A 72089-nucleotide genomic window follows, 5' to 3' on the forward strand; every position below is an offset into this window, starting at 1 on the left:
CTTCTGTGTCCCGTTTGTTTGCGCTGCCAATTTTCAGTATGAATCTATACCAACTTGCCCGCCTTTCAACACTTCTGCAAACAGCTGACAAACCAGCCAGAACTCTCTCTCCCTTTGTTGTCGCAAAAGGCTTAACGGACACCCTTGGCCCGGCTATAGGGTAACCAAAATGGCGAGCGGAGACCTCCTCCTAGAGATCCGTGATAGCGAACAGCACACCAGACTGAACAAGCTTGTGGCATTCGGAGAAACTCCTGTAACAGTCTCAGCACATCGTTCTATGAACACAGCACGAGGAGTCGTGTCTGACTCAGATCTTATCTACTTGTCTGAAGCCGAGCTCCTCGAAGGCTGGAAGGGCCACAATGTTACGAACGTACAGCGCATAGTCATCGACGGGAAAATAAAGAAATCCCTACAAAACACCTGATACTAACCTTCAATTCCAGCGACTTGCCACAAACCATAGAAACTGGGTACACAAAAACACCAGTGAGACCCTACATACCAAACCCTCGCCGATGCTTTCAGTGTCAAAGGTTCGGCCATGGCTCTCGAAGCTGCCATGGTCGACCCACCTGCGCAAAATGCGGAGCTCAAGGCCACGACTCTGACAATTGCGACGCTGCACCTCACTGTGTGAACTGTGACGGTGCACACGCCGCATACTCCCGATCATGTCCAAACTGGAAAAAGGAAAAAGAAATTATTAGTCTAAAAGTCCGCGAGAACATCTCCTTCAGAGAAGCTCGCAAAAGGTGTTCGCCATTCCACACTAACACCTATGCTGATGCGGCGCGCAAGGGGGCAGCACCGCACCAGCCTCTGCCTCACCAACGACCCGCTAGCAGCGAGCCGTTGGCTATGGCACCCGCCCGCGTGGTGGCAGTAGCTAAGGCTGCTCCACCTACTCAGCCACAGAGCCTCGCGACTCCAGGGTCGTCGAGCCTCAAGACTTCGCCTCGTCAGGCGAGGTCTCCAACACGAACAAAAGGCCCGCGCCCGCGGGCATCCAGTGCCTCCCAGGAAGTAATGGAGACAACTCCGGCACTTCCTGGGCCGAAGGACCGGCGCGGCTCTCAGGACCGCGCCAGGAAAGCCAAAAAACCCGTAACGGGGCCGGATGACGGTCCTGCTACATAAGTACCAAGCTTTTTAATCCGTACACACAGCACTATTTTATATCCAATATGAAGACAGAAATCTTACAGTGGAACGTGAGAGGTCTTCTGAGAAACCTCGATGACGTTCAGGAACTCATCCATAAGCATGCTCCAAAAGTGCTGTGTGTACAGGAAACCCACCTCAAATCAAAACACACAAACTTTCTTCGCCAATACACTGCCTTCCGTCAAGACCGCGATGATGCTCTGGCATCGTCTGGTGGAGTAGCGATTATAGTGGTAAAAAATATAGCGTGTCAACAGCTACATCTACAAACCCCTCTCGAAGCTGTGGCTGTTAGAGCGGTACTTTTGAATAGGCTTCTTTCCATTTGCTCCATTTACATTCCCCCACACCATAAGCTTCAAAAACAGGAATTTCAATCTCTAATAGATCAGCTACCAGAACCATACATTATTCTTGGAGACTTCAATGCACACAGCACACTATGGGGTGACCCCCGATGCGATATGCACGAGGTCGTTTGGTGGAGCAGTTTCTGTTCACCTCCGGCGCTTGTCTATTGAATAAAAAAGAACCTACATACTATAATCTGGCAAATAAAACATATTCTTCCATAGATCTAAGCATTGTCTCTCCAACTCTTCTACCTGATCTGAAATGGCATGTAATTAAAAACCCGTACGGGAGCGACCACTTCCCGATAGCTCTGCAAACATCGGAATCCAATGAACATACCCCTCAGTCCCCTCGATGGAAGGTCGACTCAGCGAACTGGGAGCAGTTCCTGAATGAAACTCTGTTAAAATGGGCTGAAATACGTGGTTTAAGTGTAGACGGTGCTGTTGAGTACTTCACCGCATTTCTTATCGCTGCCGCATCTAGGTGCATCCCTAAAACAAATGGATCATCCTGTAAACGCCGTGTACCATGGTGGAACAACGAGTGCCGGAGCGCCCGTAAGAATCAAAACAAAGCATGGGGTTTGCTCCGCGATTCTCCTACTGCAGAAAATTTAGTCAACTTTAAACAAACAAAGTCTCAAGGAAGGAGAACGCGCCGACAGGCTAGAAGAGAGAGCTGGCAAGCATTTATATCAAGCATCAATTCCTATACAGACGAGGCAAAGGTGTGGAATAGAGTGAACAGAATAAGAGGCCGCCAACCACACTCACTACCACTGGTAAACACTGAAGGAGACACCTTAGAAGACCAGGCAAATTTTGTGGGCGTACATTTTGAACATATATCTAGTTCGTCGAACTATTCAGAGACATTTCAAACATATAAAAGACGAATAGAACAACTGCCAATAGAAAGAAAAGGTACAAACAGCGAAGCATATAACCGACCATTCGTCCTTGCAGAGCTTCAGGCATCCCTCAACTGTTGTAAAACATCTGCCCCCGGTTCTGACCGCATAGTATATGAAATGTTACAACATTTGCACCAAGAAACCCAGAAAACACTCCTTTGTCTTTACAACACGATATGGTCTTCAGGCCTTATTCCGTCTGCTTGGAAAGAAGCTATTGTTATCCCCATCCTCAAAGAAGGAAAGAACCCTTCTTTGGCAAATAGTTACAGGCCCATAGCATTGACGAGCTGTCTCTGCAAACTCTTTGAAAAAATGGTAAACCGGCGCCTTCTTCATTACCTTGAAAGCAACAATCTTTTAGACCCCCTCCAATGTGGCTTCAGGGAAGGTAGATCCACAACAGATCACCTTGTCCGCATAGAGGCGATCATACGGGATGCCTTTATACACAAGCAGTTTTTGTTGTCAGTGTTCTTAACATGGAGAAGGCATACGACACCACGTGGCGTTTCGGCATTATTCGTGATCTCTCCGGCATGGGTGTCCGCGGCAACTTGCTAAACATTATTGAGAGTTATCTGTCCGACAGGACATTTCGCGTAAGAGTAGGTGATGTGCTGTCACGACCATTCACGTAGGAGACAGGTGTACCTCAGGGTGGTGTGCTGAGCTGCACTCTTTTTATCATAAAAATGAACTCCTTGGGCACTGTGATACCACGCACAGTCTTTTACTCCGTCTACGTGGACGATGTGCAACTTGGTTTTAAGTCATGCAATATCGCTATCTGCGAGAGGCAAGTGCAGCTTGCTCTGAACAAGGTATCCAAGTGGGCGGATGCGAACGGATTTAAGCTAAATCCCCCAAAAAGTACCTGTATTCTGTTCTCAAGGAAGAGGGGAGTATTACCAGACCCTAGCATAGAGATCAGTGGCGAACGATTATCAGTGAGCTCTGAGCATAAATTCCTTGGCATCATATTAGACTCAAAACTAACATTTATCGCGCACCTCAAACACATAAAAGCAAAATGTCTGAAGGCAATGAACGTTCTCAAACTTTTGGCGCGTACAGCGTGGGGCAGTGACAGACGATGCCTTCTGAGCTTGTATAAGAGTCTCGTAGGCTCACGCCTTGACTATGGAGCTGTAGTATACCAGTCTGCCCCACCCAGCTCCCTCAAAATGTTAGACCCCGTTCACAACGTTGGTATCCGCCTTGCAACCGGTGCCTTCAGAACTAGCCCAGTAGAGAGTCTTTATGTTGAATCCGATGAGTGGCCTCTCTATCTCCAGAGAACCTACTCCAGCCTCAAATACTTCCTGAAGGTAAATGCATACCCCCAACACCCATGTTATAAGTCGTTAATGATACCACATGTACCACCCTCTATCAGAATCGCCGAACGGCCCGGGAGCCCTTCTCACTCCGTGTGAGGAGCCTCTGCCATCTCATGGATGTTGGCCTTCTAGAACATCGTCTCATGGCTCCTGCAAACGCGTTAGCACCGTGGCTCTGGCAAGTTCTTGATTGTGACACATCTTTTATTGAGGTGACGAAACATGCACCACAGGCACACATCACAATGCATTTTCTTGAACTTCAGAGTAAGTATTCCTGCTCGGAGTTCTACACAGATGCGTCAAGGTCACAAACTGGTGTATCTTATGCAGCTCTTGGCACTAACTTCTCTGAATCCAACGTGATGGATGCGGAAACAACTATGTTCACTGCTGAAGCTTATGCAGTACTATCAGCTGTAAAGCACATCAACAAAACAAAAATAGAGAAGGGCGTAATCTTCACCGACTCCTTAGTGTAGTCAAAGCTTTAAAGTGTTTCCGGAAAAGTAAAAATCCTGTAATAAATAATCTTTATTCCGCCCTGTGTACAGCATACATGTCAAACCAGCATGTCATAGTATGCTGGGTACCTGGACACAGAGGTATAAAAGGGAATGTCCTGGCCGATGAAACTGCGGGAATGGCGGTAACAAGAGCGAGCAACCACTCTTTTAGTCTCGCGGCAATAGACTTGAAATCATTTATAAGGAAAAGGCTAAGGAATTACTGGCAGCAACAATGGGACAAAGAAATACACAACAAACTACACACAATTAAGCTCCACATAGGTAACTGGCTACCAATGTCAAAAACACGGAGAACAGAAGTTATATTTTGCCGCCTAAGGATCGGTCACACGTATAGCACACACAGCTACCTGCTGACCGACACTGAACCACCTACCTGCGAAAAATGCGGGAAAGTCTCTCACTGTTCTTCATGTCCTTTTGGAATGCCATGAGCTGGAGACATACAGGAAAAAGTATTTTCCACTGCCATTCCGCCAGCATCTGCCGTTACATCCTGCAATGTTCATCGGGAATGAGCCGCGTTTCAAAACAGTCACTTTAAGCATTTCTCAATGAACTTAAATTTTTTCGAGTCATCTACGCAGGAGACAGCAGCGCGACCTCCTGAGAGAGGTTGTTGCTGCAGCAGTTTTAAAGGAAAGCACCTACCCTTGCGCGCAAGGACCTAGCTGAGGTATCGGTGCCACGTGCATAATTTTATGAACCCCATTATGACCATCTGCCATACAGCCCATAATCATCGACCACCTCACGCGCCATCGTCATATTTTTAATCTCTATATCTTCTAAGGTTGGATAAGGCTATTTATTTTAGGCCACTTTACAGCCCCCTTACATAACCCATCGTACTCCATTTGTCATAGCGCTGGCGCTCTTTGGCCACACTTGGCCCTTGCGCCAATAAACACCATCATCAATCAATCCAATAATTTTTTATCTCATCCAGTCGAGGATCTCAAGTGCGTGCATTACAATGATCGCCTAAATTGCGTTTTTTTATTGCATTTTGCAGGTGCTCCCTCGCTCAGTCATTTACGCAGCGTCCCGTTTGGCCTATGTAGACCATTCCGCAGTTAAGACAAATTTCGTAAACCACTCTGGCAGTGCAACTGCCGAAGGGCCTCAAATACCAATGGTCCGTAAGGCACGTTTTTCGCACGAATAAAGTTTGCCAGTCAAAACGGGTTTAAGAGTGACGTCTTATTGTAAAGAGTAAATCAATTATTTGCAAGGCCAAGGAAAATGATCTGTCGAGTAACAAATTGTACTTTTAATTTTCTGCTGCTGCTCAAATAGTGCTACAATTCCTAACATTTACGTGCATTCGAGTGATAGTGTCCTTTTATAAAACGGTATTGGTGTTCTTAGCGACAATACTCTAGCCGCAGCCTTACTACGAGCTGAAGCATGCATGTACAATGAATTTCACTACCGGGAAAAATGAGAAAAAAGAACTGCACATTTTTATGTTCACTGATAGGTAAGAAGAAAGCCAGTGTGGTCGGCCACGACTGGGGCGCAGTCATTGCCTGGTGCCTATCCACAAAGCCCGAGTACCTGGTGAACAAGCTGGTCATCATCAACGGACCCCACCCAGAAGCTTTAACGTATCAGCTCGAACACAGCCGTAGTCAGATCCTGATGTCCTGGTGAGTTATTGGTCACACTTAGAGGAAGCTTTAGTGTTCTGGCTACTCGATTCGTAGGAGAAAAAAATCATAAGGATGAGCGCTGAATGAAATACATGTATATGCAGGTACTATGTCGCGTTTCAACTACCATGGCTGCGGGAGGCCTGTTTCTCTGCCAACGACCTGGTGCTGTTGGACTCGTGGCATACCGCGTACGATAAGCAAGAACGCGAGGCTTTCAAGTACACGTACAGCAAGCCCGATAAAGAATAAGCAGCAACGGCCGTTCAGTTTCCTTCCTTGCATTCACTAATGTTTAACCTTCGCATGCTTCTCCTTTGGCGATTGCAGCATGCAACAGATAACATCTGCTATTCTGAATACAAATGACAGTTAAATAATGCGTTACTCTTCTTCAACTGGAGTAGCGTGACTGCGGCAATATATCGTCATATTATTTCAATGTATTTTGGTGTGAGTTGCTGGTGTTACCTCCAGGGTAAATTGCCTTTCTGTTGCAGTGGTTTTATCCGAAATCAAGTAGTTTGTAATAGGTATTTTTTACTGTACTATATTGATATGATCGTAATAACCATGATTACACTTTGCACTGTTCTAAAACATACGGGGTTAGGTTATGTCACTAGCCGACGAGAACCAAACAGGGCGCGGTCGTGAGGGTGTTTGTTGAGACTAAACGACTGGACGAAAAATGCATAGGTCCATTCTTAATGGGTGCTTTTGTCGCCATCTACAGTGGTGCGAGATGCGCTGACCTTATTCCAAAGGTACAATGCGTGGAGAAGGAAATGTGTGGAGATTGATGCCAGCAAGTCCGATTCGCCAGCTCGCAGAGCCTGAAGTTCAATAATAACTTAGTAGAGAAGGGTGATATATTGTCAAAATAAAGCAAGTACTCACCTTGTGAAAAACTGACACTTAATAATGTTTCCGGGCCGTTACGGCTGCCTTGTTCACTATGAAGATAGGCGCAAAAGGGGCAATTACAGATTTGTAAGGTGGCGCAGAGTGCGCATACATATCTCGGGAAGGCTGCCCCGTGTCCGTTAATCGCATTTTTGTCGGTTGAGTGTATGAAGATTATGGAGTAGCCGTGAACATAGGCGCTTCTCTGTCGGTATTAGGCTCGCGGAATCACATAGAATTATATAGTTAGTAGTCGCAGGGGCTGGAGTTTGTATTGACTTTCCTGACATCGCTCTAGTGCTGCTGAATCGTGAAGTTTCAAGTTTATTTCCATATGTCAGTAAATACAAAACATGTGCAAGAGCTGCATGCCCTTAGCTGAAGGCTAGCAGTGGAGCCATTTAGAGATTTGCCCAAATATGTGCAAACATAGAATAGGCAGTAACAATCTAGTGATATACAATAAGAGAAGATTAACATCAGAAAAACAACAGATAATCAACAACAGATAAATAACAGGGAATGAAGATTATATTCTCACGAAACATGATCTCGTTTGCTGCACCAGCATAAACAAAAAATGTGGAGAGGTACACCCGATGTACATTTCACATGGGATCAAGTTTGTAGGATGCTTCACAATGCTCGCATAAAGGACTAGATTGCTGCTGGAAGCCTAAACCTCTCCGAAGGGTCTTGCCCGCGTAACATCTACTAAATTTATTCGCTGGCATGTGTGTGATATTCTGCGCAAGCAGGCGTTTGGTGTGTAGCGACACCACGGACCCGAGCTAACGGGGGGGTTTCGACCCCTTCCCACGCCCCGCCGTGCGTGGCTTTGCCGTGTCCGGGGAAAAGGGGATCCTGGGGGTTGAGCCGACGCCGGGTGATTGGACCTTTAAGGCCCCCCGGCAGAGGCAACACACCCCTTTGGCCCCGGCTTCACGTAGACGGCACCCCTGGGCTGACCCACCCAGGGGAAATCGGCAGTCGCCTTTTCCTATCTATCTCCCACATCTTCGTCTTTCTCTCTCACTGTTCACCTTTCCTGTCCTCTACTCTCTTCAACTTACTTCCTTTTTCATGGCGGCAAGGGTTAACCTTGTGTGGGTAGCCAGCCTTGGATACGCCATATTTGGTTATAGCGGTAACGTACAGCTGGCGCTTGCAGGATGTGCTTTTCACACTTCCTGCAGCGTCCCCTAGTTGGGCTCCGTGGTGGGTGTTGGCGTTACTGCCGAAACATACGACATCCTATGGATAGCCTCTTCCCGAAACTTCCCGATCGTCCCCATAAGAGGGGGCGCACCGAAGATGTATTTCGCTTTGTTGGACACCAGAAAGAAACCTTTCCACGGTATCATGTCGTACATTCGAAAAGCAGGAAAGACAGTGAGAATGATCTCACCTTTCCTGGTCTCGAAAACACTGTCAGATACAATTGGAGCAGGCTACAAAGCATCGAGAATGGCAAATGGAGATCTCCTCTTAGAACTCCGCGACCAAATGCAGCATCAGAAACTGTCGAATCTAACATCATTTGGGACGTCCCAGTGACAGTCACCCCCACCGCACGATGAACACATCCCGTGGTGTTGTCTCAGATGATGACCTCATGGGACTAACTGAGGCTGAACTTGTTGAGGCTGGAGTGACCAGAATGTCCTGAATGTGAAGAGAATTAGCATGAGGCGCGATGGAAAGGAAATACAGACCAAGCATCTAATCCTTACTTTTGGCTCCAGTATCCTGCCCGAAACGATCGAGGCAGGGTACATCAAACTCAAAGTCAGACCCTACATTCCAAATCCTCTCCGATGCTTCAAGTGCCAGCGATTCGGCCACAGTTCACAAAACTGTCGCGGCCGCTCTACCTGTGCAAAATGTAGTGCAACTGAACATCCGTCCGAGTCCTGCGAAAATGCTGCACACTGTGTGAACTGTGATGGGGACCATGCCGCGTACTCGCGATCGTGCCCATCATGGAAGAGAGAGAAGGAAATAGTTGTAATTAAGGTCAAAGAAAACATCTCCTTCAAGGAGGCACGCAGGCGTATTTCCTACCTACCGAATGGTAGCTTTGCCGATGTGGCGCGACAGGGGGTAGCGTCACAACGGCTTCCGGCGGCTGTCCAGCGCACACGTAGTGAGCTGGCAGTGACGCCAACTTCCCCCTCGGCGGCTGCAGCCAGTGCTGCATCGCCATCTCTAAAAAAGGACCCACCAGCCTCAGAGCAAGTGGGCCCAAAGGCTCTGCCTCCTGAGGGGGAAGCCTCTTCGGCGAACATCCAACGCCTCGCAAGAGGTGATGGACACTAGTTCGAGTGAGGCGGCGCGGAAAGCGCCAAAGGAGCGGCGCGACTCTGTCGACCGCTCTAAGAAAGGAAAAATTGCTATTACGGGGCCTAGAAAAAGCTCCGTAACTTGAGGTTTTCTCTGAACACACAGCACTAACCTTCCATTCAAGATGGATACGCAGGTGTTGCAATGGAACGTCAGAGGTCTTCTGCATAATCTAGACGACGTTAATGAGCTCCTGCGTAAATTCAGTCCAAAAAGTGCTGTGTGTTCAAGAAACACATCTTAAACCGACACACACAAAGTTCCTCAGACAATATGCCATATTCCGCAGGGACCGTGACGACGCAGTCACATCGTCCGGTGGTGTGGCGAGCATAGTTGATAGTAGCGTTAGCTGCAGGCAACTCCATCTGAGAACACATCTAGAAGCAGTCGCTATTCAAGCGGTGCTTTTTAACAAGCTAATCACTGTCACCTCATTATACATTCCCCCAGGCTATAGACTTAGTAGAACTGAATTCCAGAACCTAATTGATGAGCTTCCTGAACCCTATTTACTGGTTGGAGATTTCAATGCACATAGCACTCTTTGGGGAGATTCTCGTTGTGATGCGAGAGGAAGACTGATAGAAAATTTCCTATTCTCTACTGGTGCATGTCTGCTCAACAAAAACGAACACACATACTTCAATGCCACGCACCAAACATACTCATCTATCGACTTAACCATCGCATCCAGTACTCTAGTTCCGTATCTTGAATGGCAGGTTATTAAAAACCCATGCGGAAGCGACCACTTCCCTATAGCGATAAGCTTAACAAAACGAGACAGTGGTTCCCCCCAGCTTCCTCGTTGGAAAATTAAGTCGGCAAACTGGGAGCTGTTCCAAGAACACACATATCTACAGTGGGATGACATTGCTTCCTCTAGCATAGACGACGCTGTGGCGTATATAACACATTTTATTATAGACGCTGCTGAAAAATGTATAAAAACAAACCAACAGACAAGTCAGAAAACGTCGTATACCCTGGTGGAATGAAGAATGTAGGGAGGCAAGAAAAAAACAGAACAAAGCTTGGGCTCTACTTCGTGACCATCCAACAGCTGAGAACCTCGTTAATTTCAAGCAAACAAAGTCGCAGGGCAGACGAGTCCGTCGACAGGCTAGGAGAGAAAGCTGGCAAAAGTACATATCTAACATAAACTCTTATACGGACGAGGGTAAGGTGTGGAATAGCCTAAACAAAATAAATGGCCGGAAACACAACCACTACCCTTAGTAAATACCGAAGGCAATAGCATGGAAGACCAGGCAGACTTTCTGGGTGAACACTTTCAACATATTTCTAGCGCATCCCACTATAATCCAACTTTCCTGAGGTTCAAGGAACGCGCTGAGCGGGAACGCCTTGAACGAAAGTGCGCAAAAGATGAACCTTACAACCGTCCGTTTAATGTAGCCGAACTCAAGGCGCTTTGAACTCCTGCCACAACTCAGCACCAGCTGGTGATCGTATAATGTATGAGATGATCAGTAAGTTACACCCCGAAGCACAGAATGCACTTCTGTCTCTCTACAACACCTTGTGGGCAGCTGGGTACATTCCAACGTCTTGGAAAGAAGCCATTATAATTCCAATACACAAGCAAGGGAAAGATCCGTCCCTAGCCAGTAGCTATAGGCCAATAGCATTGACGAGCTGCTTGTGCAAACTCTATGAAAAAATGATAAACCGGCGATTAATCTATCTTCTCGAAAACAAGAACCTACTAGACCCACTTCAGTGCGGCTTCGGGGAGGGTCGCTCAACACTAGACCACCTTGTTCGCATTGAGGGAATAGTTCGAGATGCCTTTATCCATAAACAGTTTTTTCTTTCCGTATTTCTCGACCTCGAGAAAGCCTATGACACAACATGGCGATTTGGAATCCTCAAAGACCTGTCCGCGTTGGGTGTTCGGGGCAACATGCTCAAAACAATAGAAAGTTACCTGTCCAATCGCACTTTTCGCGTTAGAGTGGGAAATGTCCTGTCAAAACCGTTCACTCAAGAAACTGGTGTGCCACAAGGAGGAATGCTTAGCTGCACCCTCTTCATTGTAAAAATGAACTCCCTTCGTACGGCTATTCCTCCCGCAATGTTTTACTGTGTATATGTTGATGACGTCCAAATAGGCTTCAAATCATGTAACCTTTCAATCTGTGAGCGACAAGTTCAGCTTTGCCTGAACAAAATAACTACGTCGGCAAATGAAAATGGTTTTAAGATAAACCCCCTTAAAAGCTCGTGTGTTCTTTTTAACAGAAAAAGAGGCCTTGTATCAGATCCTGAGGTTACGCTGGATGGACAACGCTTGCAGGTCAACAAAGAACATAAGTTTCTAGGTGTCATTCTTGACTCAAAACTGTCCTTCATCCCACATATCAAGTACATTAAAACAAAGTGCCTAAAAACAATGAATATCCTAAAAATACTGTCACACACAACTTGGGGAAGTGACAGGAAGTGCTTAATGAACCTCTACAAGAGTCTTGTCAAGACACGTTTAGACTACGGAAGTGTGGTGTATCACTCTGCCGCACCAAGTGCGCTGAAAATGCTTGATCCGATTCACCATTTGGGCATACGCCTAGCCACTGGCGCCTTCAGGACGAGCCCAGTACAAAGTCTCTATGTGGAATCAGACGAGTGGTCACTCAGTTTGCAACGGTCATACAATATCTTCACGTATTTTCTGAAAGTGAATGCACAACCTGAACACCCTGCTTATCCTACTGTAAATGATACAGGATGTGCCACACTATTCCACAAGCGACCGGCACTAAGAGAGCCGTTCTCACTTCGTGTCAGGAAGCTTAATGAAGAAATGGATGTCTCGATTGTTACACACCATGTAATGCCTCCGGCGAGACCACTCCCGCCATGGCAGTGCCAACAAATTGACTGTGACATATCCTTCATCAGAACTTCCAAACATGCTCCACAAGCGCATATACATACACATTTTCTTGAATTACAGGCAAAGTACTGTTGTGCTGAGTTTTTTACTGATGCTTCCAAGTCGCATGCCGGTGTTCATTATGCAGCGATCGGTCCTTCATTTACAGAATCCGGCGCTATGCACCGAGAAACAAGTATCTTCACAGCAGAAGCCTTTGCACTATTGACTGCTGTGAAACATATCAGCAAAGAAAAGTTAGAAAAATCTATTATATTCACAGACTCTCTCAGTGTGGTGAAAGCCATCATGTCTCTCCGAAAGAGTAAAAACCCTGTAGTGATGGAACTATATGCACTCATTTGCACCATGTATGCATCTGGCCAACATATCGTGTTATGCTGGGTGCCTGGACATAGAGACATCGAAGGCAATGTCTTGGCTGACCAGCTAGCCACTTCTGTCCACGCAAATGCTACTAATACATCTATGGGGGTTCCCGTAACGGACCTGAAACCCTTTTTAAGGAAAAAGCTCAGGGCCTTCTGGCAAAGGTCATGGGATCTAGAACTAGATAACAAATTACACTTGATTAAGCCACACCTATGTAGTTGGACGCCCACTGCAAAGACACGCCACACCGAAGTAACATTATGCAGACTTAGAATAGGACACACACACAGCACACACGCGTACCTTTTATCCGGTGGTGAGCCACCCAACTGTGATAAATGTGGCCAGCCACTCTCAGTCCTTCACGTCTTGTTGGAATGCCGAGAACTTGAAGTGCTTAGGAGGAAAACATTTTCCAGTACCAGTCCGACAGCAAATCCCACTACACCCAACAATGCTGCTAGGCAAGGATCCGTTTTTCAAATATGAAGATCTTTTAAGATACTTCAAAGAACTTCGTAATTTTCACATCATATACACAGGTGATCCGTAGCACGGCCTCTCACAAGAGAAAGCACCCTACCTCAGGCCCTTGGTCTCAAGGGCGTACGTGAGGTTTTCGTGCTACCTCCATGCTCTATTTTAGTAACGCAAGCACTACTGATTTATCCTCACCACACAATTCACGCCACTGTCATGATTTTAGCAATTATACTTTTTACGCACCGTCACTGCGAACAATTTTAGGCCCTTATACAGCCATCTAACATCCTCATTGATCACATCCCATACCATGACCTGGCACTCTTTGGCCACCACTGGCCCTTGTGCCATAAAATACCATATAACAACAACATGTGTGTGATATTGCCACGCCCACTTCTTGTTTCATTTTATGCTTTTTGGGTTTGACGGACGGTTATCAACGCTCGAGGCTGTCCGTGAAGTAGTGTTCGAGAAGCTTCTCGATTGTAGTAGATCGTTTTGTTAAGATTTCGTGCCGCACGCGAATGTTCCAGCTTTATCGAGAGATAACGCCGCCACCAGCGATATCGCTGGAAAGTTCGATAGCGCCTGTATAAAAGCCGACGCACTTGGCCGCTGGTCAGTTGATCGACGGTCGACGCTCTGTTCGACGCTATCAGTGTATTGCTGTAGTTTGAGTTTCAGTTTCCCGGCCACAAGTTCGGCCAAATAAACAGTTTCATATCGGACGTGCTGATTGCTGTCTTCGTCGACGTCACGACCACGTGACATCTGGTGGAGGTGCTGCTTCATGATCCGGACGCCACCGCGGAGCGCTGACCCAAGCCTAAGCCGCGAAGAAGACGACTCTAAGGACAACCCGGATCCTCGAACCAGTCGCCGGCAGAAGGGACTACAACCAGAGTACGGGCTCCTTCCCGAAAACGCCAGGCAGCCGAAGACCGTCACATCGACCGCCGAGACGATGACAGACCCCCTGCCGCCTACAACAGTAGTGATGCAGCAGCCAAGGGAGCCACCAACTTTCCGTGGATCGTCGTTTGAAGACCCGGAGAGCTGGCTGGAGACGTACGAGCGAGTCGCCGCCTTCAACCACTGGGACACTGAAGAGAAGCTGCGCCACGTCTACTTCTACTTAGAAGACGCCGCGAAGACGTGGTTCGAAAACCATGAATCGAGCCTTCAATCCTGGGACCTCTTTCGGACGACGTTCCTCAATACCTTCGCGAGCATCGTCCGCAAAGAAAAGGCCGCTGCTTTGCTGGAGACAAGAGCACAGCTACCGAATGAGACGGTCACTATCTACACGGAAGAGATGACGCGACTTTTCCGCCTGGCCGATGCTGCCATGCCTGAGGAAAAAAAGGTGCGCTTCCTTATGCGGGGAGTGAAACAAGACCTGTTTGCAGGATTGGTGCGGAACCCACCGAAAACTGTCACCGAATTCCTAAAGGAGGCTACAACAATTGAAAAATCCCTCGAGATTAGGACGAAGCAGTACAACCGCTCAACCCTGTCGACAAGCTACACCGAAGCGCACTCGCTAGGCACCGACGACCTACGGGAAACCATCAGAGCGATAGTGCGGGAGGAGCTGCGCAAGCTGTTGCCTTCAGCGCAGCCTCAAGTGGATTCGATCGCCGACATGGTCCGCGAGGAAATCCAGCAGTCGCTGGGCGCCCCCTATGCAGCGCAGCCGCAGCTGCAAGCAATGAACTATGCTGCTGCAGCCCGACGCAAGGCCCCCCTCCTCGCACGCGTCAAGACGCCGCGCCGCCGCAGCAGTTCCGCCGCCAGGCACCGCCGCCACCACCAGCGACGCCATACCGCCCGCCGACAGGACAAGGATGCGCCCCCCGAAAGACCGACGTTTGGCGTGCCCCTGACAACCGCCCGCTCTGCTACCACTGCGGGGAGGCCGGCCACACGTACCGCCGCTGCCAATACCGACAGATGGGGCTACTCGGATTCGCCATCAAGGCGCCGCGCCCGCAGCCAGGCGAACGGCCTCGCAACATAGACGACTACCTCACCGGAACACAGTGGCAAGAACGACGACCTTCCCGATCACCGTCGCCCGGCCGCTACATGCCACCGCACCGCCGGCAGTACACTGGCCCAAACCGGGGCCGGTCGCCTAGCCCGTATCCGGGAAACTAAGGGCAGCAACCGATGGAGGTGCGGTTGCTGTACGACGAAATGCCGAAGATCCTCCGCGGCCGCCGACGACGACAACGCGACGAGACCTTCAGAACACGGCGCAAACCGGACAGAGCCCTCACGACGAAATTTCGTGGCCCGAAGAAAACCTGACGACGCAACGTCGAAACAGCGGGACCAATCGACGAAGCCGTGATCCGACGCCACGACCTAACCGCAACGCAAGACGACGGACTAGCGACCTCGATGTTCTTATCGATGGCCACACCACGTCGACACCGGAGCAGACTATTCTGTCGTCAGTGGGCCATTCGCCACCAAGCTGAAGAAAGTAAAGACCGCGTGGAGTGGACCCGAAATCCAGACAGCTGGAGGCCACCTGATAACGCCGATTGGTGTCTGCACGGCGAGAGTCACCATCGATAACCGGACTTATCCTGCGAGCTTTGTAATCCTACGAAACTGCTCCAGGGATGTGATACTCGGAATGGACTTCCTAAGTGACCACGGCGCCGTTATCGACCTGAGGTCTGAGTCGATAACACTAACCTCAGACAAAGCGCTCCCACCCCACGCGACGCCAGGGAACCATGCACTAAAGGTGATAGAAGATCAGGTGACCGTTCCGCCGCGCTCCAGCGTCATTATTTCCGTCGGCACCGAAAAACCTGCGAACCTTCAAGGCGTAATCGACGGCGATCAGCAACTACTCCTTAACCGTCAAATTTGCGTCGCAAGAGGTATCGCCGAGCTGCATGACGGTAAAGCAAAGGTACTGCTGACAAACTTCAGCCACGAATATAGGCACCTCAACATGGTGCGACGGTTGCCTACATCGACGAATGTGTAGCCGCCAGCGATGCTTTCACCCTCTTCGATGCTGCCGAACCTGCTTCGACGAATAGAGGTCCCGAACCGGATTTTGACGTCAACCCGATCCTTCCGAAGATCAAGCAAGACCAGCTCAAAACCCTGCTCCTGCTATACAAGGACTGTTTCTCGTCATCATCTCGGGTCCGACAAACGCCCCTTGCTAAGCACCGCATTATAACAGAAGAAAATTCTCGACCACTCCGACAGAGCCCCTACAGAGTTTCGACGCGAGAACGTGAGGCCATAAAGAAACAAGTGGACGAAATGCTTCGCGACGACATCATCCAGCCTTCAAAGAGTCCGTGGGCGTCACCCGTGGTGCTAGTGAAGAAGAAGGACGGGACACTGCGCTTCTGCGTTGATTATCGGCGCCTGAATAAAGTCACGAAGAAGGACGTGTACCCCCTCCCACGGATAGACGACACCCTGGATCGACTTCACAACGCGACGTACTTTTCGTCGATGGACCTCAAGACCGGCTATTGGCAGATCGAAGTAGACGAAAGAGACCGAGAAAAGACCGCTTTTATAACGCCCGACGGCCTCTTTGAGTTCAAGGTCATGCCTTTCGGTCTTTGCTCGGCACCTGCGACGTTCCAGCGCGTCATGGATACCGTACTCGCCGGACTGAAGTGGCAGACGTGCCTTGTGTATTTGGACGACGTCGTCGTGTTTTCCTCGACCTTCGACGAGCATCTACGGCGGCTTGAGGCAGTACTTCAAGCAATCAAGACCTCTGGACTGACCCTGAAGCCAGAAAAGTGCCGATTCGCATACGACGAGCTCCTGTTTCTGGGTCATGTGATCAGCAAGTCCGGAGTGCGCCCAGACCCGCGGAAAACAGCTGCCATCGCCGACTTCGCGCCACCCACCGACAAGAAGGCCGTGCGCCGATTTCTCGGCTTATGCGCCTATTACAGACGCTTCGTCAAAACTTTTCACGGATCGCCGAACCACTGACGCTTCTCACGAAGGCTAACGTGGAATTCAGGTGGGAAACGGCGCAAGTGCAAGCATTTCAAGAACTTAAACGACGCCTGCAGACGCCACCCATACTTGCGCATTTCGACGATTGCGCCGATACGGAAATACACACCGACGCAAGCAGCGTTGGACTCGGTGCCGTCCTTGTGCAAAAGACTGACGGGCTTGAAAGGGTTATCAGTTATGCTAGCCGGTCACTATCCAATGCAGAAGCCAGCTATTCCACAACAGAAAAGGAATGCCTTGCCATCATCTGGGCTACGTCAAAGTTTCGTCCCTACCTCTATGGCAGGCCCTTCAAAGTTGTCAGTGACCATCACGCCTTATGTTGGCTAGCTAATTTGAAGGACCCTTCAGGTCGTCTCGCGCGATGGAGTCTGAGGCTTCAAGAATTTGACATTACCGTCGTGTACAAGTCCGGACGAAAACACTCTGACGCCGACTGCCTGTCCCGAGCCCCCGTCGACGCGCCGCCGCAAGAGGACGACGACGACTGCTTCCTCGGAACTATAAGTGCCGACGACTTCGCCGAAAGGCAACGAGCCGACGCGGAACTGGGGGGCCTTATGGAGTACCTCGAGTGCAAGACCGCCGTTGTTCCGAAGGTATTCAAGCGAGCACTGCCGTCGTTTTTCTTACGAAACGGCGTTCTCATGAAGAAGAACTTTTCGGCACTTCGAACCGACTACCTTCTTGTCGTGCCCTCATCATTGCGGCCAGAGGTCCTCCAGGCCCTACACGACGACCCGACGGCTGGGCACCTCGGTGTTGCCCGCACGCTCGCCAGAATACAGGAATAATACTACTGGCCACGCCTTGCTGCCGACGTCGCCCACTACGTTAAGACTTGCCGAGATTGCCAGCGACGGAAGACACCGCCGACCAGGCCAGCGGGACTTCTGCAGCCAATCGAACCACCTCACCGGCCATTCCAGCAAATCGGGATGGACCTACTGGGGCCGTTCCCAACGTCGACTTCCGGCAACAAGTGGATCGTCGTAGCAACTGACTACCTCACCCGCTACGCCGAGACAAAGGCCTTGCCCAAAGGCAGTGCCGCCGAGGTAGCCAAGTTCTTCGTGGAGAACATCGTCTTGCGACATGGCGCCCCAGAGGTCCTCATCACAGACAGAGGTACCGCCTTTACTGCGGACCTAACTCAGGCGATCTTAAAATACAGCGAGACGAGCCACCGCCGCAGCACCGCCTACCACCCGCAGACCAATGGCCTCACCGAGCGTCTAAATAAGACCATCGCCGGCATACTGGCCATGTACGTCGACGTTGAGCACAAGACGTGGGACGCCGTCCTTCCGTACGTGACCTTCGCTTACAACACGGCCGTCCAAGAAACGACGCAGATGACGCCGTACAAGTTGGTCTACGGAAGGATCCCGGCGACGACGCTCGACGCCATGTTACCGAACGTCACTGACGAAGAAAACCTCGACGCCGCCGCTTACTTACAACGTGCCGAGGAAGCTCGACAGCTCGCCCGCCTGCGCATCAAGACCCAGCAGCACACAGACAGCTGTCGCTACAATCTTCGACGACGCTTCGTGGAATACCAGCCCGGTGACCGTGTCTGGGTCTGGACGCCGATACGCCGACGTGGGCTTAGCGAAAAACTCCTTCGGCGATACTTCGGCCCATACAAGGTTCTTCGACGTCTCGGCGCTCTTGACTACGAGGTCATCCCGGACGGCATTACGAAGTCCCAGCGACGCCGCGCACGACCTGAAGTTGTTCATGTCGTGCGCCTTAAGCCGTTTTTTGCACGTTAGAGAACCTGGGGACTCTACTTTTACCTTTGTTATTGTAATTTATTTATGTATGCACTTGTTTTTTTTTCTCTTCTTTGATCTTTCACAAGCATCGGGACGATGCTTTTTCAGAGGGGGGCAATGCCACGCCCACTTCTTGTTTCATTTTATGCTTTTTGGGTTTGACCAGCCAGGACGGTTATCAACGCTCGAGGCTGTCCGTGAAGTAGTGTTCGAGAAGCTTCTCGCTTGTAGTAGATCGTTTTGTTAAGATTTCGTGCCGCACGCGAATGTTCCAGCTTTATCGAGAGATAACGCCGCCACCAGCGATATCGCTGGAAAGTTCGATAGCGCCTGTATAAAAGCCGACGCACTTGGCCGCTGGTCAGTCGATCGACGGTCGACGCTCTGTTCGACGCTATCAGTGTATTGCTGTAGTTTGAGTTTCAGTTTCCCGGCCACAAGTTCGGCCAAATAAACAGTTTCATATCGGACGTGCTGACTGCTGTCTTCGTCGACGTCACGACCACGTGACAATATTATCGCCGTATGTGCCTAAAACTCTTACACTTTCCTTATATACACCTCATGGATAAGGAGCGGCCATAGGCGCGCGCAGGGGAGGGGTGGGGGAGGGCACAGGGTGGCGAAGTCTGCCTTATAGCCTATACCAGACGCTATCACATCGGTGTTTTAAATGCACGCTTATGGTCACGCAGATTTTTTCACGACAATCGCGGCCGTGTTCCCGTGATTTTGCATTTGAAGCACTGTTGACCTCTTTTTATACCCGCGGAAAACGGGCGCCTAAAGGTGGCCCGTTGTGAAGCACGTCATCGCGTCATTTTCATTTTTGCATCTATTGCGAAGCTTGTGTTCTTTCGTACTGAATCAGTTCGGGTGTGGCGTCATCCCGATGAAGCTTCTCTCTCCCTAATAGAGAGCCTTGTGCACACCTATGGAAACGGCTGAAGAATGCTGCCTGTCTTTTTAAAGTGTGTAATAGCCAGTGAGTACCGCTATTCTAGAGTCCGAAGTAGTCGTGAAGGGTAACCATAGCTGTAAAATTCTGCTTGAACAACAACTACTGCTTGCCTCTATAGTCCAGGCCAAGAGCAGAAGAGTGCAGCGATAACGGTGCGTTTCTTCCCTATAGGTTTATACGTTGTCGGAACTTCGGGTATTGCACGTGTGCGTGGATTCCGACACACCGGTTACAATTTCCATTGCCAAACGTGTGATCAGTACATCGAAGAAGGCAAGCTGTCAATTATTCTCCTTTTCCACTGTGAACTGGATGCTAGGCACAAAACGTTTCAGATGCTCAAGTGAAGGCAGTATATCTTGGAACTGTTTGCTTCCTCCATGCCTGTAATTGGACTTTCAACAACATGCTTACAAGCGCAACAGTTGTGTTGCTCCATTTTTAATGACGTTCATGCGCTCATATCTAGGAATCAATAAAATATGGCCACGCAAAATGACAAGTCTCCTTGAAAACAGCGTTTTATACATATTCCAGGGCCTAATAATAGACGCGCATTCAACTCATATATTTCCCCAGGCGCTTTCACCGCGCCAATCAACTATTACCGGGCGTCCTTTCGACTGCAGCTCGAGGAACCTCCCGAATACCGCCAGTTGTGTGTTTCCGTCTTGATTCTGTGGGGTTGCCTGGACATGGCCCTGACCAAGAAGATCGCAGCTCTCTCTCTGCAGTACGCGAGTGGCGGACGTGTCGAGTACGTGCATGACGCCGGCCACTGGCTGCATCGCGAGAGGCCAATTCTTGTAAACGACCTCATCAGGCGCTTCTTGTTGAACGGCAAATAAACGCGCCGGCATTTGCAAGGATGTCTATTGTGCGCCATTGTACTTATCAAATAAAATGTTATAGCTCAGAAATTTAGGCGCTTCGTACTGATGTGGAACCTCACACTTACGTGACAGTGTAGAAAAAGCCTGCACTTAAAAATAATTACGGGCGTTAGGATGTATATTTCGAGTAAATGGGTAAGAAAACTTCACCCATTTGGAATTCTGTTGGTTTAAACACATTTAACGTTTACGGACAATTCTTTACAGTACATTTCCAATAAAACACAAATGGTTATTATTATTATTATTATTATTATTATTATATATTATTATTATTATTATTATTATTATTATTATTGGCGGGGGGTACACAAACACAAGGTCACGCCAGAAATAAGAAGGCGCAAGCCAACAACCGCCACCGAAAGGGAATAGGAGGAGTGCTGGCGAAATAACGTGGTTATTCAGAATACTGTGACCAGAACAGATAGTCAATTTCCTGTCGCTTACGCAATTTTGTCCCTAGTCTTCTGTTCTTGTGTCTCTCGCATTCCTGCACAGTAAACAAAAGCTAGGCGATATTGGAAGTTTTGCGGCTCATGACCTTTGAAAACTCTCTCGCTGGATAATGTTACCACGTCATATTTGAAAGGCGGGGCGCAATGTTACGAATGACGAGAAAAAATGCGGGAAGTTTGCACTAAGTCGCGTGAAGCTTGGGGGTGACCAACATTCGAGTCAACTTACAACCGTGTAAATATGGTACGTGTGAGTGCACTTATGCTATTTAATTTTGTATATCTCGAGCTGCTCTTCCAAACAACCGCGCGAAGCATCGTTAGAATAGAGAACGAACTTTCTCTAATGAATATTTTGATTTTTCACCGCGTAACGCCGCGCTTACTTAAGGGCTAAGGGAAGTTTGCACGTGAAGCTTGGCACAGCGAAGCGCAGGCCCGTCGACCGACACGTCTAACAGCTTCGCCGTTAAAAAGAAGGCACAGAATGTAGTCCACGTCACCTGTCCCTTCGTTTGTTGTGCTCCTTTGTGACTTTGCGCTACGTCTATCAAGTAGGTATGCACCAACTAGCGCAACATAGGGTGTTGTTAACAGGTCATGTTAGGGTAAAAGGAGGCAAATGATATGGTTTTGCCGCCAGCTTTCAGAAACGTTGTAAAATACCGTCACAATCCACACTTACTGCGGAAATGGCTATGTATCACGTGATTTTTAACGTCCGTTTTGGAGCTTAATGTCACGTGATTCGGAGCTCAATGTCACGTTAATGTCACGTGACTCGACGCTCCGCGGTTCCTATTGTTGGGCTGCCCTTTTCCGCCATTTCCCCAATGCGTTTGGTTTGTGTACCTCTGGATAAGCATAACACGCATATCTTGTGCAGGGGCCCTGGAGACAGACGAGGGTTAAAAAAGGTAGGGCAGCTCTGCACTCGTGGTGCGAAGACTGAGGTAGCTGCAGAGCTGGTGGCGTTCCCCTTTTGCACAAAATTGTTGCATGCATAGGTAGTCGGCGATTGTGGGGAACGAAATGCACAATCGTAGACCAATGTATCGTAAAGCTATTTCACTGGACTCCAATAGGCGCAGAACACTCGTTACGGTGTGGAGCCTGCCCGAGCGTTTTCTAGCGAGGGAGAAGGCGATGCGAATGGGGCCCGATTATGCTATCGCGTTCCAATCTTGAAGGCAACGCTCAAGTGCCCTCCAAGCTTTTACGCTGGACAACGAAAGGAAAAGTTGGTAATCGCGGTTTTACGGCGCGCAGCTGAAAGAGAGAGGCAGCAATCACTTATTCAATGAGATAATTGTTTTCCCAAAAGAAACAATTACTCTGGAGAGTTCTAATATCCAAAAGCCCTGCCGACAGCTCGATTGAGCCAAAAAACCCTTGAAAAGGCAGTTGGAGTTATAACAAGTTTCGTAAGATGCATACAAAGAAAAAATATGGCATAATATTGCTGTTTAATAACTCAAAAGTATTCAAAGAAATGAATTATAAGTTACTTATGGTAGTACATCATATGCCTTTTTCATTCCTTAAGAATAAAGATATAGGCCAGAACATATAGCATATAAGTTAAGCAAGACGGAACGCTATTGCAACTAAGAAGACTTGCCGGTTTTCACAAGAAGATACTGCAGCCACGTGCCTCCATTCAAGGTTGGACGTCTCTCATAATCAGATCGTGGTTTTGGGACGTTAAACCCCAGATATTATTATTATCCATTCAAGGTTGGTCACTTCCACGTCACTGGAAGTTCCGTCCCGACAAAACGCACATTTTCCCCCTTTCTCCGCATTCGACACGTTCGGTTTCGATATCGGCCCTCTAAGCGATGATCAATATCTTAAATTGCGTGCACTTATTTCGATATCTAAGAATAATATTGTAGATGCCTTCAATTTTCACGCCCTGCAACTTTGCCGCAGCAGTGCCCTCAAAATGATAATGAAATTGCAATTATTATTTTTTCTTCATGATCTTTCCGGTAAGTCTAGCATCGACAAATCATTTACGCCTCGTTGCAAAGGAGCCAGGTTCTTTACTTTATTATTTTTGTAATATATCTGTGTTGTCTAAAAAGACACTCAATTTATTTATTCATGGCTGTTTTATGGCTCGGCCAAGTAATTTTACTACATTATTTTCGTGTTGTTCCTACGTCCCCGAAATTCTGGGCTACATCGAGTAGTGGGTCGGACCTTTCATTCAAGATCCAGCAATTACTCATCCCGCAAAAGGCGCCCGATCATTTCGCGAAGTCGTCGTGTAAAGGCCATAGACGTTCGCATCAAACATTCCAAGTGCTCCTCGCAAAGGTCAGCTACTGGACAGCAGAGAATTGCCAAGCCTATGCTTTTGCCGTAGCACACGCAATGGGCGAGATCAAGCACGGCGAACCGGAACGACAGCTGAGCGGCTTTGGTGGTACCTTGGAGTGGCGGCCACTAGTCTTCGTGGAGAGCGTCCCCTACGTATATAGCTGTACATTGTGCGGCGTGATAGCCGCATTTCCCAAGAGGATCACGCGGTGTTGCCATGTGTTTTGCCCGCTGTGCTTCGAGAGGTTTGTAGACGGGCAACGGCTATGCCCCTTGGACCAGATACCCTTCGCGGACGGCATGATCGAGACGCTGGACTCTGGTCACGGCGGCGTCAACCAGCTGCAGGCGCGCTGCCCGAACGCGACCCACGGCTGTACGTTTGTGGCTCATCTGGCACAGCTAGAAGACCATTTCCTGCACCACTGCAAACAAAAGAACGTGCAGTGCCCACGCTGCGGGCTCGACATTATACAGCGTACTGCTTTGAGCCACTTCTTCCAAGATTGCAGCGGTGTGCGCAAGGTAGTATCCGCAAATGAAGACGGGCGTGCCTACTGGGATGTGTCCTGCAGTTCGGTCCTCAACCGCAAATCTCTGTCGGCTGATAGTGTGGTCAGTTCCTCAGCCACGAAAGATTATAAGGATGAAGCTCGTAAGTCATCTTCTGCTGATACCGCAAGAGATAAAACTTTCGCTACCGCTGGCATCCGAAAACCAAGTCAGCAGAAGCGTGAAGCATCAGATCGTTCGTCCTCCAGCAGTAACAGTGCTCTACCATCTGCGCAGTCCTCGATAATAAAGACAAGCCATGGAACCGCGGCATCGACCAAACAGGACCGCCATGACGAGACTCGCAACGCCAACCCGTCAAAGATAGCGAAAGGAGTCAGAAAGACGCATAGCAGCTTATCTGAGAAAAAACTCCTGGAAAAAGTGGAATCAATGATAACGAGGGCTGCCGAAAATGCCAGCGACGCCGCCTCTTCCGCGGAAACAAGCGTGTCACCAGAGACGACATCCAGCGGAGTAATGAGTACCTCGATCACTCAGGTACATCACAACAAGACACTATCCACGGAGTTCGTGTCATCTCCGTCGGCGAAGAACATGAAACACCTGCGCAAAGTGAAAGTACGGGACACCATGGACAAACAAGATGCGGATGAGAAGGCTGTCGCTGCTGTATCTCCGACTGGCTTTGTTTTCTGCTACATCACGGGACTAGTTGGCTCCGACACCCGTCTTGCGTGCGGAGAAGAATTGTTCCTGCGCAGTGACAGCTCAAAATTCGCCGGCTGCGTGCTCCGCGTGCACGCCAGGCTCCGCCGTGATGCGAACGGCAACGTAGTCATATGCTTCAAGCTGTGTATATGCGGCGGAACATGGCGCCGTGTCGCAGAGCTCGCTCTGTCCAAAACAATCAACCTTGTCCTTGTGCATCCCTGGGACCAGGCGAAGAATGAGCAGTTGCCGCTGTGCCTAAAGCCAGACGCAATGCCAGCACGCAAACAAAAGAACCCTCTTGGTCGCTGGGACTTCTGGAAGCCCACGACAGAACTAAAGCTAAGAGAGCTCGCTACACGAGGGTTTGTGTCTAGTGGCGCCCTCTGCGTGGCGATAGAGATGGAGTAGCTACGTAGCGTTTGTAGGCTTATGAGGTCAAACCGAACGCTGTGGTACTAGCCTTTCCTATGGTGATTATAATTTCAATACGGCGCCTTTGAAAACTAGCATAAAAAATTGCCACGCTACGCAATATGAGATGATTTGCAACGTGCTATCGTTCAATAAGAATCGTGTAATTTTTGGGGACAAAGCTTTTTTACATTCTAAAGCCAGACGCAATGCCAGCACGCAAACAAAAGAACCCTCTTGGTCGCTGGGACTTCTGGAAGCCCACGACAGAACTAAAGCTAAGAGAGCTCGCTACACGAGGGTTTGTGTCTAGTGGCGCCCTCTGCGTGGCGATAGAGATGGAGTAGCTACGTAGCGTTTGTAGGCTTATGAGGTCAAACCGAACGCTGTGGTACTAGCCTTTCCTATGGTGATTATAATTTCAATACGGCGCCTTTGAAAACTAGCAGAAAAAATTGCCACGCTACGCAATATGAGATGATTTGCAACGTGCTATCGTTCAATAAGAATCATGTAATTTTTGGTGACAAAGCTTTTTTACATTCGTGTTCGTATTTTAAAAGGGATGAAATACTCTTAGCCTCGTTATATTTTTACTTAGTAGGATATCGACGTATAATCAATCATTTGATGTGTCGCCTCAGGTAAATCGTGTATCCGAGCTCCGAGTTTCCTAGTTTACCAGCGTAAGGACGAATTGCTTGCCATAAATTCTATTAGCTACCGCGAACAACCTACCTCCTACAAATGTCGTTTTCAATAATCGTCGCGCCCCACTTTACACCTACTTGACCGACAGTCTAATAAAATGTTTGCCTAACGCGTGGTGCCGTCTTAACGCGCACACATGTTTTAGTATGTGCTACTAGTGTTTTGTATTTAAAGACACTGAGGAGGCGCTTCCTGAGAAAGATGGCTTTCATAAAAAAATCATTAGTCGCTGACCTCAAATTCTACTTTGCTCCAAAAAAAAAAACGCAGGACGCTTCAGCTTCTCCTTGTAGAGTAGAAAGCGATAGCGTAATGGGGCCCTGTGCGCATTGCCTACTCAATTGCTAGCCTCGCTTCGGTTCTCAGTGCATGCCTCACCCGGCACTCCACTACATGGCATTCATCTAGTGTTTTTTTCCGAAGCAATTTCAAACAAAAGCGTCGTTCTGGGGTAGAGCACTGCACGGGCTCGGACCTACGGGCGGGTAAAGTAGTTCTCACGGCGGGCCCGGGCCGGGCTCGGTCCTGAAGCTCCGGGTTTGGGGCGGGGCCCGGGTTGGAGGTGGCGGGTTCGGGGCAGGTCGGGCTTGGACTTTGCTGGGTTCTTCAATGGACACTATTCGCAATGCCCATAGACTGTCGCGCCACCAAGCGGAATTCAGAAGCGTCATCTCGAGGAGAGAGAGAGAGAGGTTTATTTACAGAAAGGCAGAGAGGTCGGCCTGAGCGATATTATGCTCTAGCCTGCTACTCTACACCGGGGGTGAATCTCGAGGAGAGTTAGTAGAAGACAAAATGGCAGCACTAAGCTGTCGCTCGCTTGTTCGACTGTGCTAGCCTCAGTGTTAACGCGCTGGCAAGAAAGGAACACTACGACTTTGCATGTTTCCTGCATCAGTAAACAAACCGGGCCCTCCGTGACACGAGAAATCTGATTCGTTTTGGCGAGACGCGAAGGTTTCGTAAAAATACGTAGCAACTCGCGCTTCCAACTCACTGGCTTCATATAAACGAAGGAAAGACTGTTGCGCAACTGTGCCTGCGATTCCTCCACTCAATATATATATAAATATATACATATCTATATATATATATATATATATATAGTCGACGTCCCGTCCACCCTGAGCCGGGGCTCCCAACAACGCAGGGGACGTCCTGCGGCCACACCGGCACAAACTGCTACTGTCGACGCTGCCACCACTCTGGGAGCTCCTACTACGACGGCGGGGTTGATCCTACTGCTCAGCAAAGGTACCCACTTCGAAAAAAATATTCTGATGCTGCAAAAGGCAACTCGGACAACTGACTAGTTTCAGCGCACAACAGTGATAACTGTGCCTCGATCGTCTGTTCTAAGGGATTTCAAAAAAATAAGAAAGAAAGTCGAAAAACGTCTTCGTTATTAACTGCACGCTTCCACTCTAGAAGCTTACCTTGCTGCTTCTATTCCACCTAGAGGTCTCAATCTTTCCCTACGCCCTGCCACATGTAATCTGTCAAACAATCATGCAAAAAGGTGGCAAGTGACCTTACAGAAGGCCTCACTAGAACTAGTACGCGTTATTGCCAATCACTACCGGTCATGTTTGAGGTCCCTAATGAACGAAGAGAAACAGCTCTGCAATCGATTCGAGCTTACTGCCCAAGAGGTGAACTCGCTGTGCACATTCAAGGAAAGGAAACGTAATGAAATATCTGCTGTGAAATGTAAGAAGTTGCGCCGGGACGGCGTGATGTCTGATTGCACACCTGTGCAACTCCTGAAAAATTTCAGTAGGGCGCCCTCCCGCTTCCAAAGTACGGCGTGTTCCAGTGATGTTTCAAATGTTGTTAACATATCGAGCTGTGTTCTGTCCAATGATGAAGTGAATGTATTATTGCGCGGTTTAAATTTTTGCCCTGCAACGGGACACTTCCATGAATTCCAGCTACTTACCGACTTCGACAATTTTGCGCGCAATCTAAGGTTGACGGTGTTTTTTCATGATAGAGCTGCTACTGGTGACAGTTCCTTGGCACTGCCGTCATCTAAACACTGGACACCACCCTCGCAACGTGACAAATATCTTGACTTATATATTGAGGCTATTCAGCGCGATGTCATTCAAGCATACAAGCAGAAAACTCCGTCCCATCGTAATATGTGACAAGATCTGAAGGCTGTCGAAACATTAAGAAAGCGTACCGACATCACTATCAAGCCAGCTGATAAGGAGGGTGCCATTGTGGTTATGAACACAGCGGACTATATTGAGGGGGCTCGAAGGCAGCTTAATGATCGTACATTTTATAGGCGACTTGATGCAGACCCAACAAAGGACTTTAAAAGAATTTTGAAAGAGAAGATTACTGTACTCTTCAGAGATAAAAAAATTTGTGATAAGGCAGCCACAACACTGGTCCCTCTATGTCCATCTACAGGCCGATTTTATATGCTGCCAAAAATTCATAAGCCAAACAATCCCGGCCGCCCCATTGTTTCAGCTAACGGAACGGTGACAGAAAACCTGTCTTGTTATGTTGACTCGCTAATTCGTCTCATTCCAGCAACATTTCAGTCTTTCGTGAGGGACACGAACCACTTTTTGTCGGCAATTAATGAGATTACCGTGCCTAATGTGTCCTTCCTTGTAACACTGGACGTATCGTCCCTGTACACAAACATCCCTTATTCGGACGGCATCTTGGCGGTTGTTGAGACGTACGACAAATTTTCCGGCGATAAACCAATAGACAGCCCTACCCTAGCGACACTACTTTAAATGATTCTCCAGCTGTACAATTTCGTGTTTAACGAAGTCCACTACCTACAGGTTAGCGGCACTTCTATGGGAACTAAGATTGGACTGAACTATGCAAACATATTTATGGGGAGGCTTGAAGAGCAATTTTTACGCAGTCGCCATTTAAAACCGCTATGCTACAAGATGTTCATTGACGACATCTTTTTTATTTGGCCACATGGTGAATCTCAACTTCGCGCATTTATATCGGATTTTAATAACGTTCACCCATCCATATCCTTCACGCACACCTACTCGGCGGAAACTATTAACTTCCTTGACGTCACTGTAAGCCTGACAAACGGGAACCTATTGACTAAGCTTTATCAGAAGCCTACTGATCGACAGCAATATCTTCATTTCAACAGTAGTCACCTTAAACATTGTAAATCAAGCATCCCATATACTCAAGCAGTCCGTTTTAAACGCATTTGCTCGGAGCAGGCAGACTTCAGTGCTAGCTGCGATAAACTACGTGTTTCCCTTCTAAAACTGAAGTACCCCCGCTCAGATTATTGATGACGCTGTGGCACGCGCAGACAAGCTTGACCGTAAAACGCCTATCAACGCCGAGAGACGTCCCCGTAGCCTCGATAGCGCTAACCTTGTCCTCACGCATAGAGCCTCAGCGCCCATTGTGGCAGCAATTCTGAGGAAACATTACAACATGCTGACTCAAAGCGAGCATTTAAAGAAAGTTTTTCCCGAGCCACCCCGCGCCGTGTATCGACATTGCAGTAATCTGCAGGATATCCTCACGTCCACCAAAGTTCGAAACAACTACATTCCACACGCTGGTTTCCATCCATGTCACAAACCTCGATGCAAAGTATGCACTCAGATGACGACCACCACTGTGGCTAAAAGCACCGCCAATGGTTTTAGCTTGAAAATTCGTGGCGATTTTTCGTGTGAGACAGATAATGTGGTTTATTTGCTTGAGTGCTCCATCTGCAAGTTGCAGTATATCGGTCAAACCGAAAATGCATTTAGCTACCGTTTCAACAACCACAAAGCGCATGTGCACTCCATGCTTCATTTGCCGATATCTATACACGTCGCCAGCACGGGGCACACCTTTGAATCATTTACGGCGACTATATTGGACTCAGGATTTACGTCACATTATAAACGCGAAATGCGCGAGTCATTTTTAATTCACAAGTTCAACACGGTGTCTTGCGGCTTAAACGAGAACGCGGGTAGGTTGGCTAGCATACTTGCCTAGTGTACAGTGCACACCTCATTGCTGGCACGAACTCGTCCTTGTTCCTATTCCTTTTGCCTTAATATAATAATAATATCTGGGGTTTAACGTCCCAAACCACGATTTGATTATGAGAGACGCCGTAGTGGAGGGCTCCGGAAGTTTCGACCACCTGGGGTTCTTTAACGTGCACCTAAATCTAAGTACACGGGCCTCAAACATTTTCGCCTCCATCGAATATGCAGCCGCCGCGGCCGGGATTCGATCCCGCGACCTTCGGGTCAGCAGTCAAGTGCCATAACCACTAGACCACCGTGGCGGGGCCTATTCCTTTTGCCTATCAACTGTATTGTATTCACCATGCGCTCTTCACTTGCTGTTCTCAATGCGCAGCACATTCCTATTGTTATTCACAGTTTTATGCGCCTCGATGCGTAGCACGCTCCTATTGTTATTCAGAGTATTGTGTCCACCATGCGCCCACCACTTGTTGTTCTCGCGCAGCGCGTTCCTATTGTTATTCACAGCGTTCCACCCATTAACAGGTGTTGCTCGCACTGCGAATGACACCTGTAGCCCTCGATGCTCAGCATCATTGTACCTGCTGCTCTGGATGCACATTTTTGCACCGGTTGGTCTCGATGAACGGTTTTTTCTTTTATCTTTTTGTGTTGCACCTGTTGTGTTGCACTCGATGCACGTTTTATTGCGTTGCACCATTGTACCTGTTGATCTGGATACACATTCTTGCACCTGTTGCTCTGGATGCACCTTTTTGCACCTGTTGCTCTAGATGAACGTTTTTTTTTTTGTGTTGCACCTGTTGTGTTGCACTCGATGCACGTTTTATTGCGTTGCACCATTGTACCTGTTGATCTGGATACACATTTTTGCACCTGTTGCTCTCGGTGAACGTTTTTTTGTGTTGCACCTGTTGTGTTGCACTCCATACACGTTTTACTGTGTTGCACATGTTTCTTCCGATGCACGTTTTGATTGTGTTGCACCTGTTGCTCCTGTGTTACACCTAAGCACGTTTGATTGTGCTACACACTTATAAATAGTGTCTGCCAGAGGCAGTATATTCATTCTGACGAAGGCTGCCCCACCAGCCGAAACGTTAATAAAACTACATTTCGTACGTGAGTCCTTCTTCTGACTCATATATATATATATATATATATATATATATATATATATATATATATATATATATATATATAGACCTGTTTTCGTGGGCGCCGCCATATTGCCTAGCGGGCGGCTCTGTCTCTGGTCTGACAACCCACTGGCATGTTCGAAGCTCCGGGTTTGTATGAAGGCGTGCGTGTGGCTGCAGTTGCAGTCGGTTTTTAGGGGCGAAGCTCCTTAAGGCGGCACCCGTTCGTCCCTCGTAGTCGTCATCGTCGTAGTAGTCCGTAACAAGTCTTACGCTTTGACCTCCAAGGTGGTGCCGGTGGGAGATTTCTCCTGTGCGTTGTTGAACAATAAAAAATTCGCAGCGTGCGCGTTAACTAAAAGCCGAATTCTTCTGTCTCTCATTCCCCATTAGCAGCCATTGGCATGTTCCAGTAGGAAACGTTAGTAGAAGTAGAAGTGTAAGTGTTAGCTAAAAGCCGACTTCTTCTGTCTCTCATTCCCATTAGCAGCCATTGTTTACCTCCAAGGTAGTGCCTGGTGAGATTTCTCCTGTGCGTGATTAAACAATAAAAATTTTGTTCAAAACGCCGTTGATTGATGAAATAAACCAACGAAAGACGCCAGATGTTTGTAAAAGCAGAACGAAAGAACGCCAGATGTTTTTCTTAAAGTGTAGTAGTAGTAGTTGTATGTAGCCACCTCGCCCGATCGTCAACGGGCGAGGTGGACCGGCAACGGCGCGAGGACCCTGCCGTACGAGAGTTAAATCACACTAAAAGACATACTTTGCGGGCGATACACTCTAGTGAGCTTTCAACTTTTCGTCTTAATGTACATGATAAAGAAATTATTTCTACGAAAAACGCAAGGCACACCTTGAGCAATATATTTGGTTTTGGGACGCTAAATGGAACCATGAGGCGATGCGAAGCCGGAGCACTTGCACGATCGCGTTCCGTTGGCTTTCGTTGGGCATGCTACCGACCTCGCGTCGTGGAACGCGCGTCCTGTCTTCCCTCTAGCCTTGCCTTTAATTCGCACAGGGCGAGCGGGGAATGCGGTCGCTCTTGGCGCTCTTTCGCTCGGGAGCGGACTTCTTCCTTGCATTTCACCGATCACAAGTGGTAATGAAGGGACCACGTAAACCAACAGTACAATAAAAGTTTGATGTTTAATATATACACGATGTTTCACACTCTTTATATTATGTACTGGGCGCATTTCACGGAAGAGTTTCACGGTTTACAGATGATTCCCTCCGTAGCTTCGCCCCACTCATCATCATTCACCCCGTGGATATGCTGTGATTTTTTTTTCGTTCTGGCGAGCTAAATTTTGTATCAAGAGATGCGGTCTACATGGAAATGAGTCTGTGAGACGTCCTGAAAAGGTTTGATCTCTTGATGGTCATTGATGTTGTTAATATACCGCGGCGCGAGCTTGTCGCAAGTGGTCCATGTCATATATTTTCGGCACTGTCTATTGAAAAAAAAAAGCAAATATTTCGACTCGTTCTAGCATGGCAAGCAAGTTCCGCCACTCTTCGGGTATACAATGAATTTTTTAGGGGCGAAGCTCCTTAAAGGGGCACCCGTTCGTCCCTCGTAGTTGTCGTAGTCGTAGTGCGTAACCAGTCGTAACGCTAGTACCAGATCTTGGCCTCCAAGGTGGTGCCGGTGGGAGATTTTTCCTGTGCGTTGTTGAACAATAAAAAATTCACAGCGTGCGCGTTAACTAAAAGCCGAATTCTTCTGTCATTCATTCCCCATTAGCAGCCATTGGCATGTTCCAGTAGGAAACGTTAGTAGAAGTAGAAGTGTAAGTGTTAGCTAAAATCCGACTTCTTCTGTCTCTCATTCCCATTAGCAGCCATTGTTTACCTCCAAGGTAGTGCCTGGTGAGATTCTCCTGTGCGTGACTAAACAATAAATATTTTGTTCAAAACGCTGTTGATAAACCAACGAAAGACGCCAGATGTTTTCTAAAAGCAAAACGAAAGAACGCCAGATGTTTCTAAAGCAAAACGAAAAGACGCCAGCTGCTTAACGAAAGACGCCAGATGTTTTCTAAAGCAATGGTTTTCTAAACAATGAAAATTCACAGCGTACATGTAAAATTAAAGTGAGCTGCAAGTCGTCATAACTCATCGAACCTTTAGTATAAACGCGCCCGATCTGACGTCGGTGATGATGTACTGGGCAGAATTCACGGAAGATTCACGGTTTACCGATGAACCTCCGCAGCTTCGCCCACTCATCATCATTCACTCCGTGGATATGCTGTAATTTTTTTCTTGGACTGTAATCTTTTAGTTAGTTTTTTTTTTTCACTCATGGTCTGTTTATGCTGTCGCAGCGGCTACTGCTCGTACATAAGGTCGTGCGTGAACACGCAGTCTCGATTTCATGGCACTGCATCGGTTCGTTGCTCAGAAACAGTTGCCTATCTTGTTCGTCAATTTTCAAATGACCGCTTATTACTCGCTCGTTTGTTGCCCACCTGTATGGACGAAGTTAGAGCTGTTTACAGGGATGTGCTGGTACATAAAAAGGATGCTGATGTTCACATGTCGGCGCGCTTCTTTTTCTTTTTTCTCGCGCTCCTGGGCTCGATATTTTGATCGGCATTGGAGGTGATTCGCTTTTTTTTTAACTTCGTATATCAGATGTACTGTTCTTGCGAAATTATTGCTGTCGTTCGCAAAGCTAAGCAGCAGAATTGGCAGTTCAAAGAACACTACACAAACGTAACAACGTGGTTTTTGTATCGCGCTTAGACGAGAGTTAACTATGTTGTATATCAGTGCGCGACTTGTGGGACGCAGTGATTGACCACGTAAAAATGTGTCTTCCTGAGGTAGCTGTTCTACAAACAAAGTGACAGAACTCCTTTTTTTTTACTCTTCGGCTTTCATATGGCTCATCGTATAGGATACACCCCGCTGTCTTACGGAAGTTGTAACCTCACGACAAAGGTCTCGCCACGTCCTTTTGATGTAGCGTTCACTGAATGTTCGGGTTGTAAAAGGCTGGTACGGAGCAGTAATTAAATGTATGATATCGGTTACCCCGCTGCGATGTCAGGGATTTCTCGTCCTTGCTAATACTGGCTACATCAACTGCAGCGATCACCGTCTTGAGCCGAGCTACGAAGCTAATTGTTAGACCAAACACATCATATTAGAATATAATAATAAAACGAAGTGAAAACAACTCAGGTGGCTACTCGAGTGCCATTTAGATTTCTTTACCGGACAGGGCCGTACTTGACCGCTTATGTTTGTTCGCAAATCTGGCCATATCCGATCGACCTTTGACTGCGTGGAACGCTGGGTATTACGGATATATTCCGGCACTTGCCGATTTATAAAGCGTAACGTAACACAAACGGTGTGCCTTGAAGAGTTCGCAGCCGCACACACTCCGCGTTAGGTGATGCACGTCGCATACTTATTCTGACAGCAGTTTCCTTTTTATAGTTGTTAGAACAACTAAAAACGGCACAATGGTTTCCTGTTGAGCTTTCGCTGGCTGACATCGCAATAAAAGAGAACAAAATCCGTAGGTCGACCTAAAACACGCAAAAATTGTTCGAAAACGACACTAATCCAAGCACCAGCCCGCGCACTTTGCGCCATCGCTCACAAGCCAGAAAGGAGGAAAGCGCTGGTTGCCAGTACGGTCCTTCTCACCCGATGCAACGATCTATACGAGGGTTATCCGAAAAGTAAGGGCCTTGTGCTACTAATTAAATATTTACACGTCACAATGTGCAGCGCATTCTGGTAATTCGTCCCAAAGAAACTGTAGTTACTGTTCCTGTCATGAGTCATCTGTTTGTCGGGGAATGCAAACGAAAATGTCTTCGAAAACTGTAGCTCCCGCCTGTTGTGAGCTGTAATTCAAATTTTGCATGCAAAAGATTCATCAGTTTCTCAAATTTATAGGGAATGGTGCCTAGTTTATGGGCGTAAAGTGATTATGAAGGAAAGGTCAGATAATGGTGTCCACACTTCACAAATGGCAACACAAATGTGCACGACGAAGAGCGGAGTGAGAGGCCCAGAATCCAGACCAATGAAACTGTCCTACATGTGAGCCGCGAACTGCGATTAGATGGACGACGGAGAGTTAGTGTTCTGTCGGATGAATTTCCTCTTGTCCGCCGCACTACAATTTGCACGATTGTAACTGAAGAGTGTGCAAGTTGGGTACCGAAAATGCTTACCGACCAAATAAAGAAGCAAAAAAATCACAGGCGGCGAACTTCCGCGCGGAGAGACTAAGTAAACTTGTGCAGCGGTATGAAAAGTGCTTAAAAGTCAACGGTGAATATGTAGAAAAGTGAAGTACGTTTGTACTAAACTATTCCCACCAATAAATATTTTTACTAAAGAATATTTATTTTTGTGGGAACAATTGGCCTTTAGTTGTATAATAGCCCATATATATATATAAATATATATATATATATATATATATATATATATATATATTGTAAAGGCGTTTATTGACGGCGGGATCAATGGCGACGATGCGCAGCGACGACAGTAACGACAGAGCGCAGACTCGCAGACTCTCACGAGCAAGAGCACGAGGAGCGTGCTCTCCGAGAAGAGGCGAAGAGGGCGACCCACTAGAAGGCGCTCAAGAGGACGGCCCATTACAGCGTTCTAATGCTTCTGCACATTAGAACGCTGTAATGGGCCGTCCTCTTGAGCGCCTTCTAGTGCTTCTGTACAGTATTTATATATGTGTGTATATATATATATATATATATATATATATACACACATGTGTGTGTGTGTGTGTAGGCTTTTCAGCGAAGTGAGTGCGAACGCTAAATTACAAAATTATAATTACATCCGCGAAGCCCGCAATGCGTTCGTAATTTCGCAACTGCATATAGACTTTTTCACCCTAGTTCTTTAGCCTGCCCAATGAGCTTGGAACTCCTCTTCCCTGAGCTGCAATCCAATGAATCAGGTTCTCCGTACCATTCTCCTTTAAACGCCTTTCTCGCTGATTCTTGAGTGTCCGTAAAAGTGCTAAGCATAACGCTGCACCGCCTGCCTGGCATTGCAGTTAATACCTCCCGAACGGGGCGCTGTGCGATATGCTTGTTGAGCGGCCACCTAGTGCAGGGAAAGGCGCCACACCACGTGAAACTGGCAATAGTTTTGCTGTTCACGTTGTGTTTTTGCAACACACTTGGTTGGCAGTCAAGCATACTAAGTGAAAATTCGATTATTTCACAGCACACCAGCCTGTCATATGCGTGACATAACAAGGTTCATATCATGATAGAAATTTTAGAGTTTTACGTGCCCAAACAATCATATGTTGATGAGGTAGACTTCAGTATAGGGCTCTAGAAATTTCGAACACCTAGTTCTACAACGTCGCCTAAATCAAAATGCATAGGCCACTAGGATGTTCGCGTTCATCAAATACGACCGCCGCCTCTTTGACGGAACATGCGTCTTTCGGGTCAGCAGCCGAACACTAGCTTACAGAATGTATTAAAGGGACACTAAAGAGCAAAACGATTTCTCTCGCATTAGTAAAGTAGTCATACCAAAAACACCACGCTTGCTGCGACAAGACACTTAATAAGCGAGAAAACGTGCAAAAAGAAAATACTGGTGGCGACGCCACCTTGGAATTCCCGCACCATTTGCCGTGACGTCACATATTTTTGACGCCGCCTGCTTGGGCCTACGTAGTTCCTAATCGGTTAAATCGAAGTACATTGTCCTCTGAAGGGGCCAGAGACTTGACATAACGAGCTTGTGGAAATTTCGTCGAGCCAGTGGCGCCAAGATACGTTAAATGCTCTTTGAAACCTTTTAAGTCACGAATTACAAAGTTCGGCGCGAAATTTAAAAATGAAACTTTGACCTTGGTTTTATCCTCTAATAATAAACCTATGGTGGTGAAATAAACTACACAAGAGTTCCCCGGGCACACTTTATCGATCTAAACCAATTCATTGTTTCTCTTTAGTGTCCCTTTAAATAATCAATTTAGCACAATGAAAGAAAAATTCTCAACGACAAGCTTTATTAAGCAGTAACACAAAATTCACCTAAGAGCAAAGTACAAAGTAACAGGATCACAACGATCACAATTTGGGAACAACTACGTCCTTTCTAAATCTTCGAACGAAATCAACTACTTTGCAGTAACCTAAAGAAATGTATATGAATGTACAATGATAGGGACAAAGCATATATTCACATAAAACGTTGTCGGAGATCATAGCGTATTATACTTAAACAACCTGTATATTTCGCGTCTTTTTTTTATTATCATTGCACCTGGGTGAGTGATAACGCTTGACCTAGCACCTGTCCTCCATGTTCAGTGTGGAACTGCGGAGCGTGTCAACGTTCCTTGCTTCGAAAGGAGTAAATCAGATTGTGCAGAAGATCATCGATCACACATTCTCTCTTTTTCATTAAACAGCTTTCTCTGTCTCTCTCAACGATCACACGAAAGGAAACAGACACAGCGGCAACTGCCGACTCACTGTTTTACTGAAGGTACAAACAGATGCAAACTCGCTGGAAAAGCTGTAGCCTAAAGAAGATGCTAGAAGGAAAGATATTAGTTCACATGTTACCTATTGGTTCACTTAGTGGCACACAGGGCAATAGTTTGCGTCTCGCAATGCATTTTCACCCGATTTGCCTATAAAGCATGCCTTTTTTCCATTTCTCGCTTCATTGCGTAATCTCGCGTAGCCTATGGTTTTTGCAAACGCTCGCGGTTTGCCACATTTATTATCACGTAACGATGAGATTAAACATGGCTACGCCCTCAAAGAAGCGTTGTGGTCGATTATGGCGTTGTTCGGACAGTGAGCCGCTTACCCGGCATAAAACTTCCTAATTACACAGGTGATACACAACCCTTTGCCACACTGACTCAGCCGATGATTCGTTGTGCTGCATTGTACACCCGTATGCTTTTGCCCTTGGCCTTCTACCTCCTCCTTTAGCGGCGCAAATAGCCTAACAAGCTCGTCCTTCAGCAAAAATGCGATATCCCGTACCTTGCTACGAAGTCTTCACAGGATATGCCACAGTGTGAAGTACAGAATGATGATAATGGGCCTCTATTTTTATTACTGCCTGGATCCAATCCCCTTGTACTCCGACCTTCACTTCAGTTTTTGCAAATCTATGCTGGCCAGAAAAAGCTAAGTGGACGTCTGAACAGCGTGTAAATTGGAGTTCTGAAGTTATCTAGCTGAAATATCGTCGATGCGACGCGGGCAATACTTCAGCGAGTCATACTCCTATGTCTGTAGCGAGGAAGGAAGGAAGGAAAACGGGAGGAGAGAGGAAAGACAGGGATGTTAACCAGGTTGGCATAACCGGTATGCTACCTTGAACAGGGGGAAGAGATGGGGGAGTTGAAAGAAGAGTAAAGAAAGGGAGAAGAGAGGGGAACACACACGCACACACGTAACTTCACCGCGCAGAGCGGCAGTCTTTTGCGGTATGCGGCATCATTAAAAGGGACAGCCGCTCGTGTAAGTCGTTGTCCTAGAATTTGAGCAATCTTGGTTGTGCTTGAATTATCTGACTTATCAGGAGACATTGGGAATGTTTCTGGTGTCAACGGTTGTGAGACGAGCGCTAGCGAACATGAGGGTCGGCTCTGCGCGTCGTAGCGAGGACAGTCGCAGAGATATGCTGCAAGGTCTCCTCGGAGCCGCAGGCGGCTCGCAAAGAGCGTTGTCGGCCATCCCTATTCGAAACGAATATGACTTCGTGAAAGCCACTCTTAGCCATAAGCGGCATAGCAGAGTGGCCTCTCTTCGGCGGAGTCCAGATGGTAGTTGAAGTCGCCACAACTCGTTGAGGTGGTGTTGCTGATAGTTTTGGCTTCTTGAGGTATTCAGTCATCTTCATCATCAGCCTGTCTACGCCCACTGCAGGGCAAAGGCCTCTCCCATGTTCCGCCAATCAACCCGGTCCTGTGCTTTCTGCTGCCACGTAATACCCGCAAACTTCTTAATCTCATCTACCCACCTAATTTTCTGTCTCCCCCTCACGCGTTTGCCATCTCTTGGAATCCAGTCAGTTACCCTTAATGACCACCGGTTATCCTGCCGACGTGCTACGTGCCCGGCCCATATCCATTTCTTCTTCTTGATTTCAACTATGATGTCATTAACCCCCGTTTGTTCCCTGACCCACTCTGCTCTCTTCCTGTCTCTTAAGGTTACACCTATCATTTTCCTTTCCATCGCTCGCTGCGTCGTCCTCAATTTAAGTTGAACCCTCTTTGTAAGTCTCCAGGTTTCTGCTCCGTAGGTAAGTACCGGTAAGATGCAGCTGTTATATACCTTCCTCTTGAGGGATAGTGGTAGATTACCATTCATGATTGATAATGCTTGCCGAATGAGCCCCAACCCATCCTTATTCTTCTAGTTATTTCACTCTCATGGTTCGGCTCCGCGGTTACTACCTGTCCTAAGTAGACGTACTCCTTTACAACTTCCAGTGTCTCGCCACCTATCGCAAAGCGCTGTTCCCTACCAAGATTGTTCCACATTACTTTAGTTTTATGCAGATTAATTTTCAGACCTCTTCTACTTTCCGTATCCAGTTCAGTAATCATGAGCTGCAATTCGTCTCCCGCGTTACTCATCAATGCAATGTCATCAGCGAATCGTAGGTTACTGAGATACTCTCCATTAACTCTTATCCCTAGCTCTTCCCAATCTAGGGCCCTGAAAACCTCCTGTAAACACGCGGTGAAAACATTGGAGAGATCGTGTCTCCCTGCCGTACGCCCTTCTTTATTGGGATTCTGTCGCTTTCTTTATGGAGGACTATAGTGGCTGTGGATCCGCTGTAGATTTCTTCCATGTTTATATAGGCTTCGTCGATGCCTTGATTCCGCAGTGCCTGCATGACTGCTGATGTCTCCACCGAATCAAATGCCTTCTCGTAATCTATGAAGGCTATGTATAGGGGTTGGTTGTATTCCGCGCATTTCTCTATCACCTGATTGATAGTATGAATATGGTCTATTGTTGAGAATCCTGTACGAAATCCTGCCTGGTCCCTTGGTTGATTGAACTCCAATGTCGTATTAATTCTGCTAGCAATTACTTTTGTAAATAGCTTGTAGACAACCGACAGTAAGCTTATGGGCCTGTAATTTTTCAGGTCTTTGACGTCCCCTGACAGGCCGCCATTGGAATCTGAATTTGGCTACGTATAACGCTAGAACTTTATCTAGTGAGGCGAGTCTAGCTGTACTATTCGAGGAATTGGAGGGTGTTAAATGGGATGTAATAGGGCTCAGTGAGTTTAGGAGGCCACAGGAGGCTTATACAGTGCTGAAGAACGGACACGTCCTATGCTATCGTGGCTTAGCTGACAGAAGAGAACTAGGAGTGGGGCTCCTTATTCATAAAGACATAGCTGGCAATATAGAGGAATACTATAGCATTAATGAGAGGGTGATATGTATCGTAATTAAGTTTAATAAGAGGTACAAGATGAAGGTGGTACAGGCCTACGCGCCTACATCCAGCCACGATGATCAAATGGTTGAACGCTTCTACGAAGACGTAGAATCAGCAATGAGTAAGGTAAAGACACGTATACTGTACTGATGGGCGACTTTAATGCAAAGGTAGGCAAGAAGCAGGCTGGAGATCATGCAGTTGGGGAATATGGCATCGGCTCTAGAAACGCCAGAGGGGAGTTACTAGTGGAGTTTGCAGAACGCAATAATTTACGCATCTGAATACCTTCTACAGAAAACGGGCTACTCGTAAGTGGACATGGAGGAGTCCTAATGGCGAAACTAAAAATGAAATAGACTTCATAATGTGCGGCCACCCGGGCATTGTACACGATGTGGAAGTAGTTAACAAGATCCTGCACTGACCATAGAATGGTAAGATCTAGAATTCAACTTTACGTGAGGAAGGAACGGCAGAAACTGATACGCAGGAAGCCGATTAATGAACTAGCTCTGAGAGGGAAAGTTGTGGAATTCAGAGTTTCACTTCAGAATAGGTACGCGGCTTTAACCGAGGAAACCGACCTTAGCGTTGGCGCAATGAATGATAATCTGACTAGTATCATCAAGGAGTGTGCAGTGGAAGTCGGGGGTACAGTTGTTAGACAGGACACTGGTAAGCTATCCCAAGAGACGAAAAACCTCATTAAGAAACGTCAAGCTATGAAGCCTCAAATGCAACAGACAAAATAGAGCTGGCGGAGCTTTCGAAGTTAATCAATAGGCGTAAAGTAGCCGACATAAGAAAGTATTATGGAGAGAATTCAGCATGCTCTAAAGAACGGAAGAAGCCTCAAAGCTATGAAGACAAAACTGTGCATAGGCAAAATCAGATGTATGCATTAAGGGATAAGGAAGGCAAGGTCACAAACAATATGGATAGAATAGTTGAGGTAGCGGAAGAGTTCTACAGAGATCTGTACAGCAGCCGAGCCATTCAGGATGATAACGTAAGAAGGAGTAATAGCGCAGAGGAATCTGACATCCCACCAGTATTGACAGGAGAAGTAAAGAAAGCCCTAAAGGGAATGCAAGAGGCAAAGCAGCTGGTGAGGATCAGGTAACATCAGACCTGTTGAAAGACGGTGGAGAGATTATGTTAGAGAAACTGGCCACCCTGTATACGAAGTGCCTCTTGACGGGGAGGATACCAGAATCTTGGAAGAGGTATTCAGTGTTGAGTGCCAAATATTCTTTGCGATCCTTCGAAGCATGGCAGCAGCATCAGACCTTGAAAGGGGTATAGCCTCTTCCTTGTCGCCTTGCAAAGCTGACCGAGCAGCATTATCGGCATGTTCGTTGCCAAGCACGCCGCAGTGACTTGGCAACCATTGAAATGTCACTTGGTGTCCCTTCTCGAATGACGTATGAATGAGGTGTCTTATCTCGAATACCAGTTGATCATATGGTCCACGCCGCAGGGCTGACAAGAGAGTTTGTAGGGCTGCTTTGGAGTCACTAAAAATTGACCATCGCTGCGGTTGTTCGCGATTGATAACACAAAGTGCAGCGCGAAGAGCTATCAGTTCAGCAGCCATTGATGCTGTTGGGTGGTCGGTCTTAAAGCTAACAGTTACACCTTTCGCTGGGACAACTACTGCCCCGGACGAATCACGGATGGTCGTTGAGCCGTCGGTGTAAACATGTATGTGGTCGGTGTATTTCTCGTGCAGTAGAAGCAGAGATAGCTGTTTCAGGACAGGCGATGACAAATCAGATTTTTTTGTTGATTCCTGGTACACTGAGGTGCACTGCAGGACGAACCAAACACCAAGGTGGTATCGATGGTTTGGATGCGGGGCTGAACCCTGACGGTAGGTTGGCGGAGTAGCTCCAGATTGTTGCGCAGTATGATGCTAGCGGTCTTTCTGGGGGCAGTGTTTTCCAGGTGGTGGTTAGGAGCTCGAGCAAAATGCCTGATGTGAGCTCTCAAGGCTTCTAACGCAATGTGCGTTTGTATCGGTAGATCCTTGGCGATGGCAATAGTCGCCTCTGTTGGCGCACATTTGGGCAGACCTAGGCAAACTCTGAGTGCCTGTGCTTGTGTAGCCTGTAGAACGCGAATTTGTCTTGCAGGTGTTGGTTTGTACAGGCAGACTATATCTAAGAAACCCAAGAAAGTGTGTTCTGTATAATTCCAACATTGCATCTACTGACTGTAGCGAGGACTTCCAATATTGCCTATGCCGCTGAGTTGCCCGCCACGGTGGTCTAGTGGTTATGGCGCTCGACTGCTGACCGAAGGTCGCGGGATCGAATCCCGGCCGCGGCGGCTGCATTTCCGATGGGGCGGAAATGTTTGAGGCCCGTGTACTTAGATTTAGGTGCACGTTAAAGAACCCCAGGTGGTCAAAATTTCCGGAGCCCTCCACTACGGCGTCTCATAATCATATCGTGGTTTTGAGACGTTAAACCCCAGATATTATTATTATTATTATTATGCCGCTGAGTTAAATTTCCTCGAATTACACCAATATGGTACGCGTGAACAGCGTCTCCTGCTCTCTTTACTACCGGATGTTTTTTAGCGCGTGTACATTTGTTTCTGTCATTAAAATACGCAGCTGATAGTTCGTGTGGCGCCTAAGATTTTCTTCCCTTTCCTGCGGGTTGATTCTCCCTGCAATTTCAAGACGAACGGCTAGCTGCCACAGCAAACCTGTATTTTGATGTTGTCTATCTTTATTTCTTTCGTGATATGGCTCAAGAAGCCTCACCTTTTCGCTTCTGATCAATAGGTAAATGTTATAACTAGAAACATAGGCGTGCGCAGCGTTCCCCATCGTGGGGGGGGGGGGAGGTTCATTGCAGCGCCCCCCCACCCTACTAAGTCAATGTATAGGGCAGATCTTGCGCCCCCCTCTTAGGTGATTACGGGAGCAGGCGCCCCCCTCCCCCCTGTGCGCACGCCTATGACCAGAAGGAAGAAGCTAGTGCGTAACTAGTAACTAGTGCGCTAGCTCTTGATGAATCGTCCTTATATTTCTGATATTGTGCTGCACACATGCATACATCGAAATTGACTTTTACAGTATATTAATTAAGTTTCGGTAATTCGCATTAGTAAATTTCGAAGTAGCATCTGTTACCCTGGAGCGAGCTTGACGACCATCATGAGACGGGAAACTAGAACATGGGTTGCAACGCAGCGGGGATACTGTAGCACTGAATCTTAAGAATTTGCCCATGGTTTCTGTAATCGCACAGAGGAATAGGAACAGAAATCAGGACAAACCTACATACCTCGATAAGGGACCGCTCACGCTGGCGGCACGGCAGCTCGCCGTTTGACGTTCTCAGGCTGCCGTGCGCAAGCGATTTCGTTCGCGCACGTCAGCCGTTCTTTGCCGTTCGCAGGAATAGGTCCGAGACCCATTTTCTCGCCGTCCTCCGTCTGCCGCAGAGCGACGTGGCCAATCAGCGACGGAGGAGCGGTTGCCATGACTACGGCGCGCCGCGTCGTCTGCTTTCGGCTTTCCGCGTCGTGTGTGTCTGGCGCGGGACGCTTCAAGCTGCTTGCTTTTTTTTCTGCGCTTTTCACGCTAGAATTGCGGATGTCGTCCGTGTCGTTGCCAGGCATGATTCCAGCAGTCAGTAGAGAGTTTCAGTCAGTCCGATATTAAAAAAAGGCATCCCGTAAAACCAAATAAAGTGTCCCCAAGCTGGCGGCAGGTCAAGTGGCGCCAGCTATGGAGGATTAGAAACAACTAACAAACGCGTAATCTATGTCCTCCGAGCATTCGGAAGCGCCCGTCTTGACTCCCTAAGCCTACAGCATCAATTATTTGAGTATGGCTCTCCAAAACGGGGCCGAATCGGTACGAATACTTTGCTGTCGAAGCTTAAGGACATGAATCTAAAGCAAATGGAAACATCACTTCGGAGCTTACACGCTACAGAGCGCACGGCGGCCACTTGATAGATTCGAGGTGGACGACAACCACTTTTAGCAGTGCGGCCATGTTTTTCGGAGGCTTGCCGGGGAAGCTTGCCGTGCAAGTAGGACAGCACTCGCGCGTGCGGCGACGGCGGACGTTCTGCGGCACCGCGCCTTTGCGGCAGGCTTGCCGCTAGCGTGAGCGGGCCCTAACTAAAGTCAGGAGGAGGTATAAGGAGAGAGGAGGAAACTGCATGCGCTTCAAGTTGCGCCGCGCGTCCTGAAAGCGCTCATGACAAAAAGGCCAGTTATTCGTTCGATGTGCGTCGGTTTCAGTTATGAAGGATGTTCACGTTTCTACCTGCGCATATTGCGCGCCGCTTCTGTCTCGTGTAGGTGGACGCGTTGCGAGTGGTTTGCACGAAATGCGCGGCCCAACACTTGACTGAAGAGTGCGAACCCCGAATGGGCGATTCGGTCGTGTGTTGTGTGCCGTACAGGGGCGTCGATCATAATGCGGAAGGTCATCCCACGGGAGATAGGAACTGCTCTGTACTTGTAGAGCGCATTGCGAAAGATCGCGCGAGAACTGATTATGACGACCGATCCGATAAGCTCTTTCCAAGCATTGCGTTTGCCTCCCTGGCGCACTGGGTTTTATTATTCATTTTCCTTTTGCGCAGGCTGGCGTGAAAGGTACGCGCTGATTTGTGCGAGTCTATTCCCTCGTTTTGTGTTATTATTCTCCTGTTATTACCTTTCTGTCATTAAGATTAGAGTTTTGTAATCACAGTCTATCGATTTCTTTCGATCCCGTGAATTTTCAGCGTGTAAATTTCGTCCAATTTTAACCATCGCATTTCTTCGTCACCTCGTTCATTTTCCTGGAACACACGCGGTGGCTAATGTCGTCGTTTGTCGCTTATTGTCAGCTCTCTAGTATTTGTGCAGTTACATTCTACAGCGCGCTCCTCTAACGTTACGTAAGGCCAAGTACAGTGGAGCATAACTGCATTGAAGTCAGTCAATCGTGTGTAGAGTGGGTCATATCTAAATACTCACGATACCATGTAGTGCCCTCAGTGTGGGTGTGCAGCAACCAACGAAAAAATGGTGTCGCTGCAGTTCGGTGGATGGCGCTCCGATCCCTTATTGCGCGGTTTTCCCAGACTGAAACAGATCCTTTTTTTAACGGCTCGTACGCATTTTCTAGAATTACTTAGAGGCGTTCTATATATTCGCGAAATGAAACTAAACTTTCAATCACTTCTAATTTAAACTCACCTTGTATACAACGAATCTTGATCGTTCATAATTGGCGACAGAGGCTCTGGTTCAAACAGTACAACGAATCACCGTTGCATTTGTCATTGTTTGTAATTCATGCGTAATGGGAAATCACATACCGACAATACCACTTAGGAACATTAGATTTGCGAGGGAAAAAATCCATGAGGCATACGTTGCTTACGTTTGCTTACCTATTATATTGTCACCATATGAATCGCAGCGCCAACCCTCGAATTGTACTATGAGTGGAATACGCGCCACCTGACAAGGACATACAGCAGCACTAGGTTATGGTGACTACACTCTAAGCCAAAACAGAGCAACGGGGGTATAGGGGTTCCTCCTTTGAGGGAGCAAGTGCATTGCCACTCCCATTACTCTCCTAAAAGGAGCAACGGCAAGGGGACGAACCGTTGCTCTCCTTGAGGACTAACTGTTACTCCTTTCTGATGCTCCTCAAGGGAGCAACGGATGCTCCTTCCCGTTACTCCTTAGTTTCTTCGGGCCGAAAAAAAATTCGTTTTTGATTAACTTCTAGAGCACATTGAAGTTCATACACATATTTGTTTGGATGTACAAATGATACACAGACATCTCGTTCAGAAAGAAATTTCAGAAAATTCGCAACAAACACACAGGATTCGAACTCGCGACCACTTAATCGCCATGCGCGCACGCTAACCACTGCGCCACCAAACGCTACGGCGCCGTCTGAAAGGAAACGGGGTTATGTAGGTACCGACGGGTCGTTGCGCGTTCTGACATGTTAGTGAAATGAGTATAGGCGTGCAGAACCAGTGGTGACGTTCGAAAGAGAATAGAGCAACGTCAAGGCAATGAGTCTCTCGCGAAAACACAGGCTTTGCCGTGCTGCCTTTGCGCTAGCTAAAAGGCCAGTTTTTTCTTTTTTGCCCGGAGGTGGTTTTCTTCTTCATTATCATTGTTATTATTAATATCAATATTAATAATATTATTTTTTGCGGAAGAGTCGCCTCCCCTTTGAAAAGACAACACCGCCCGAGCTGATAACGTCCGTTTGCTCTGAGATTAAACACAAATCCAAACTACCGGACCCGATTGCGATAACTGTCCTCCCGCCAAAATCAGCCAGTGACAAGGTAGAGATGAGGGGGTAGGGGAGGCAGCGGCGTTAGCTCGCTGTCAGTCTCGATGTCAGCATAAAACCGCAAATGTAAAGTCTATCAACTGTGTACTTCTCTCAACCGCTTGTTTGTCGCGAAGTATACGCGGAGTCGCGTGAAGCTTCGCATTTTATTGCCACACTCTCAGGCTATATATTTATGCCAATGTTATACGCAAACACGCCATTGACTTGCGACGACAACAGCTTCAGGTGCTGGCGTTCTAGTGCAACCATGCCTTTTATTGGGCGATTTTAGCTTGTATTGTGGGCTTTTAGCTTACGTTACCGTGTTACGAGTTGCCGGAACGAATCTGCGCATACGCGGGCCTTTACGGAACGTGAACTACTCTCCGGATTGGCTTTACGTTTACGGCCCTATCTCGAAAATCCACATTCGTTCGCGGCTACTCGCGATACCCGCTTTGCCGAGGCTCCGGCCGCCGAGTAAAATAAGCCGAAGTGCGAGCGGTAATTGCGATCACTTTGTTTCAGCGGCTAGAGTCACTAGAGTGACCTAGAATTAGAATACCGAAGCGGTAAAAACGTGAGAAGCCTTGAATAAATACCCCGACAGGCTGGGTAGGTGACGCCATCTAGCGGGAACAAGATGAAGCAGGCAAGCAAAAAATTGTTATTTCAGAAACATCGTGCGTTCCACTTCTGGTGTAAATGCCTTGCCGCGGCATTATTACGAATGAGTTACCTTTTCAATCATTTTTTCTCCTCTAAAACACTAGGCGAAAACAAACGTGTCCACGACTATGGTTCCACGAAGCGTCACAGGATGGCGACACCATCGTCGGATAACCAGGTATTCTACGCTAAAAACCCCTGCAGCGGTTATACAATCTTATATAAATTAAATATACTTTAAATGCCGTATCATCAACATTTCATGGTTTATTCAAACGTAAAGGTATCCGTTTACGTACGGGGAGGTAAAACCTTTCTAAAACATGTGTTCCGGTAACACTGTAACATTAAAAAGTTTACGTACAAACCAAATGTCCCTATTAGCGTGCGTATCTCTCTGTTCAGTTTACAAAAACTAGTTTCCTTATGCCAGCCCGCAAGAAAATGTGGCCCATGCATCGACCGATACAGGGTGCGTCCTGCAGGAGAGCAGCGGTTGTGCGCCGAGAGAAACTGTTGCCGTTCGTCCTTCTGTTGCTCCCTTCCAACCTAACCCTAAACGCTTACTCCCCCAACTTGAGCCATGTCAGCCATCTTGTTCCAGTTGGTCTTTTTGGGGAGTAACAGTTGGTCTTTAGGACTAAAACCGGCAGTTACTCTCGTTTTTTCCATTTTTGGCTTAGAGTGTACCTAGAAACTCCTCGCTCGGACAACATAATCGCACCAGGAGACTAGTGCCAAGCATCTAGACTGGCGAAAAAGACGGTTCAGCCTCACCTGGGGCGTGACTCATGCGACTGATACTTCCATGCGGACTTTATGTGTTCAACAACCCTAAGTCCGATCAAACGTATGAAACTGATTACGTCACAAGTTGGATGGACGTAACAATTGGTTGCTCTAAGGTTATCAGCAGGTTAAGATTGGTGGATGCCGTACAATCTGAACATAGACTCATATAGTCTGTGTAGTTCTCATGTAGTTCCACGTCAAATCTCGCAAAAAAAGAAGCTTGCACTCCAAGGTGAACGCAAATTTATGGAAGCTTTAATAAACGAAAATTGGTTGCAATCCATTCAGGGTTTGATATACGCTCAATATAACGAATACAATTATATGAAGAATTTGCGGATTGCCAGAACAGGACAACACGCTTCATGTTCATGGTTGATATTTGAAGGAAGTAATAAAGGAAAAATGACAGAAATATGAGAAAAATATTTCAAGGGCCACATGTCCGGATATACGTGCGCACTTGAAGGCGATTTTGTCATCTAACAGGTGCGCATATAGAAAAAATATAGCTCAGGCACAACAATCAGCACTTCGACGGTAATCAGCTGAGTGCTCAAAAAAATAGTATTTTTGATGCACCGTTCAAAGAAGCCTTCAAAAGGTTAAGGCCATGCGTCACGCTTCGTTTATTAAGGACACGGGAAGGAGATTTGACTAACGACTCTTTGCCGTCGGCAAACTTACTTCTGAGAGCACAAACTTCGGAATTTAATCCCGACACCGACAAGGAAGAACACAAAAAAAAATCAGAAAGATAGCAGACCAACTGCCGGTGTCACTCTGTGACGATGGCTGTTTCACGAATGAAGCGGTGGAAACTGCGATGGCAGTTGCGAAATCTGGATAGGCTCCTGGATTACAGGACATCACTTTTCCAGTTTTAACGCACTATTTCAATATCATCCCGGATTTTTTCCCGTCATTTTCGATACGGCAATAAACCTTCGAATATTTTTTCGAATGATTGGAAAAAAGGCAGAGTATATATTTTAATACCCGGCAGACCTTTCAAAGACTCGTCATCTTAAGGACCGAGAGTATTGAATTCAATATTTCGCTCACTCGCACGTACCAATATTGCTTTACACACGGGTAGAGGGATGTCGCCCTGTGCGCATTAAACGACTGTTGGCTATACGTAAACTTCAAAACGTACCAACAATATAATTTCTCCATTTATTTCAGGGCTACTGCCGGCCTCTCATTGAGGCCATACGCCGGAGTGCTCATTCATTAAACAAAACAGATATGGAAACACAACACAAAAATAAATTTTACTGAGAACTTCGTTCACCATCCAAAACTAGTGCATCAAACTGAAACTCTAGCAGTTATACAGTTCATAAGTTTTAGATTTTAAAGGTGCATTCGGTTCGGATGACACCCGTTACCATTAACTGTCGGGCGGGAACATGGCTGCTCTCGAAACATTTTCGTTCTTCTCGGGAGGTTTTTCAGAGAAAGGATGGTTACATTTCAGACAAACATGGTACAAGTGTCAGAATAACCCGCACTTGGCCCCGCAGGAGTTGGCGATAAGTCCTCTCTAATGGATGTCATCATTCCGGGACTATTGGATACTCAATGGCCGGCCAATGAAAGAATAGAAACATAAGGGGATGCCACAGAGGTAGCGGTTTCGGCAAATCAATCTACACTCAATACGCTTCCACAAAAAGCACTACAAAGTCTTGTATAATGGTCAGCAAAAGCGAAGTTTCGGATAAGTGATAATTTCTAGTCACCGAGCTCGCCAGGAGCACGGGAAAGGGTGTGCTCGATAGTGCTGCACAAGCAAGCCCGAATCACGGCCGTAACGAGTGTGCAACTAAAATGCTACCGCGCAGAAACAAATCCTCGAAAACACCAGGGAACAGTGGAGCGCGCTTTCCAATAGAGTCAGCGTGTTGTTACGGCTAACCCAAAGTACTCAAATGACGGTCAAAGCCACAAACGGTGAGCTCCCCAGAGCCTCCGGAGGCTGCGGGGCATGGAGTGGACGAACGCACAAACGTGTGTGGTTGCCTTGCAGGTCCCGCAGTGCTCACCGAGGCAGATATAGAGGATGAAAAGAACTCGGTCCTTTTGAGTTTAATGAAGCGCGTTGTGCACAATAGGCAGTGCATTGTTTTTTTTTTTCATATTTTCTGAGGAGGGCATGGAAGTTGTTTCTTTTTAGGAAGACAAAAACGAATGCGAGACAGTTTGAAGTGACGGAGGCAAGGTCATCGAAAAAAAACACGAGAAATAAAATAAAAGGAGAAAATGCGAACCCACGCACAGAACTACAGGAACGTTTACGCGTCACAAGTTACGAAGACGCCGGGGGGCAGGTCGAGTGCGCTGCTACGAAACAGCTCCTGCTACCGTGATTGCCGAGGCCGAAGGCCAGATCGGCTGCTTGGGGTAGCCTGGTTGCAACGTGGACAAGCGCAGCCCAGGGTTGCGCATCCGTGAGCCGTCGTACGCTTCCACTTAAACAGCTGTCCCACCACAGCCACGGCCCTCCTCTCACGAACGCGAGAACGAGCACCAACCCATCGCCCTTCGAAGACAATGTCAGCACGGCTTAACTTATGAGACACTGTTTTGGGTTTTTCATGGGTTTTGAGTTGCACAATCAGAACTGTTCAGCCATATTGAATTATTTCTTCCTTTGTGTATTTCCGTATTTAGTAGTCTTTGTAAAAATATCCTTTGCCGTTTTAAAGGGCCCCTCACCAGCCTCTGAAAATACAAAAAAAATCAACGAGCGCAGTATTCTCTTCTACGTTTCTCGTCTTTCTGGCGCACTTCGCGACGCAGAACAGTGATTGCCGTGACGTCTATATAGCACATGCTCTCGATTGGTCCATGTACGCGAAATATAAGGTGTGAATTGTCTTTTGCAGTGCTTTGCCATCCAGCCGCCATCCGTTCTTTCTTGCCTCGCATGGCTATCGTGCGCAATCAACCGATTTCAGTTCATTTGCTTTAATTCCGACTGCTCAAACGGAGATAAGAGCCCGTAGCCGACAAGCGCAAAATTCTGCTAGGCTCAACGCGTAGTGGTCACATGGTACAAATGCTTTTAAGAAATAAGTGGTGAGGGAGAGAATACGCCTGTAGAAAGGGCAGCCAAGGCGAGGAGGAATCAACTCCCTCGTTTTTGAACATCGGGTATTGAGGGGCCCTTTAATTATTATGTTCTTGCCTGTGTGGAAACCAGTTTTTTTCACTGAAGAAGCGGCGAAAGGCCGGCTAGTTGGTACATAGCTTTAAAAGTGGAAGAAACAGCACGACACAAGGCTGAAGACGGCCCTGTCGCCTCAAGAAGAATGCCTTGAAGCTATAGTAGAGTGAAAAAGGTTTAAGCCGCCTGGTGGGGGCAGTTAAGAAGTGGGAAGGTATGGGGATATTTTTCTCTGCGAAAACGCATAAGGAAGCGTGCCCTTTCCGCACCAATCGCTTGGAGACAGGTATGTGGTAGCGAAAGGTGGGAACCTGCAGTCGTCCCTTTCGGCACGACCAGTTAGAGACCCTTTCCTGGTCAGGAGTCCGCCTGAAGTCCCCACGTTCTTGAAACGTTTGAGCCAGCCAAACGTGCTCGTCCTGTTCGTGCTTGTAAAGGACTATACTATTCCCTTCCGCACGAAGAACTTCTGGCTCCTGTTCAGAAGTGCGTTTCCGGAACTACTGTGGCACCAACAGAAGGTGTTCTTGAGTTGCTTCACTTCTATCTGTGCTCTTCCCTTGTAGCGTACGACGGCACCTACTACGTAAAAGACAGGTGTGTATTAGCTCATGCATGGTGCCGTTCTTAGTGATCTTCTGTTGGCCCGTGTGTTGGCTCGTGTGTTGGCTCGTGTGTTCCGCTTTCTGGACGATTCTCTAGTCTTTTTTAAGTCTCCATTGGGGGCTTTGAGGGAGAAAGCTCGAAAGATCATCGGGACCTTCGAGTTCACTCTTGGTTCTTTCACATTCACCGATGAATTGTGCTCCGGTAACAGTATAAGGTTTCCTGATCTCGTCCCGCACTTTCAACCCGACCACGTCTGCTGGGAACATTCGCCCCAATCAAATAAGCGCATTTCGGCCTTCAGCTCCGCACACTCGGAGCCTGTAAAAAGAACCATAGCCCTGTCCGTCATGAGGAATGCTATATTCCGCTCCTGCGCACAGAATGTGCAGCCTGCTTTTTCAAGCCCAACTGAGAGGCTGTTTGCTGCTGAATTCCCCCGTCATCTCTGGTGTCGTTGGTTAAAATGCTACTGACGGAGGTGCAGGGTCGTCGTAATGAAAAAAAATGTCGCCCGCATCTTCCCACGGGGGGGACTCGAGTGAAGGCGTCGCAGAGTGGTGGGGGTATCGCGTGAATGTTGCGTAACTGGGTTTCGCAGAAGCGTCGCGCTGCCCGAGTGATGGATCGGCTGCTCGACGTTCACGAACGGTTGCTGCTTCTCGAGCACGACGTTCAGGATCCACAGCCCGTCGTTGCCGTTTCGCAGCTGCTTCTCGTTCCCCGAGTGAAGGATCCGCAGCCCGTCGTTGCCGTCTTGCAGCAGCTTCTCGTGCACGAATTTCCGGGTCCGCAGTTCGCTTCAAACGCTTGCGTTCAGCGTCGTATGCTCGTCTATTCGCAGCCTTGTCTTCTGCGTTGCTTTCTCTTGTTGACGCCGACGATGGTGAGGGTGGGGTAACGTTTCCTTCAACGAGTGGTGGGAGGCTGATTGAAGGTACTGTTGCTTCTATCGCATCTACTCGAGTCAAGCAAAGCGTCAAGTCAAGAGAAGCCAAGTAAAGACGCCCTTGACTGAATTCCGAACGCGCGCTCCACTGCTTATATACACACCGCCCGCGTTCGATCCAGAGGAGGGAGGGACGGAGAGGAGGGAAGGAGGGAGAGGAGAGGCATGCTGCCGGCACGAGACCAGCGAGCATGGAAGGGAGGGAGAGGAGAGGCTTGCTGCCGGCACGAGACGAGCCGAGCATGCGCAGTGGGAGTGTGGACGGCGTCCGACGCCGCAGGTGCGACTACGAAATGCTCCGCATTTAAAAGAAAGGGAGCCGAACCGCAATGCAGCAGTCATTACCTACGCACACGGGTTGTGACATCGGGTCAAGAAGGCGGCTGGACGTGCCGGAGTCCGTGTAGTGTTTTTAGCGACCTCGAAGCTGTCTGACATGGGAAATTGGAAGAAGCAGAGCAACCTGTTTGTAGAACCACGCCAAGCCCTTCATCGAGAGCGCCACATGTGTTGTGTATGAAATCATATGTTCATGCGGCAGAGTGTACGTGGGAGAGACTGGGCGGTGCATCAACGAGCGCCTTTTGGAACACGCCAATTCATTGAAGACTGGTGTAGGAGGTAATCTTGCCACACATTGTGCCAGGAATGCAGGCAGCCCCATACTGGCTGACGTCACCCTCCTAAAGCGCTACCGGCAAAGGCGCGAGAGTGAGATCTTCGAGGCCTTTGCTATACCAAAGGGGCGAGCAATGTGTAAGGGTTCCGTCACTTGATCTGTTATACAAGGAAGTAGCTATAGTAGCTATCTGACGGCGCGAACGTGCTTAATATTCTAACCTAATTTTTTCATGCCTTTTTGTATCTGTATACGCTGGTTACGTCAATAAAATTTTCATTTGGCAGTCAGCGCGCGTCCTTGTGTCACCTTCCTTCGTCAGGTGTTAGCGCTATTCTTTCCGCCTTTACAAGTGTTCGTGCTTCGTGTTTCTTACCACCTGCAACGATGGTCTAGTACTTATGGTGCACGACTGCTGAACGAAGGTCGCGGGATGTAATCGCGGCCGCGGCGCCGCATTTCGATGGAAGCGGAAGGCTAGAGGCCCGTGTGCTTTGATTTACCTGCGCATGAAAGAGCCCCAGGTGATTCAGAGGCCCTCCCCCACAGCGTCTTTCATGATCATATCGTGGTTTTCGGAGGTAAAACACCAACGATTCAATTATTTAGAGCGTAATGCACACTTACAAAGAATCCTTCTGTTACGAAAACTTCATAATAGATTAGGCGAGCTTCAGAAATACAACAGTAAGGCACGTAGAAAGCCTAAATAGAATACGCCTTGCGCGTACCTTAAGCTCTCTTTTTTCTATAGCAGTATATTCTGTGTGCTTCCCACAGGTTTACTGCTGCAATCATTCTCTGCGTCGGTTGGAGAGCGTTTTCGAATTGTATGATGTGAAAATAGTGCCGCGCATTCAGCCGATAGCAATTTGAAAGACAGCGTGCTATGTTTTGTTCAGCTTGTCGCGTCATGGGCAGGAAATCAAGCGTGAAAATGAAGCGTTTCGCTACTTCACCAATAAAGAAAACATACGCAAACATGCCGCCTGGCGAAAACACATCTCACATGCCGTTTTCTGCGGTGATTTGCACGTGCGCGCTGCGAAGTTCACAGCTTTGATTTACGGGTGCGGTGGTATCGATGTTGCGAATATACGCCACGCTGCACACCTGCATTAAATATTCTGTCTCTTATTGAGAGCCTGGTTCTTTATGATTATTTGTCACCTCTAAGCAATATATTATGAACTTCGTGTCTTGCCTGCGTCATTTATTGTATTCCTGTTTGCGATGCACGTACAAATCTTAAGAAATGAACTGACTGTCAAGGTTGCCTGTATGTCCGAAATAGTCACCTGAAAAGCGCGATTATACCGGATTTCTTATTTCATCCTCTTCGCGCAGCTGCAGAATGAATGGGCGAAAAACAGCATGCACATTCAATACTTCTAAGTTACAGAATGGTAACAGATCAAACGAAAATGTACTTCCCAATTTCTTTACTACATATTACGGCTCACACTGTTTGCGATGCACATACAAATGCTTAAGAAATGAGCTGACTGTCAAGGTTGCCTGTATATCCGAAAGTACTTAACGACCACTCTTATCGTGATCATGCAGTAACATTCTATCTCAGGTGCTGCATCAACCCGTACATCCTATATACACTCGCCGATTTGCAAAATGTAATAAACATATTTAGTGTGAGCCGTAATATGTAATAAAGAAATTGGGAAGTACGTTTTCGTTTGATCTGTTACCATTCTCGTTTCCCCTAAAGAGTGATCGTGCACTAACATCACCGGAACGCAGGTGGAACGGCCTAATACCTTACCAAATTTGCGTGGACAATAATTAAGGGCACGTAGGCCTACTTTTTATAGCGGAGTTTCTGAGCGACAGGGGCTCGGTGCCATAAAATACGAGATCTATGTAGGTAATATACTCACTCCTTCGACCGCTCTTCTCATTTCTAAACGGCGCATCTTCGCGCAGTGGCTTCGTCTTGCCTTGTCTTTCATATGGTACTAATTGAGCAGATTTTGAAGGAGATGATAAATAAAGTACAAGTAGAACTTTCACTTTGACCTGAGTTTTATTAGCTTGAGTTCACTGGTCCAAATGCCATGGACTCTAGCCAACCAGACGGACATGCCTTACCACACGTATTACATTGCTGCGTGCCTGTTTACGTTACCCTGCCGTCACTGTCATGCCGTAATGTCGTCGCTGAACAGGGCTCTTGCCAGACACCATCCACCGCAAAATTGCTGCCACCGTCGCCCTTGAGTCTTTGCTGTCACCATACTTGTGCACGTTACGAAAAATAAGTAACAGATGAAATTACAATTGCTTCCTTTCAAATGCAATTGATTACAGTGGCCAATTAGAGCCCCACAGAAGTAACTGAGCAATTACAGTAATTTAATCGATTACTTTTGCGTTACTTTTCTGCAGAATGTATTGCCGTAACACAATAACACAAGTTTACTCAAACTACAACGAACTACTGTAGCTTGCTTGGTAGAGAGAAGGCTGGGAGGCTTACTGTGGCTTCTGTCCCCTTCCCCCTTCCCCCGCGTAGGGTAGCAAACCGGGTACAACCTGGTTAACCTCCCTGCCTTTCCTTCGCTTTTATCTCTCTCTCTCTCTTTGTGATGTAGTGTTGCGTTTTAACTTTCAACAGGAGCTGTTTTTCGAAGTTTCTCGTCATTGATTCTTCCATGTTTCGTCGTGGGAGACGCCAGCTACGCGCGTTGCGCGTCTTGCGGGACACACACACACACACACACACACGCGCGCGCACACACACACACACACACACACACACCACACACACACACACACCCACACACACACACACACACATATATATATAATATATATATATATATATACACACACTCCTGTTGCGTTAAAATATATATTCACAAAGAAACGCCGAAGGTCGAGGCGCAGGCAACGAATTTGCCGAGGTTCTTAATAAAAAAGAGTCATCCTGATTTGGCAATATGACATACCAGAAAAATTTTGGCGTACATATTACGCACGCACCTCCAGCATACGCAGTACGCTGGATATATATATATATAATTACCGCATACTAGGCTAATTACTGCGACCCAATATGTTACTATTACCGCGAGAATACTGTGTAATGTTTTCTAAAAATCGTAGCTCAACTGTTCGCCATACGCTATGCCCAGGCGAGCTTAAAGCACACTTTTTTCTGTTATAACGCTCAGAGGTGCGACGACCGTAGGTCTTTATACGTTTGATATCTGCAGCATGACAAAGCTCAAACTTTTTGTTTGCTTTCAAGAGAGGGAGTAAATAAGTTGTATTTCCCTTTAATGTGTGGTTTATGGGAGCACTGAGACAGTGCATTGCTTCTTTGTTCAAGCAGCCTTTGCACAATATTTATTGTTTAAAAATGGAAACATGAAAGAAAATTTAAAAAGAATCATGTCAAAACCGCATAGGTGTGTAGTGCCAGATTGGTAAAAGCAATATATTGCCACCAAATACATAAATGCAGGCTTTTTGTGCGTGGAATACGTTAACACGTTTGTTTAACTTCATTTCAAGAGTGAAAAAATACATTTGGCATCATACATGGTGTAGACATGTGATGGCGTTTTACAAGAATGAAACATGAAACAATACCACATCACGTAACCGAGGCTCAAAAGAGGCACACAAAGTGATTGTGTTCAGTGGCTGAATTTGATGATTACCGAATTATGATTGTTCTTTTAAAGTGCAGGAGCGTGAATTATTCTGATGGATATTTCCGTGGTGCTCAAATATATCGGCCAGCCAAAGTCTTATATAACTTCTGGAGGTTAAACTTTGGTCTGGTACTCATAATTTCTCTACATGTGTGTGTTTACAAAACATGACCTAGAGGATTGCACTGTAGCTCGTCAGCTGTTTAATTGTTGCGCGAAAGATTGAGGGTTGAAGGTGACGCAATGCCAATAGAATGAAAAGCAGGAAATGTACCTTCGCGAACCAATGGCATGTTCGGTTTTCATTTTTATTGTTGCCAACGAATATTTGTTACTCTTTTTCATCGTCTACACACTCGAACGCCTAATAGTGGCCAGAAAAGCGAATAAAGTTCATATCGCAAAAGCAAGTCAGTGACCTGAGGCAGTGAGTAAGGGGAACAGCCACTAATGCACCCTGCATGACGTGGTACCAGAGTTGTGTCAGTTCAAGCGTACCCTCTTCGTAATAAATGCTGACCTTTTCGTCCGCTTTGGTCTCCTCAAAATAAGCAAAACATAAACGCCTGCTTGCTGCCGAAGTGTGTATAGGGAAGAGCCACAGCGCGCAAAAACGGACAACTCTTGCAGAGAGTCTGTAGTGCCCATAATATTCACTCGGCCGTGGCAGTCTGCCTGGCGTAGGGAAGCAGGAATCATTTACACACTGGCAAGTATTGTGTTGGCTGATTCATGGCCACTAGCTCCCAGATATCGAACGCCCAGGCACTGGTTGCGTTCGGAACAAAACGCAGCTCTGAAAAGACTGGGGGAACTTTCTTTGTTTGCACAGATTTGAGCGAGTCAAGGCGTGTTGTAATGACGGTCAGAAAGAATACAAGGACCAGAGTCAACAAACTCTTGCAAAACTGTTAGGCGTGTACAACGACAACAAAAAAAAACTTTTACAGCGGACAAAAGCATTGATCTTTCGAAAAGACGTTATATTACAAGTTCTCATTTGCAGCCAGTGCGCAGACTGCTACATACAGATTCCACAGTGTCATGTTGTATTGTGACGTCCCGCAAACGATGTAGCTGAAATATTGCGTCCTATGCTGTGTAACATATCTTGTAGCGGTGTGCAAATAGTGAATTTTGGAACCGAATCGATAGGGATAATCGAATACTGTTCGAATAGTTTTCGAATCGCAAGAGAAGCATTTTCAAAACAGTCTTAGAACTGAAGAAACGAAAATTGACAACCACCCGTTTGTAGCACGATGTCACAAGAAAATCCATACGGATTTCTCAGAAAGAAAGCTTCTTAGTGGTTGGCAGAAGGGTTACCTTGCGATTTTCCGCTGAACTATTTTGGAATAATAACTCTTAGAACTCCACAACACTTTATTTGAACCAAACAGTCATAATATTCACGAAAGAACATTACGGTTACTTTAACTAGGGCTTAAAGTCAGAGAGGGCCCGGGGGTCCGGTTCCCCTCTCGGCAGTCCGACGGTGGCACTGCGGCACCCACTTGCCTAGAGCTGGAGTTGAATTTTCTGGCAGTAGTGCTTTGTGCGGGGAAATTATGCTCTAATTTTCCGAACAATAACTTAATCACGAATTTTTGTATGACGGGGTGTCAGCAAAAGAGAAGAAAACAGGTATCGTCGTACTGCTGAATGCAGTTCACTGAGACACTGAACACCACGGGCAATGCCTCCTGAAGCCACGGGTCACCAACCTGTTTGACAGAGCGTCTTGGCACAGCATACTGTTTCGCGAGGCACATGAGTGTGAAGCTACCTGCTCGTGAATCAGTAATGGTTCACCTTTGTCTATTTAGTTTGCCACTCAGTTTTCCTTATTTTAGTTGTGCATGAAAACTGTGCTGTAATTGCAAAAACGCATGTATTTTGCCTACCTTACTAGGCAAGTGTAGTGGAAATAAAGTATAGCATTGTGGTTCCTGAGGATCTGAATCCAGTGAGTCAACAAATGTACTTACTTTGAGCTCAAATATCTTCTTTACATCCGGCGTTATTTTTGAAAAATTGTTCCCAAAATAATTTCATTTAATCCTTGATTTGATTGCAATGTTAAATAAATGCCCGAAATACATTTGGAATAATATATATATTTGTGTAGCATTCACAAGCATTTGTTCAGTTCTAGAGACACTTGACTTCACTGCACTGTGATCATCGTCTTAACGCTTAATCTGTAGCATATATACACAGTGGAATCTCGTTGATACGATTCTGCATAATAAGTTTTTCAGCCTAATACGTTTTTATTTTTATTCCCGGCCAATATCCTTTGGAAATAATGCATTTTCAAGCCTTTAATACGATCACAGTTTTGCCAAAAATTAGATATTACGACCGCGAAAGTGGATCTTGACCGATATATAAAAAATTGCACCATTTCCCGCTAACGGGGACCATGAGGCGATGCGAAGCCGGAGCAATTGCACGTTCGCTGGGCATGCTACCGACCTCGCGTCTTGCAACGCGAAGAGGAACGCTACGCGCGTCTTGTCTTCTCTCTAGCCTGACCGTTAATTCTCACAGGGCGAGCGGGAACGCGGTCGACAGGCGCGCGACAGGGCGGCAGCGTAGGAGAGGAGAGAGAAGGGAGGGTACGCACATGCCCTGGTGCTCATCGCGGCGTTGCGCAGGAGAGAATTTCGGCATGTCTAGCCTGCGTTTCAAAGATTGGAGAGGGGAAACGGGAGAGGGGTAGTGGAGAGGAGGTGGGGAGAGAGGAGTGGAGGGGGAAATGGGAGAGGGGAGTGGATAGGAGGGGTGGAGAGGAGGAGTGGAGAGGAGGTGTGTGGAGAGGGTATGCGCATGCGCAGTAAGGGTGTCACGCCGCACACCACCACCCCCACCACCACCACCGGATTGAACTCCGCTATAAGAGCTTCACATCTAAAAATCCTGCGTTTATTCTTCGGTATGCCAGCTCGCACCGCGTTCCAACACCCCACGATCTGCACGTTGCAGAGCCGTTGAGGCCACAGCAGCATCGGTTTTGCGGTGAAAAGATCGCTGTTAGGCGATCTTTACTTCAAGATATATGTATTGCCGCGTTATGAGGGCCCCCTCCAATGAAAGGAGAGTGTAAGCCCTGCTTTTAACCGACTCAAAATGCAAGAACAATGAAAACTGAGGTGAGCTAGTATACTGCAAACGACCAGGGCCCTTGAAATATTTTGTACCTGTATGTTGAAATACAGCGGTGACTACAGCAACGAAGATGATACTCGGTCGCCTGCTTTTGATAAGACTGAGACGTAAATACTAAACAATTTCGAAGCGAACACCACGAATACAGCAAACGATGTAATGAAACGGGCAATGCTGTCATTACAAAATGCGCCTCGGCACATAAAGAATAAAAACAATTTTGAAAGATGAAGAGCAATTTCGCAAACACAACACCTGCGTTTTATTCATGAAGCTGAATGCAGACATAGTCCCACATTCATTTAATACTAGATGAAGACAGGAACTGATTAAAGCGATGCAGCTAGAGCACAATGAAAACTGAGTAAGAGTGGAATTTTCAGAAAATCACCTTCTTCTGGCAAAAAAATATAGTCTTGGCAGACCCGCAAAAACTTGAGTGGCATGGACATTGGTAATTTACTGATTAAAAGAACAAACATTACTTTTAGCTGTTCCAAAGTTTCGTTCTTTTGGGTTCTTCTGTCACTGCTGTATATTCGCAAACTATTCGAAAATGTTCGGCATTTCGAATATCTACTATTCGATTCGATATTCGAATAAATATAATGCAGTTCGATTTGTTATCCGAAATTTTCGAATATTCGCACACCCCTAATGTATTTCGATTCAATTTAGTAAGATGCACAGCATTACAGTTACAGGCTATCCCGATGTGAATGGCCACGGACACGTCAGTTTTACGAGTCTTTTTTCATAAGCAGGTAACGGCGGACGACGTGGCTGCCTCACTTTGTTTGCATATTGGACAGATTTTTAGAACGGCTGAAGCTTTGGCTCACTTGTAGAGATTCATTGTGCAAGACAGGTATTTAGAAACAGATTCAAGTGGAGGAAGACGTCGTCCGTCATCTGCTCCACTTTAATTATGTTCGTCTCTGGAAGCATTTTTCTTTCAGTTATATCTGACTGCGAGTTCAGTAGAAACAGATCTTTCTTACTTGATGCTGTGTGGAATACTTGTTTGGCAAATCTGAAAAAAAACTTGTCTTTCACATTCGATTCGTAAGATCTACACTAAGTCATGTGTTCACTATATTCACTGTAAAGTGTAGTTAGGCGAACCTTTTGGAGAGAGAGGGATATCCCCAGCAATAATTACTAAAGCTGATTCAGCTATCTTTCTTCCAGGTAGACAGCTGACGTTCGCGAGAAATACATATTACCACGTAGATGTGAAGGAGAAGCAAGCAGAACCCCAGCATGTAAGGATAGCATACTTCATAGGGCGAACGTGTGTCCACAGAGAAAAGAAATGACTCACTCAGTGCAACGATGGTCTCGAGAACAATAGTCAATCATCGTTAATCTGATCAGCGTCGAGATTTATACATGTGGCATCGAAGATTCCAGCCGTATCGTTGGTGGTCGAGTTAGTTCCAATGTAGTGCGATGGTCCTCGTGGCGCGCTCAAGCTTACAGGACAACGTTAAATAACCGGAAATGTACATCTTTTCGGCGCGGCGCACGCAAGGCAGGGTTACACGTGTAACGGGTCAGTTACAAGGAAATAGAAAAAGGGCGCGTGGCATTGTCCCCCTGTGAAACAGAACAGGGAAGGTAAAAAATGCATACACAGAGAAAGAGTAATAATCAAGAAAGCAGATGTTGACTCCACAGGTTCGCTAACGCCTATAAAATGGCTCAGGCGCATGACATGGACGACTTCAGGCCGCGTGCGGCACCGTTGAGAGTTCGTAATGCCGTCCCGGATGACCTCGTAATTCAGTGGGCCGAGACGTCGAAGCAACTTGTATGCCTGAAGTATTGCCGAATAGTTTTTCGTTGAGTCCACGTCGGCGTATAGGTGTACAGACCCAAACAAATAGTCTGGTTTGCTATTCAATACACCGTAGCTCGACGCAACCTACGGGTAGCGAAAACATTACGGAGCCAGATGAAATCCTAGGCCGAGGTGTGGCAGCAGGGGCCACCATTATTGCACCCACGTAGATTCCTACTAATGAGGAATCAATTACTCTTTTTAGCCTCCTCAATCGAAACACACGTAGGCGCACCTTAGAGCAGCGCGCCACGGTCGTGTTGCAAAGTCATTCACTGCACAGCGTATCATTCACGATAGCGTTTAAACAATACCAGTGAAAATATCGTTGATATGCAGAAATAATTATTAAAAGCAGATATTCTGCTTTATTCCAGCAAAAGCAATAAAATATTGTGTATCTAAAGCACAGCAACGGCACATGGCCGTACAATTTTTAAAAAAGAGACGTCCTGGTGTCAACAGCTCAGACAGACAGACAATAAACTTTGTTGTTGAGAAAGGACTTCATCGTCAGCAGCTCAAATAATAAAAATACCGCCTTAATTGCTGACTGCGCATTCGTCTTATGAATACTGTCCCTGATGGAATGAAATGCCACTCGCTGGAATGCGCATCGATATCACTGCCTTTCAGCGTGCCGAAAAAAATTTGCACGTTTGCTTTCGCTCCAAACGGTTTTTTCAAAAAAGCTCGAATTGAGCACTTCCTAGATTTCCAATTCCTGAGGCTATACGGCACGTTCGTTTATGCCTTCGTGGAATGTGAATTCAAGGACGCAGAATAAACTCGTACGATCTCTCGCATTTCCACAAGCCTACCTCGCATGCCACAAAGAAGCGCACTTTTCTCGGGGTTCTGCGGTGCTTCTCTCGTCCCCCCAGCCACTGTGTGGGGCTTTCCGAAAACCTGCTGTCGCGTTTCGCTGGCATACCGTCTGCTGTTACAACTCACTGATGTAGAGCATAACGTATCCCCGCCACTTCATTAGCGTTATCGCCAGCTTCAAGAGGCGTCATTCACGTAAAACAACTAAGGCCCCTACCACGCCCCTTTGACCACATATGTGTAAGCTCTGGGGGTGTGCTTACTGTAGGGTTTGGTTTATGGTTTGCTATAATATCGCCATCTTGACATATTTTGCACGTAAGTATGTAGTAAATATATTTGTGCCTGAGGTACACGTAGCGACATATTTTTAAGGTCAGGAAAGTCGCGTGTCTCGGGATTTTTATCTATAGTGGCGGTAAAGAATGCGACTACTGATAACCGCGTAGTGCGAATGTTGAAACATGGAAATGTCGTAAAGCTTTGGGATTCTTAGAGCTTAAAGACTCCTACGTCTCAAGGCTATGGAAAGTTCTCCATTTATGTGGGCAAATTCTACAAAAGCAAAAAAAAACGAAAAACGTAAAAGCTGCAAAGTTTTCAAATGAACCTTGTACTAGAAGCAAAGAAGGCGAAAAAAAAAAAGGTTACGACTGATGTCCTGCCGGGTTTCATCACACCGCGACAAAAACTGTAAGCAGCATTCGGATTACAGCACTCCTAGAAAAGAACAGTACAGTTTGGTTCACGAAAGAAGTAGATATGAAAAAAGCGAGTACATACCAGTTGTACGTCATGGTGCAATGGCCCTTCGTGCAAGTTATGTATTAAGCACACAACGAATGGCAAAGAGAGCCTTCACAAAAATCTTCGACTCGGACGAATGCAGTTGAAGAATTGCCAGGCGTTCTAGAATGACAGCTCTGTTGTACATCTACAGGTACGCTGAACAGACCTTAAGGCCCCGTTTGTTGCGAAGGTTACTGTTTATTGCTCGTTACGTTGCTGGAATCAACCTTTCTTCATTACTTTTTTTAGGAAAATTGTCACGAAGGATGTGGGTGATAGTAAAGAGCGCAGGAGCACACGCTTTAAGCGATTTGTTTGTGACAGAGATTACGATGCAGCGTTTGTATTCCACAGACTGAGGCTTCGCCGAGCGTCGTTCCAAGCCATTCTCTTTAAATTTTGCAACAGAGAAATAAACGTTTGCAAAACACCATGGAAACATCAGTCGTAAAGAACGAAATAATAATTACCGCATGTTAGGTGCCGTACGACAATTTTGGACGAACTAAGGTGATTGCTTTTCCTTACATCTTTATTTATTAAACACCTTCTCCGAGAATACGTGAATGTCTACAGATCAAACTCTCTATACGTATCGTGCACACCTTGCAGATACTCCTGTGGTCATACGAGCAAAGCCGAGCGACATCGTATTTTATAGTTACCGTAAGGATATGAATGAGTTTCTGCCCATTGAGAAATAGTCATCGGGTGGGAAGAACATCGTCGTTGACTGTATGATGTTTCTTAAGTAAACATTGCAAGAAATGTTTCTTGTATTATTATTGTTCATTACATGCCGTCGTTCGTAAGTTTTCAGTGATGCCACCGTCACTGGATTGAACATTTAAGGTCATGATATCGACATAGTCATTCACTCACCGCAAACATTAATAATGAATTACGTAACACTTTCAATATTCATTCCTGGTTCTTTTTGTGGCTTCTTTATTGTATTTTTCCGCATTGATTTGCCGCTTTAATGTATTTTTCGTGTTTAAAATATTCGGCCATTCAGCGCCCTATCTTTATACGGTCTGATCGCATCTCATACAGAAGCAAAAAAATAGGTTCCGTGTCGAGTGACACTATTATTAAAGCAAGTTTAAAAATTCAGTTATATAAGGTGTAGGTAAGTAAACACGGTTTGTGCATTAGAATATCAAATTACGATCCTGTAGCAACAAAAATATGCCTGACTTTTGTGCCGCAGCATGTACAAATGCATTGTTACGTCGCACTGTTCTTCCAGCCTCTCTTCAGCGGATCGCGCCGCTAAGACGAAGCCCACACGCTGCAGCCAAGCCGTAGGGGTTCACCGCTGGAGCCTGTGTCAAGCAGCGCCACCTGCATCGATCCGCGAGCGGAGGGGCGGCGCTCCCATGCTGCGCATAGAGAGCGCTCCGTAGACTACGCTCGGTTCTCATCAGGCAGTTTCCGCCAAGCCGAGCGCAACGGCCCGAGATTGAGAGGGGATAGTCCGCGGTATCACAGAACCGCTCAGGCGCAGTTTTGCCTCCGCAGTACCCCGATCAGTCACTGTGCTACTTTATCCAACTTGTCGCAATCTCAACTGTAAGTGTTTGCAAGCACACAAGATGGACGACGTTTTCTCTCCCGCTTGAAGAGCTCAAAGCGGCGTGAGAAAACTAATTAGGGCAGCTTTGGGCTAGTGGCGCCAAGCTTGAAGGAAGAGTGCAGCTCGGGCTGGTCTTCCTTGTTTTTCTTTACTTTTTAAAAAATTATTACTTCTTTTCTCTTTTCTCTATTTCTTGCATCTCTACTTTTGTATCTGTTTGGTTCTTTCTTTCTCTCTTTACTTATTACTCTCTCTTTCTTCGTTTCTCTTTATCTCTATGTTTTTTTCGCCCTTCTGTGTTGCTCTCTCTTTGCTTCTATCACTTTCTGTCTCTTTCTACGCATTTCTCTTTCTGTCTATTCTTGTCTTTATGCCCTTTATTTCTATCTATTTTTCTCTTCCTTCCTATCTCTTTCTTTCTCTCTCTCTCTTTCACGCGTTCGTTTTCGTTCGACACTCGCACCTGCTGTACACGATAGTGGGGCTTGCTCAACTCCAGTGGCGCATACCCACCTGAGGAGTTTTGCACTACACTGAAAAGAGGATGAAGAGAGCGCGTGCGGTTCGTGATGATGATAGACTAATACGATGGAGCACAAGTTACCGATGGCTTAAACTGCTTCGTTCTTAATGCATAGGATCACTAAAGGAAGAAAGAAGCTAGGGTGGTTCGGCTACGGTTAATGTATTCGGCATATTTATATCAGTGGGAGGGAGTTATTATTGGATAACATGAAAACAATGGTAACTATATTGTGTCACTGTCATCTTTACAAAGAATAAACAGCTAAGTAATCTGTATATGAGATACAAGAGTCTTACACAAAAGAAGGCGTGTTCGCATCCAGAACCAACACGACGTCCCGGGCAACATTCCCGATTTTGATGAAATTTACTCTAGGTGCAGGTTATTAGAGCCAAGAATGAGTGAATCTTCAAGATAGTTTCGTGAAAAAAAAGTTGTTCGCCTAACAAATATAGTTTATTTCTTTCGGCCGCAAAAACGTTTTTCCGTCAATTTCGAATATTCTGAACTTTCAGCGCACCTAAGAGAAAGAACGGTGCACTCGTCACACACCGTTTATATCTTTCAAAGAACAGGTGAAATACAACTTTTCAGTATTTATTTCTCTTACCTATAGAGGAACTTTGGAGGAAAAAAATCACAAACTGGCAAAACCGCACAAATTACCTCTATTTCAAGGAATTATTGCTGCCGACACGTTAAACTGAAGATAATAAAACTCGGCATACATTGACCTTGATATCTATGCTCTCTTCTGAAACAATCCTCGTGGTTTCTGGCGCTCAGTTTTACTTCAAAATTGTTCTGAAACGTATGGTTTTAACAACACGCCGCAGTTTGCAAATAATTTCTGAAAAAGGCCGTTTACATGTCTTTTTAATCCCTCGGTATTGAGTCAAAGGGCGTTGTCGCATGATTTTTAGGGATGGGCGAATATCGGGCGTTTCGAATTTTCGAACGAATATATACCGTATTCAAATTCGCTTCGATACGAATTTAGATTATTCGAATTTCGAAGTATTCTAAAGGGACGAATATATGTATTGATGGCTTCCACGTGACGTCATGGACGCCGCTTCTGAATGTACTGGTACTCCATGATGGTAGTTTTTGATGACAAATTGCGACAATGTGAAACGACGTGGCAGGAGCGTCTGTAATGAATAACCTGCATGTGATGTTTTGATAGCATAAATGTGGCATCGCTAGCGTCGCGTCTCCACATGCTGTGCTCCAACATACGGGGTTTCCGTGACGTCTATACACTTGACCGTACATAACTTTCTGTAAAGGTGGGTTTCACTGCAGCGTCTTGTTGCGGTGCCGTGGAAACAACTTTTCCAGGGGAAATCTGCACTGCCGCGAAGCCACAATTCAAGGTTAAAGGGGGTCATGGAGCATCCATTTGGGCTTGTTGATAAAACACATCCTGCGGAAAAGCTGACACGGCCATCAACTGCTCAGCCAAATATTGCAGTCGTGCGCGCTGCGTAAAAGGCTACAAGCGGAGCGCGAAGTTGGCTGTTTTCTCAGGCGTCCTACTTTTCAAACAGAGGCCTGGTTCTCACTGTCGTCGGTGGGCGGGTCGTCTGCGTATCTCGCTTCTCAGCGTCGCGAATGACGTAGCATCCGCATTGGCCGATAGCCGACATAAATCGAGAGCGGCGTTCGGATTCAGATGCGCTTCTGGCCACGGTGGTGCCGCCACTTGCCGGCGCCGCAACTTCTCAGTCTGCTAACTTTACACGGTAGCTGCACTCACGCATGCGAATAACAGCGGAGAGCGATTCGCGTTTCATGACGCGCGCGGACGTAACTTCTTTCCCCCGTGCCATCCCTCCCTGTGTAGCTTCAGTGCGCTCGTCGGCACGAGCAAAGAGAGAAGGCGCTGAGAGCCTGAGGCAAAACCCCCGTAACTCCGCGCATTCTTGACGGATTGGAGAAGTGTTTGCGGTAATTGATTCGGGAGGCAATCAACTTCAATAGTGAGGTCATTAGATAATCACTTGGAAAAGTGGCTCATGACCCTTTTAAATGTAACATCTATTTTTTTAAATTTAAAGCGTGTTATACGGGCTTATATACGCTAAGTATAGTCATTTTTGAATTGTAACTTATTGCACCACTTATTGCACCCTATTCAAAACTGATGGCTAATGGAGCCTGCGTCCACATCATTTCAAACCAAAAAAGTGACATTCACTCCTACCTAGTTGCAATCTTTAAAAATATTGTGCAAGGGTCATGACAAAAATGGCATTTTTTCTTAAATAGGGGTAAATACTATTCGAACTATCCATTCGAAAATTATTCGACCAAATCACTATTCGCTTCCGGATTCGCTTCGAACTTCAAATTCACTATTCGCCCATCCCCTAATTATTTTGGTTGCTAACAAGTGGCCGCGCCATTCGTTATGTGCTGAAAATTTGTTGTTTTGGAGCAGGTGCTCCAGAACAACAAATGCGCAGCAAGGTGGCAAGTTGCAGCAAAATTTTCTCTTGCGATCGGCGTTTGGCAAACCCGCAGCGGGGCCGCTCGAGGGCAGCGGGCGCTACATTGCATAGATTGGCGCTTCAGCTGCGGGAGAGAACTCGTTACGCGTGAAAACTACGCTCAGAGGACGAATGAGATTACAAACTGATCACTGGGAAAAGTAAAGGCTGTTTAATTGCCTAGAAGGTCCGCATTTTACAACGAAAACTTTGCCGCGAATCTTGCGACGCCAACAGAGATACGTTGGCATAATGAGAAAATCTCGTCCCCTTTTGAGGTGTAATGCGCTCGTGCATTTATTGAACTGCTGTCTTTGCGGATGGGTCGCACCACAGCGAGTTTTAACGCGATAGCGATAGAGAGCTCGTGTCGCAGAAATTGCCGGTGCGGCGTCGGCACCGTTGGTTGTGAGCGGAAAAATCGTCCGTGACCGAAAAATCGAGAGAAAGAAGCAAATAAAATAAGAATAAGATCTTCGGTCCCATTGAGGATGCGAACCCAGGCCTTTCGCGTGGCAAGCGGTGTCTTAGCAACAAGCCAAGATGTTACTTGCAGCTGCTTCGGCAAAAAACACTACATAAATGCCATGTGGTGAAAGAAGTATCCTCAGGCGCATTGTCTTCGGCAGGTGTCACGAAGAAAAACGAGCCCATTCGGCGATTTGTAGGCGGCATTCGCGAGGCCACCAAACTTCGTCGAAAAAGGCCGGGATAGTGCAGCCATCGCCGCTAAATACACACACGAACTTTCAAACAGCTCTAAAAATGGACAACTATGTCCATCTAGCGGAAAACATATCAAACCAACTAGATAATGTGCTGCCATCTGTGAGGCATTGCAAAAAATATGTCTCGACATTTTATGGCATCCGAGAGGGCCAGCGCGCGGCGTATATCTTGGAGGCCATGCGACTCTAGCTTTAGATCGAAAACCTGTACAATTCGCGCGCGTGCGTGCGTGTGTGTGTAACAATACACATTAATAAGCATGCACTTAGTGGTTGAAGTGTGCACTAGGGGCCGGATTTCGCTATCGCGTTCAACTCCTAAAGGCGAAGCTTAAGGGTCCCCCAATTTTTTTTGTGAACCACGCACACACTTTGTCACTTCGCGACGAAAAAAATATTTCACAATAATGGCATGAAGCTTGAATAATGTGTATATCATGTACAAGCAATCACAATATGGCCATAATGTTCTGTACATATTTAAAAAGATAAACAAACAGAATGATGTGGCTATTTGGGCAAGTTGGTAAATCTTTGTGTTCGTGTGTGTGCGCTGTGTTAATATTAGGAAATAAATAGACAGGTGCGTTTATATTTGAATACTTTATTGTCGTAAAGTGCATAATAAAGCATGGTGTTAGTGTGACATGTTGTTTTTTTTTTTGTTGATAACACAGCAACCTGGGTTACAACTACATCAGTAGCAATAGCTTGTTCACGATTTAGCGAAGGTTGTCAAGCGGCAATAGTAGGTGTGATAATATTGTCAAAAGCGATTTGCATAGTAATCATGCTAGGAGTTTAATCAATATGCACTGGAAGCTACAACTGATGCTGCAGATCTAAAACTATTCTGCAAACTACCGTCGACCTGGTATCCATAATATTTTGATAATATTACTTTGAAAAAGGAAGACGAATAAGAGCACATAGAGTAATAGTTCGACCTTCAATAAACTAGCTATAAAAATTGTGGAAGGAGCAAGTTAGAATTACACAACCAAAGCGTAGGCATATAATAGAAATGCTACAGAAATAGAATACAACATTTACAAAGTGATAGGTACTACAGCGACAAGAGTTTCGGAAGTCATTACCTGTAGCACATGGAATGCCAGAATTCGCGGGCCCGTCGAGAGGCGAAGGTGAGTAACGAGGTTTCACCAGCGGCCCTTAGCGTGGTACAAAGGGACTGCTTTGAGGACAGAAAGCACGCCACGTTGCGCTGTGCCAACACATCTTAGTGAACAAAAGCAATACACTGAGGGTCGGTTATTCACTGGGTGTCGTGAATGCACGTTACGTGTGCAGCACTTGTTAGTGAATTCTAGAGAAGCGGTGATCGTGCTGCCGGAAGCGCCTCTGCAGATTCATGTGGCGCGGCAGAGGGCGTGTAGGCTGAAGCGGAAGATGAATGGGAAAATGCTGTTCAAAGCAGGTCACCAATGTGTGAGTTAAGTTACTCTTAGGAACACGACTGCCTTTAAGTCTGAAGTGAGAGAGACCATTAGACAAGCCCCTGATATGTAAGCGTGTTTGTTGTTTCAGTGTCTTCAGACCCACCATCTGCTATTCAACCGATAAAAACTTAATGGCAATGCTGGTCTGGTACAATGCTGCCAAAATGCGCGAGACAATAATGATGCTTGCATCACGAATTTCTTTCACCCTGATGTATACAAGAGGCGGTATAGCGAAGTAGCAGGTCCAAGTGAAAGGAAGAGTGGCTGGCAAAGAGCCTGAGACAGACAAACTCCCCAAACTGGTTCTAAAGTAGTGATTGTTTTGGATGGCCGTGGGGCTCGAGAACGACTGCAACTATCACTGAAGTTGACAGTTGGGCGAGTTGGTGACAGTTCATGTTAACGTGTGAAGCAGCGCACTGAGACAAGGCACAAAAGGAACGAAAACAACAGGACAACCGCTGGCGATTGCAGACTATGGCGATTACAGATGATTGCCGAGCCAAGACATCTATTTTCTGGAAGCTCAGAGCACTCAACTGGCACATTGATTGCGCATCTGGCAATCGTTTATCCGCACTTCAAGAAGACTTATCCACGCGCGCATTTTTGTCGTAAAATCTCGTCATATCATGCATACCCTCCATCACTTATACAGCTCCTGCGAGAGGGTTGGGATTGCCCATTCTGCTTGGTTAACGTAGAACTTCATCTGACGGTACCAGAAGTACGGACAAAAGCGCAGCTCTCGTCTTCAGCACTCAAGCATCTTTCTGTCATCTTGCTGTACGAGTCATGTAACGAACATATATGTCTGCATACTGATGCTTCAACGACGGTAGATGGTCTGCAGGGTCGGTTATCTTTCGTGCAAATGTCATGAACGTACAGCTTAGGCTGTCCCACCAGACGACATCGAAAACCGCAAAACTTGCCCCTCTTCGTGGCGTACTTCACGTAATCGGTGAACTTGCGAAGAAATTGACGGTGTTCACTGCCCGGGCCGCCACTCTTCAAGTTTTTATTTCTGTCCCCACGAGCAACGCAGTCCTCAGAGGTAAGAGCAACCCAATCATGTCGTCGTGAAAACACACGACATCCCGTTTCAGTGGCTTCTCATTTTGCACAAAACAATCAGCAATGAACGTACGATGCCGCTGCTCGATATGTACTTGAAGATGACATGTGATACGACATGTCATACTGAAGAACAAATGCGGCACTGAAAATTCCTGAGGTTGAAAGCGAAACCACAGGAAAACGTCCTTTCAATTTTGCACCCTTGTGTGCATTATCTACTCCAGACAGCGGGGTATTGAAGCTGGTGTTATGTTCTAACTAAAAAAAAACGGACTGCATTTCTCTGCTTTCGGTTTTCATCAAGGTGTTTTCACTCACGAGGGTACAGGTCTACGAAAATATAAAAT

Source organism: Rhipicephalus sanguineus, chromosome 11 (genome assembly GCF_013339695.2).
Source record: "Rhipicephalus sanguineus isolate Rsan-2018 chromosome 11, BIME_Rsan_1.4, whole genome shotgun sequence".
Lineage (NCBI taxonomy): Eukaryota > Metazoa > Arthropoda > Arachnida > Ixodida > Ixodidae > Rhipicephalus > Rhipicephalus sanguineus.